Here is a 72,089-nt window from a genome sequence, read left to right as displayed (position 1 = left end):
TTTTACATATTTGGGGTAGTTGAAGGATAAATTGTTAGAGATGGCATGAAGACAAAAGCTACTTACTTATGACTGATAGAACGACAGTTCTCCCATTTGACAGATTTTTCCAGGTTATAACACTCTTTCAGTAGATAAAATTTATTATTGCTGTTGGAGCATGTACAAAAGATAGTATATGTGCTAGTTTTAATTTGACTTCATTTTGTTTTGGTTGTGGTGAGAGGAAGAAGCCAAGTACTTACAATGTTGGATGTGTGCTCTTTTATTGAGATTTTTACTAATTATCTTGCCACTGCCTGCCCCCCCCACCATTGCAAACATAGTTTTTGTTTGTTTGTTTGTTTATAGTCATGAATGAGTAGTGATTAAAAGATGTGATATTTCTTTTCCTCAGAATTGTCTGTTCATGATTTTCCCCCCATCTAATAGTTGTAATTTTCAGAAGAGTTTAATGTGTACGGCATCTAGATTGTTAATGCCTGCAATCTGGACAGCACATTTTAAAAATTTACCCTTTGTGGAGATTTTCCCATAAAAATATTTCATTTATGAATGATGGGGCCATGTAGCAGGAAGCAGTAGAACCTGGAAGCTTCAGCCCCATGGTTCTGAGTGTAGAGTCACAGAAGAAAGGGGTTCTAGAGTCATAGAAATCATAGTCAAGTCAAGGGTCATAGGAGCAAGAGCTTTGTAACTAAGGAAAGTCACCGAGGCCAGGCATGTGTCAGAGGTGTCCCTGAAGGGAAGCTCAGAGAGGCCATTGTAAGAAACTATAAGGTGAAGCCTGGTTGCCTTGAAGCCCTGAAGACACTGAAGATTCCAGAGCCATGGGTATCTGCCAAGGAGACCTATTAACAGAGAGTGGAACTTAGCCCAAGAGAGACAAGTGTGGAGTTGGAGATCTGAAGAGCCTTTTGATTTCAGACATGGAGTTGCAGGGTTTGGAGTTTGCCCAGCTGGGTTTTGGTCTTGCTTTGGTCCAGTGTATCCACACTGTGGCTCCCTTTCCTATATTTTGAAATGATAATGTAATTTTTGTGCCATTATATATTAAAAGTAAGTGATCTGCTTTTTTGATTTTGATTTTATAGGAGATTACAGTTAAGAGATGATCCTGAGTCTTAAAACAGACTTTGGGTTTTTATAGATTAGAGACTGCTATAGACTATGGGAACTTTCGAAGATGGGCTAAATTCCTTTGCTTTATGATATAACTATAAGCCTATGGGAGCTAGGGAATAGAATGTGACAGAATAAAAAGGCCCCCATAGTCCCTAGGGAGTGGCACTTTTAGGAGGTGGGTTATCAGTCTTTACCTGTTGTCTGTAGATCCAGATATGGAATACTCAACCATGCTTCCTACCATGACAATAATGGACTAAACCTTGGTAAGTCAGCCCCAATTAAATGTTTTCATTTATAAGAGTTACCATGGTTGTAGTTTGAATATTCTTGGCCCATGGAAGTAGAACTTAGAGGAGGTGTGGCCTTGTTGGAATAGGTGTGTCTTGTTGAAGGGAGTGTTACTGTGGGTGTGGGCTTTGAAGTCTCCTAGGTTTAAGCTACACCCAATGTGCTATTCTAGTAGTCTCATGTTGGGGCATTTGGTTCAAAATGCATAACTTTCAGCTCTTCCAACCCCATGTCTGCCTGAACACTGTGATGCTTCCTGCCATGATAATAATGGACTGAACCTCTGAAATTATAAGCCAACCCCAATTAAATGTATTCCTTTATAAGAGTTGCCTTGGTCATGGTGTCTCTTCACAGCACTGAAATCCTAAGACAGTGTTTCAGCCCCAAGAGAAGCAGGTCTCACTGTCTGTCTGGCCATTAATACACTTCAGCACAAAGTGAGGACACCTGCTGCCTGTGGACACTGCCACCTTTTAGCTGGGAGTGATGCTGAAGTCCTGTAATTCCAGCGCTCACTTTATAGCTAAGGAAACACACATTTCACTTGCTCAAGGTCCCACAGACTCGCCAGTTAGTATCATCTAGAACCTTCTGTAACTGAAGATCAGAACACCTGCCCCTCCCCCAACCTCCTGATTCTACCTCCTGTTAAGTTTTCACTTAGAACTCATACCTTCTTGTCACCTGGACAAAGTGTAGGGCTTCAACCCTTGTTTAGGAGTCACCTAGATATCAGAACCTAGCTTTAAAATGTTCATTGCTACTTCATAACTTTAATTTTGGTACTGTTAGGAATCACAATGTTACAAATGTGTGTTTTCTGATTGTTTTAGGTGACTCCTGTTAAAGGGTCACTCAACCTCCCTCCCCAAAGGAGGTTGTGACCCACAGGTGAGAAACAATGCTTTAAAAGATCAGGACAGGTTTCAAACTAGAATCCCAGAACTGAATGAAAGAAATTTGTAAAGTCTTCTCAAATGAGTCAGACTTCTTTGTAGGGAGAGGATTTTTATCATCTTTCAGAAAACTTTCAAATGCTGAAAAGGCATCATGGGAGAGAGAGAGAGGATGCCACTGGAGTTCACTGTTGGTGATATATTCAAGGATGTTGACAAAAAGCAAGGGAACAGGTGAGGTACAGAGGAGGAAGGGGTTTACCTGCATTCTGAATGGGGAATTAACTTTGAGCTTCCATTTGTTTTGATTAGCTCATCCATAGTCATCTTAAAACTTCATGAGCTACGAATGTTCATTCCAGTACTAATAATCCATTCTCCTACCACAGCCTCTAGCTATTAGGTTACTATCAAGGAAGTAAACACTATTACTTTTTTCTCTCCATGCTTTCCCCAGGAATATCTGAGCATATGATAAAACAATCTGCCCATCTTATATGATCTGCTAACCATTAACACTGATCATAGGACAGGACACACTTTTTTTTTCCAGGTAACTACACCTTTTGAAGGTGTTTGTGTATATTAACATAATTGTATTATTTTGAAGGGATTCATTAAGTGGGCTTCCCCAATTAGCTTTAACTGTGAACCTGGCTCAGGTTAGAGTTACCCATGAGGGTTATCTCAGGTCAGATTGGCCTATGAATATGTCTGTGGGGGATTGTCTTGATTATTAATTGGTGTAGGAGGACCCAGCCCACTGTGGGTGGTAGCATTCCTTAGCCTGTATGAGAAAGCTACTAAGCATGAGCCTAGGAGCCAGTCAGCTAGCAGCATCTTGCATTGTTCCTGCTGTACTTACTGGTTATGAGTTAATTTCCTGGATTAGACATAATGATATGTAAAATAACAAGTTTTCCTGTTTCAGGTTCCTGTCTTGATTTTCTCCAATGCGACTGTGTCTGCTAAGTATAAGTCAAATCTATCTTTTCCTTCTCCATATTATTTTTGATCAGAGTGTTTTTATCATGCAACTAGAACATGACATGACATGATAATAGACAATTAGGCTCTTTTATTTCTTTGCTCTTAGAAACCAAACAACGATAACAACAAAACCACTGGAGCCATGAATGACATCAAATGTATAGTACTTTTTACATATTTGGGGTTGATGAGGGATAAATTGTTGAAGATGGAATTTAGATGAAAGCTACTTACCTATAACTGATTGATAGTGCCAAGATTTTACCCTTTCAAAGATTTTCCAGGTTATAGCCTTCTATCAGTAGATAAAATTTATTATTATTGTTGGAGTAGGTACAAATGATAGTATATGTGCTAATTTAATTTGATATGATTTTGTTTTTCTTGTGGTAGGGCACAGAAGCCAAGTCCTTACAATGTTGGATGTGTTCTCTTTTACTGAGCTTTTGACTAATTATGCATCTTGCCACTGCCTGCACCCCCATAATTGCAAACATAGTTTTATTTCTGTTTATAGTCATGAATGAATATTCATTTATGTGATTAAGAGATGTGATATTTCTTTTGCTCAGAATTATCTGTTCATGATTTTCCCCCCATGTAATAGTTGGTAATCTTCAGAGGAGTTTAATGTGTCCTGTGCCTAAATTGTTTACCTGCAATCTGAACTGCAAACTCATTTGTGAAGATTTTTCCCCATAAATATTTAATATATGAATGATGGGACCATGTAGCAGGAAGCAGTAGAATCTGGAAGCCTCAGCCTCATGGTTCTGAGTGTAGAGTCACAGAAGAAAGGGGTTCTAGAGTCATAGAAGTCATAGTCAAGTCTAGTGTCGTAGGAGCAAGCTCTTTGTAACTAAGGAAAGTCACTGGACCAGGCATGTGTCAGAGGTGTCCCTGAAGTTAGGCCCAGAGAGGCTATGTATGAAGCTGTGAAGGTGAAGCCTGGTTGCCTTGAAGCCCCAAAGAAACTGAAGATGCCAGAGCCATTGTTATCTGCCAAAGAGACCTGCTAACAGAGAGTGGAATGTGGACTAGAGAGACAAGAGTGGAGAGCTGGAGATCTGAAGAGCCTTTTGATATCAGAAATGGAGATGCTGTGTTTGGAGTTTGCCCAGCTGAGTTTTGGTCTTACTTTGGTCTGGTATATCCCCACTGTGCTCCCTTTTTTACATTTTGGAATGATAATGTATTTCTCGTGCAATTATATGTTATGAGTAAGTAGTCTGCTTTTTTGATTTGGATTTTATAGGTGATTACAGTTAAGAGATGGTCAAGAGTCTTAAAACAGACTGAGGTTTTATAGACTAGAGACTGCTATAGACTGTGGGAACATTTGAAGTTGGACTAAATGCCTTTGCTTTCTGACATAACTATAAGCCTATGGAGGTCAGGGAATAGAATGTGATATTTAGGATATAAAGGGCCTCCATAGGCTCTAGGGAGTGACACTTTAATTAGGTTGGTTTTCTGTCTCTTTCTGTTGTCTGTAGTTCCAGTTGTGGAATACTCAGCCATGCTTCCCAACATGACAGTAGTGGATTATACCTCAGTAAGTCAGCCCCAAATAAATGTTTTCCTTTGTAAGAGTTGCCAGGGTTATGATTGAATATTCTTGGCCCATGGGAAGTAGAACTTAGAGGAGGTGTCGCCCTGTTGGAGTAGTTGTGGGTGTTATTGTGGGTGTGGGCTTTGAAGTCTCCTAGGTTTAAGCTACACCCAATGTGCAATTCCATTAAACTCTCAGCTCTTCCAACCCCATGTCTGCCTGAACATTGTGATGCTTCCTGCCATGATAATAATGGACTGAACCTCTGAAATTACAAGCCAGTCCCAATGAAATGTTGTCCTTTATAAGAGTTGCCTTGGTCATGGTGTCTCTTCACAGCACTGAAACCCTCAGACAGTGTTTCAGCCCCAAGCGAAGCAGGTTTCACTATCTGTCTGGCCATTAAGGCACTTCCGCACACAGTGAGGACACCTGCTGCATGTAGGACACTGCCACCTCTAAGCTGGGAGTGATGCTGAAGCCCTGTAATTCCAGTGCTCACTTTATAGCTAAGGAAGCACAGGTTTCGCTTACTCAAGGTCCCATAGACATGCCAGGTAGTATCTTTCTAGAACCTTCTCTAACTGAAGGTTAGTACCACCTGCCCCTCCCCCAACCTCATGATTCCACCTGTTAGTTTTTCACTTAGAACTTGTACCTTCATGGCACGTGGACAAAGTGTGGGGCTTCAAACCTTGTTTAAGAGCCACTTACCTAACAGATCCTAACTTTGTAATTTTGCTACTGTTTTGATTCACCATGTTAGACATGTTTTCTGGTGGTCTTAGGTGACTCCTGTGAAAGGGTTGCTCCACCTCCCTCCCCCAAGGAGGTCATAACCCACCGGTTGAGAAACAATGCTTTAAAAGATAAGGATAGGTTTCAAACTAGAATCCCAGACCCGAATGAAAGAAATTTGTAATGTCTTCTCAAATGAGTCAGTCTCCTTTGTAGGGAGAGGGTTTTGATCATCTTTCAGAAGACTTTCAAATGCTGAGGTCGCAACATGGGAGGGAGAGAGGGAGGCATTGGAGGAGTTCACTGTTGGTGATACATGTAAGCAAGGATGTTGACAAAAAGCAAGGGAACAGGTGAGGTGCAGAAGAGGAACAGATTTGTTCTGAATGGGGAATTCACTTTGCAACTCCATTTGTTTTGATTAGCTCATACATAGTCATCTTAAAGCTTCATGAGCTACAAAGGTTTATTACAGTAGAAATAATCCATTCTCCTACCACAGCCTCTAGCTGTCAGGTTCCCTCCAAGGAATCAAATACTCTTATTGTTTTCTGGCCATGTTTTCCACAGGAATATCTGAGCATATGATAAAACAATCTGCCCATCTTTATATGATCTGCTAACCATTAACAAAAATCATAGGACAGGACACACTTTATTTTTTCAGGTAATACACCTTTTGAAGGTGTTTGAGTACATTAACATAATTATTTTATTTTGAAGATATTCCTTAAGTGTGCTTCCCCAATTAGCTTTAACTGTTCACCTGGGTCAGCATAGTGTTACTCATGGGGGATTTCTCAGGTCAGATTGGCCTATGAATATGTATGTGGGGATTGTCTTGATTATTAATTAGTATAGTAGGACCCAGCCCGCTGTGGGTGGTGGCATTCCTTAGCCTGTATGAAAAGGATACTAAGCATGAGCCTAGGAGCCAGTCAGCTAGCAGCATCTTCCATTGTTCCTGCTGTCTGTTTTGAGTATGAATTGATTTCCTGGATTAGACATAATACTGTATGAAATCGCAAGTTTACCAGTTTTCAGATTCCTGTCTTAACTTTCTCCAATGAGACTGTGACTGCTATGTGTAAGCCAAATCTATCTTTCCCTTTTCCACATTATTTTTGATCAGAGTGTTTTTTCATAAAACTAGAACCCATGATATGATAATAGACAATTAGGCTATTTTCTTTCTTTGCTCTTAGAAACCAAACAAGGATAGTGACTAAAACTGGAGGCATGAATGACATCGGATGTATTCCACTTTTTCATATTTCGGGAGGATGAGTGAAAAATTGTTAAAAATGGAATTAAGGTGAAAGCTACTTACCTATAACTGATTGATACTGTCAAGATTTTCCCCTTTCAGTGATTTTTCACTTTATAATACTCTTTCAGTAGATAAAATTTATTATTACTTTTGGAGCAGGTACAAAAGATAGTATATGTGCTAGTTTTAATTTGATTTCATTTTGTTTTTGTTGTGATGAGGGGCAGAAGCCAAGTTCTTATAATTGGATGTGTGCTCTTTTACTGAGTTCTTGACTAATTATACATCTTGTCACTGCCTGCCCCCTACCACTGCACACATAGTTTTTGTTTCTTTGTTTTTACTCATGAATGAACATTCATTTATGTGATTAAGAGAAGTTATATTTCTTTTCCTCAGAATTATCTGTTCATGAAATTCTTTCCCATTGTATAGTTGGTAATTTTCAGAAGGGTTTAATGTGTAATGCCTCTAGAATGTTTACCTGCAATCTTGACTGCACATTTTAAAAACTTACCCTGTGGAGAGATTTTCATATAAGTATTTTATTTATGAATGATGGGACCATGTAGCAGGAAGTTGTAGAACCTGGAAGCTTCAGCCCCGTGGTTCTGAGTGTAGAGTCACAGAAGAAAGGAGTTCTAGAGTCATAGAATTCATAGTCAAGTCTAGTGTCGTAGGAGCAAGCTCTTTGTAACTAAGGAAAGTCCCTGAGGCCATGCATGTGTCAGAGGTGTTCCTGAAGGGAGGCTCAGAGAGGCTACGTATGAAGCTGTGAAAGTGAAGCCTGGTTGCCTTGGAGCCCTGAAGACACTGAAAATGCCAGAGCCATGTGTATCTTCCAAGGAGACCTGTTAACAGAGAGTGGAACCTAGTCCAAGAGAGCCAAGCATGGAGTTGGAGATCTGAAGAGCCTTTTGATAGCAGAAATGGAGGTGCAGGCTTTGGAGTTTGTCCAGCTAAGTTTTGGTCTTGCTTTGGTTCAGTATGTCCCCATTGTGCTCCCTTTCCTGCATTTTGAAATGGTAATATAATTTTTTGTGCCATTATATGTTAGAAGAAAGTGATCTGCTCTTTTGATTTTGATTTTATAGGAGATTACAGTTAAGAGATAGTCATGAGTCTTAAAACAGACTTTGGGTTTTTATAGATTAGAGACTGCTATAGACTATGGGAACTTTTAAAGTTGGACTAAATGCATTTTGCTTTATGATATAGATATAAGCCTATGGGCGCCAGGAAATAGAATAGGATGAGTTGAATCAAAATGGCCCCCATAGGGACTAGGGTGTGGCACTATTAGGAGTTTGGACTATGTCTGGCTTTGTTGGAGAAAGCATGTCTCAGTCTCTTCCTGTTGTTTGTAGATGCAGATGTGGACCTCTCATCCATCCTCCCCAACATGACAGTAGTGGACTATACCTCGGTAAGTCAGCCCCAATGAAATGTTTTCTTTTATAAGTGTTGCCATGGTTGTGGTTTGAATATTCTTGGCCCATGGGAAGTAGAACTTAGAGGAAGTGTGGCCTTGTTGGAATAAGTTTGGCCTTGTTGAAAGGAGTGTTAATGTGAGTGTGGGCTTTGAAGTCTTCTAGGTTTAAGCTACATGAAATGTGCTATTCCAGTAGTCTCATGTTGGAGCCTTTGGATCAAAATGTAGAACTCTCAGCTCTTCTAACCCATGTCTGCCTGAACACTGTGATGCTTTCTGCCATGGTAATAACGGACTGTACCTCAGAAATTGTAAGCCAGCCCCAATGAAATGTTGTCCTTTATAAGAGTTGCCTTGGTCATGTTGTCTCCTCACAGCACTGAAACCCTAAGACCGTGTTTCAGTGCCAAGAGAAGCAGGTCTCACTATTTGTCTGGCCCTTAATGCACTTCAGCACAAAGTGAGGACACCTGCTGCCTGTGGACACTGCCACCTTTAAGCTGGACATGATGCTGAAGCCATCTAGTCCCACTGCTCACTTTATAGCTAAGGAAGCATGTTTCACTTGCTCAAGGTCCCATAGACATGCCAGTTGGTATCTTTCTAGAAAGTTCTGTAACTCCAGGTCAGTACACATGCCCCTCCTCCAACCTCCATCTCACTCTTAGTTTTTCACTTAGAAGTCTACCTTCATGGCGTGTGTACAAAGTGTGCACCTTGAACCTTTGTTTTAAAACCACTCAACTATCAGAACTTAGCTTTAAAATAATGGGGATTTGATGTCTAAGGCAATTGGCTTCATTGATAATAATTTCATGCAATAATTCTGAACTTCATTTAGTGTTACATATGTAGTCACAGCTTAGTGTCACATACATTTAAATATAGATTTTCTTCTCTATAATCAGAGCCTTATTTCCTGTTAAAGCACAACCCCTACCTGTTGACCTTGAAACAGATTGTCCTTTTATAATTGTACACTTGTTTGCATCTAACTCTTCTTGGCTTTTTCTTCACTCCTGACCTTGGTAGGTAGCCTCTACTCTGAACAGAAACGTGCTCTTCGACCTAGACTTTGCACGAACAGAAAGGAGTTGGAGAAACCCCTTTTGCCTGTGAGGTCGGTTATCTGTTCTGGTTGGTATTGGTAGGTTTTTCTCCCTAGCTCAAAATTTACATTCTAAATCCTGCTGCAGCAGGGAATGATGGCGGAGAATAAGGAACATCTGCTCAGATGCAGGCATTACTGCGATGACAGGGTTCCCTGGAGTAGGGTGATGGGAGCCAGAGGATGCTCCCAAGGAGATTTGCAGAGTTAAAAAGTGGCATCTGTGAAACCTAGTGAGAATATAAGGAATGTGCTGGAACAGATGGTGTGTGAAGAACACTGGAATAAAACGGTTCCCTGAAAACCTTTCAAGGATTAGTAAATGTGGCAGAGGGAAAAGAGGACAAAAGATTAATGACGACTAGATTGTATTATGCAATTTTCCTGTGTAGCTTTATACTCTAAAATGACGATTTTTTTTTTAAAATGCAGGTCACTAGGGCCCTGTCATGGCAAAATTCTGTGGTGTCGATAAACATTTTTCCTACAGTGCTCTAAAAGATGCTTTTTTACTTCAAGGGTTGTTCATGGAATTAGAACAGAAAGGCTGATCCTGAGTGGGTGGATTTCAGCTTGGGAGATGTACACGCCTAAAACGTAAAAGTAACAGCTTAAACAAATGTATTTATTACTATATTGTTCTTAGCTTAATGCAGCTCACATTTTATTGCAGTCAGCTGATGTCAGATAACTATGGGTGAGGTTTGTATACTGGACTGAAGATCAAAGAAAAACCAAGTTAGACATTATCAACAAAGGATTCATGAATGGGAGATTACAGTTGCCATAGCAACTATGAGTGTACAAGCCTGGGCTGGGTGCTCAGAAAGCTGATGACTAATAAGTATCATTCTTTTGAGAAGGTCACAGTTTTCCTTGCCCTTATAATTTTTACCTTTGATTTGTTCTAAAATTAATTTGGCAAAAGTTCATCTTACTGGCTGCTTCTATAAGAACATCAAAACGATGACTGAGTCAAAATAATTTAAAGAGAAATTGTACCTATTCTTGAGGGTTCCCTGTGGTACACGAAGCTGGAAGATACATCTGTATTTATACATCATTTCCTCCTAAGATGGGATACAGGTCAGTTGGCAGCCTGGGGTGAGAGGCACTGCTAAGGTTGCCACCAAGGATTCCCCCTCGTCCCCTACTGTCCATGACTTCTTATTATGATTAGAAGATTATGAAGTCCATATTTCTAGGCTACTAAAAAAAGGAGAAACTAAAGAAAGAGGTAAAATCAACAAGGGAGACTTTACAGTGATGTTCTGAAAGGAGACTCTTGCCAACATCCTCCTTTGGCTGGGCACTAACATTCCCACTTAGCCTGACTCTCACCTTGTGTAGATATATGACTCTAGAAGATGCTTATACCCAAGTTACTCTAAAAATTTAGAAATGTATATTATACTAAACGTATATTCACCCCCATGCTTTTTTTAAAAATAGTGTGTGTGTCTGTGTGTGTCTGTCTGTGTCCTTGTAAACAGAGGGGCACATGCATACAGGTGCTTCAGGAGGCTTGTTCAATATGGGTGATGGGTCTTGATGTTATGAACTTATTTATCCCTGGCTTTCATACTTTAACTAAGCATTGTGCCGAGCTGTATCTCAGCTTATCTATCTACCTCAGATTTTAACACGGAAATACTTATTAATAACTCGTTAAACCGTCATTCAAAAACTTGTCTTTCTTTCTTTTTTTTTTTATTAACTTGAGTATTTCTTATATACATTTTGAGTGTTATTCCCTTTCCCGGTTTCCGGCAAACATCCCCCTCCCCCCTCCCTCCTCCCCTTCTTTATGGGTGTTCCCCTCCCCATCCTCCCCCCATTGCCACCCTCCCGCCAACAATCTAGTTCACTGGGGGTTCAGTCTTAGCAGGACTCGGGGCTTAAAACTTGTCTTTCTGTATGTGTATGTGTGTATAAATATAACATGTATCATCTCATTTATATATATGTATATCTTAGTAATATTAACACATATACAATTTTATACAAATGAATGTATAAATATATCTAAATATGTAATTCATATATCTATTACACATGCAGTTTAACAGATACATTTGATGGTAAGTGAAACACTTTATAACCACCTCTTTTTTTTTTTTTTTTAAAGATAAACAAAATATTTTTGTTTTACTCATTTATTTTGTGTTTGAGTCGGGTCTCTCTTTCCACCATATGTGTCCCAGAAATTGAACTCAGGTCATTAGGGTTGGCCAATGTTTCCTCTTAAATGATACTGATGGTTTTTGAAAGTATAACCACCTCTTAATACTCAATGGCAATTATCATTTTATTATTTTCCATGCATAGATCCATGCCTAAGTTTACATGTTCTTATTTTATTTTGTTCTTTTTTGAGACAGGCTTTCTCTATGTAGTCCTTGGTTATCTTGGAACTCACTATATAGATCAAGATGGCCTTGAATTCATTCTACCTGCCTCTGCCTCCCCAGAGTTGGGATTAAAGGCATTTAACGTGCTATTTACATGTTCTTAATAAGTAGCCTAATAGTCTTATATTTATGTTTCATGATTATTGCAAAAATTAATTAATAAAATATCAGCCCCAATGCAATGCCCAGAGTTTGCTTTGCATGTGTAAAAATTGCACTGAAAAAAATCTCAAAACGGGCTGGAGATGACTTAGATGTTAAAAGCATTTGTTGCTCTTGCAGAAGCCTTGGGTATAGTTTGTTTCCTGCACGTTCTAGCTTGAAACTCTCGGTGACTCTAGTTCCAGATGATCCAACACCCTCTTCTGACTTCTGAAGGCATCAGGAATGCACACTGTGTACATGCATATTGCAGGCAAAACACTTTTACACATATAATAAAAATACTTAACATAAGCAAGTACAGCTCACACGCAAAACATACCCAAAACCCCTCTGTCCAAACATAGTGGAAAACTTCTGACTATAATCTGAAAGGCAGAAACTGATGTGAAGAAGTCAAGAGAACTGAATCCTGATTGCAGCTGGCTCACTGACTGCTGTGTGAACTTGAGCAAATTATACCTTCTTCAAAGGCCCATTTCCACATGTCATTTAATGGTGTGGGTGGAGATGACACTGAAGGTCCCTAACTTATACCACCCTTATGCATTAGGTTTTCATACAATGTTGTCATATGTTATTACTGTCAAACTGTATGAGAATGCAGGTCGATTGTTACTGAAGTGTAGCTTGGAGCGTTGTTAAATGATTGAATGCAACTATCAGCTCATCTATGTTTTGAATTATTATCCAAGTATACCAAGCCCATTCCTGTTCTTTTGTCAGATATAAAAATAGAGACACTGTTTAGAATAGGTTGTTTGTTTGTTTTTCCATTTGAGCAGGTCTGGTCTAGGGCTCTTGACCAGGTCATATAGATTGCATAGATTTATTCATAATGGTACTATGCCTGCTTTGCTGCATTTCTCGTAAATTTCTTTACCTTTGTTTGCTATTATAAATACTTTCCACATTTCTGTAACTGGGTGCTTATTGCTAGAAGAGAGAAAACTTATCAGTGTTCTGTTAATTTATCTTGGATTAAGCCATTTTATCAAATTGAACAATTTTTTTAGTTTTTTTTTTTAAACTACAATTTCTAGGCTTCTCAAAAATAAAATCATCACCAAGTCAAGAGTTTTATAGTTCCTAATGTATGTGCAGATCCCTTTCTTTCCTTTTGACTTTGCTCATAGCTCTGAGACAGCAGTGAAGAGAAAATTAAGAAGGAACATGAATAAAAATCTGTAGATTAGTAAAAAAAATGTTTATTGCATTCAGGGAGGGTTCCGATGTTTTTCCTTTAAAGTTTTATTTCTTCAGTCTTTGACCAAGAAAGTTTCTTCCTACTCTTCATCGCCTCCTTATGTTTGTATATCTGTCATTTATATTCTTTGTGTAGAACTGATAGATGTGAAAGTGCTGTAAAAGTTCTCAGCACATTGCCAAATTACTCTGTAAAAAGTTATGCCAATATAAACCCAATAGATAATACATATGTTAAAAGTAAAGCAAAACGTCATCATCATCAATAGCACCAATATCATTGTCCTAGAATGCTTACTTTCTACATTTTATTAGTACTTTAGCCCAAAATGATGTCTTATTTTCCTAATAGTAAAAGCAAGCAGCTACACAGTGCTCATTAAATTTCAGGCATTCTTCAAAGACTTCATTCACATCAGCTTACTTAATTCTTACAAGGACTCTCTGAGCTAGGTTCTAAAGCTACCCTTGGGTTCCAGGAGATCAACTGTGCCGTAGGAAGATTAAACAAGTCACCCGGAGTCTCTCCACAAGTGACTTAGCTAAGGCATTCTGGATGCTGTATTAGACAGGGTCCTCCAGAGACCCAGGACAGATAGATATAGGAGGCACATGCCATATGTATATGGGAATCTCTTAGATTTGTTTTTACAGTGAAAGCTGAAGACTGCAAGAATGGCTGTCAGCATGCTGAAGGATTGATGAATATGGGAACTGCTCCATCCACGAAGATGGATTCTTCTGCATTGCTAACTTCCCTCTGAAAGCCTGAAGATCCCTGGAGAGTCATTAGTGCTGAGTCCACACTGGAAGGCACAAAGAGTCTGCAGCTGATGCAGTGATAGACAGATCGACTCAAAAAAAGCAAGGCAGGCATCTGAAGACTGCGGAGACATATTTTATTTGGCTTGCCTATTGGAAGGTGAATCCCATTTTGAAATCACATCTCCCCCCTTACCTTATCCTCTCTGGAAACACTCTTTTTTTTTCTTTTTTTTTTTCGGAGGTGGGGACCGAACCCAGGGCCTTGCACTTGCTAGGCAAGCGTCTATCACTGAGCTAAATCCCCAACCCTTGGAAATACTCTTAAAGGTATGCCTCCTAGATGATACTACATCCTGGCAATTTGACAAGAGTAATCACCATAACTGCCTTTTATAGCCAATAGATATTTGGTGTTTGCCATATAGCAAGAGTCACAATTAGTCACCACAGTCTCCTTCTCAAGTGTCTTCACTCTTCCGGTACTTGGCATGCTGTGGCACATGATGTCCATTTGTTGTTAAGTGAAAACATTGGTCAGCTGCTGGCTTGCACAATGGTTGCTGCTCCTGTGTCCTGGGAGTTTATGCTTTGTCCTTGGGTTGTAGCTAGTGAGTGACACAGTGTCTGATTTGCAAGGGATGACTTGTGGTTAACGCTCAGATTTAGTAAGGATCACACTTATATCTACACTGAGCAAGAAATGATCTGGAAGTAGATATTAGGAAAGGAAAAAGCTTAGATAGAAACAACATTACTTACTTACTTACTTGAAAAAGTGTCTTGCTTTGTAGCTAGACCGGCTGTGAATCCCTAGTGCTGTAGTTAAAACTGTGCATCACCATACCCAGCTTCAATTTTCTTACAACGACGGTGATGAAATCCAGAGGCTGACACGTGCTACAGATGTACTGCATCACTGAGCAGTGTAGTGTTTCCAGCCTCAAACACAACTTTAACTAATAATATATATCTGATATTTTAAAATGTTTAAGTGACCGTGTAGGTTGTATATAATACCTTTCATGGACAAGGAAATCGAGCCATAAGTAAATGCTTTCCACTTGGATGCATAGCTAATAAGTGGTCAGTGTGGTCAACCGAAACTTAGGCTATTTCCAGAGGGCTGTGTGTGTGTGTGTGTGTGTGTGTGTGTGTGTGTGTGTGTGCGCGCGCGCGCGCACGCACTTGCACTTTCTCTCCTGTGTATTGGGCAGAAATTACTTTGTCATCCTCAAGTGCTGTCTGCCTTTTTTTTTTTTTTAATTTTTGAGATAGTATTTTTCACTTGACTTGGAATTCACCAAGTAGTCTGCAGGGATCCTTTAGTCCTGGTTGTGAGAGCTTAAGGGAGCCTCTGGCTATAAGACTCATTTTGACTACCAGGTATCTCTGGTCCTGGTTATGGGAGCTTGATTGATATGGTCTGGCCCAGCAGATAACGTCGATCACTAGGCTATTAATCACTTCCAGTTCTCTGCTTTCTGAATGGAAGAACAGGTTTTTCATCTTTCCCATTGGGAAGATAATCCAGTGTGGTTAAAATTTCTGGTTTCTCTGGAGATCTGTGGGTACAAGGACCTTCATGCTCTGCTTCTAGCCATAGTCTAGGCTACTCCTCTTCACCCTGCTGGGTCAGGGATTAGGAACTTGTGCCACAATGCCCGGATGCTTTTTAGTATCTTTTCTAGGATCCGAATCAGGTGTTTATGATCAGAAGGCTAGTACCTTACAAACTCAGGTCCTCCTGCATGCAGGGCGGGCACTTTACGGACTGAGTCATCTCCTGGGTCCACTTCCAGAGTCATAATCACCATATCACACTTCCTCTGGAACAACTCGGAAGCCAGTTCCTGACAAATGCCATCTGTGGGGAAGAGCAGCTAGCAAATTCCCATTTATTTTTTCTGATTTGAAGTCCATTTCTAATGAGTTTGAATTTAGATATGCATCTCTTTCTTGACTCTATAAAAAATTAAAGTTAATTTATGCTTTTAGTATTGTGTTTGTTTTGAAGCAGAAAATCTCTCTGTCCATCCCTGTGCTTCTCCCTTCAATGGTTTGTATTAGAGCTCTATGAGGGCTGGCCAATTGTATGAAGAGGATGTCAGAAAACCTACCTCTAAATACTCTCTTTCCTTTCTGGATGTGAGACCTGAGTACATCATTCAAGTTGTTTGAACCTCATCCCTCTTAAGCTAAGTAGAAGAGGCAGTCCCTACTATTGTGGGCTACGCTGATGGTTGGTGAAAGAATAAGGACAGGGGACAGAGTTCGGAAGCTGAAAGCTAGGCAAGTGTCGCTCCTATTTGACGGAGAGGAGCCAGACGGGTACCCTTGCTCGCTCAGCTTGGGGGATGGGAAGGAAACTGCATCACTCCACGCTCTTCCGTTGCTTCCGTTTGGTTTCCTTCTGGGTTTGAATTTCAGCTCTGACAAAGGGTTGAAAATAGAGAAACTTGGAAGGAAGTTAGCTCAGAGCTCCCTCTTACCCTCTGCGTAATGTGTCCTTAGTGCCGTGATAGACTTAATTGTCAGCGAAGTGCCTCTTCCTGTATGCTCCAGGATGTGAATCAAAGCAGTTCAGAACAAAATCATCACCACTTCCTTACATAGAAATCACGTCAAAAGATGCCTGCGGGCTCACAGGGCTCAGTGGAACAGTGGACAAAGGAGTTCATGGTGTCACACTGTCCTCAGATCTCCCACCAAGAACTCGAATTTAAAGTTTGGGGGCAACTTTCTATTCTGTGGTAGAAAATTATCTCATATGCCAATGTCTCTGAAGGCAACTGGTCCCCAGAGAAAACAATTGCATTTGTATCAACTAATGATAAGAGGAAGTCAAACGAATCCCACTTCTGTTCGGCCTCATTAAAGGTGCTCAATCTTTGGGTCTGATCAGGTCCTGAGCATCTACATATTATTATGATCCCCCTCTTTAACCTCATTCACAGCTCTAACCTTGGAGGTGAGCTAGTTTGGGGGAGTAAGTAGGTCTCTGCAATGTCACTGTCCTTGTCCTGTTCGCCCCAATCTATGACTTATTCCTTTTAGTGAAAATCTGTTTTTGGAGTAGTTTATGAGCAAGTGCAGCAGCCAGTTGTAGAGCACTGTCTTCTCCCCCGTTCTCCGCCAGCCATTTCCAGAGAACAGAGATTGGTAGATTGAGAAAGCACAGTACTCTTTCAGCTCATGCCCCTAGGCACAGTTGTGATTAGTGTTGTACAGCACCGATCTCAGGGCCCAGCTATCTACTCTGCTGTCTTTGTGCTTCTTCATCCAGGCTCAAGGAAGGTGAGAGAACAACAGAAAAGAGTTGTGGATGTAGGTTTAAGTTTCCTCAGAATGTGATGAAGAGGGGGAGTCTGTAACACATGGAGAAAGTAGGGACTTGGGTTTTTATTCTGATGTTTTAGAGGATCAAGCACAAAGACTAGTTTGTGTATTTTATTCTGGAAGTTAATTTTGTAAGCAACCAAACCTGTCAATTTGAGTCCTGTTTCCTGACAGTGTATGACTAAGGACTGGTTGTTTAGCCTCTCTGTCTTCAGTTTGCTCTTCTGATAAAAGGGTTTACCCACTTCAGTTCCATGGTTGTTTTGGAACTGTGATAGGATTATGCCTGTGGGTGTCTGTACATACAGAAAGCTATTTCTGGAGTGATCCACCTGTTCCCTAGACTCATTTGTATGGAGTATAAATGGAGGAAACTGCAAAGGAGATGGTCCAGGAGGAAAGCCAAGTTAGTTGAGCTGCTGTGGTCAGTGTTATTCTGTGAGGGTGATGCTGGGATACATGTGTGCGCAGTGGGCCTCATGAGGTGCCACGTCACAGTACAGAAAGTGGCAGATGGATGATTGGCAGAAGGCAGCAACAGAAGGTGAAATGTGCATGTCGGAATGGCCATGCACCAGTACCACCTCATCAGAGCATCCACCGACACGATAGGTCCCCACTTGCCATATAGGACTCTGATGGTCAGGGGTCCTGGTTAGTTTGGTTTGAGCTGCATAGTTGCAGGTCTGTCTTGTTTATTTCATGAGCCGCTAAAGATACAGCAATGGATTCCCTAATCATGGGAGGGAAAGTGATCTGGAAGTTCCTGAGAACCAGCAGGGTCTAGATACAACATCTCTACCTGGGAGGAGGGGCATCAGAACTGCTGTCCAGTAGGTGGGTACAGGATACAGACCCAGGCTCAGTGCCCTTGAGTACAAAACTTCAACAAAGGTAGCTGGGGTCACACGCAGACTCGTCAAAGTGCTTCTTGAAGCTATTTTCTCATTTGTGTTTTCCAGCAACCTCGTGGCGTCAGGGCCTGAAATCCCCTTTGACAAGAGAGAAAAGAACGAGCATAGCTATTACGTGGTGGGGTCATGAGTGACCCTTGGGCTGAGCCTTTTCCACCTGTAGAATGGTCCATCAGTGAGGTGGATCCATCACTACTGGTGATGACATGTGACAGAGACAAAACAAATCAATAGCATTGCTATTACCATTATCGTCTGTATTCACCACCACCACCACCACCATCAAATTTTACTTCTGGAAACTCACTAGGAAGCTTGCCAAGTTACCTGTGTGCACTGAGCCTTCTGCACCAAAGATGGCCATTCTCCCTTGCCTAGCAAGCTGCCACTCACCATAGCCAGTTTTGTTCTTTGTGATACTGAGACTCACTAAGATTCATCAAGGAATACTGGTAGTGCTTGCTGCTTTCTCACTGTGTCTTACATCTGTTGAGGTGAGCCTTTGAAATCCCCATTTGAATGGCTGAGTTCCAGCATGCATAATAGCTCTTTAAGGTGATGGAGAACTTCTGTTTGGACCAGACTCAGGAGGTAGCAATTTCCCTAGAACTACTCACAAAGGCTGCTGCTCTCTTACCAAAAAAGTACAATGGCTCCACCCTTCCATCCTTCCTGGTGTTCATTGTAAACTCCTCCCTGGTGTTTGTGATAACAGCTTTTCTGGCTGAGGTGAAATAGAACCTCAGTGAAATTTGATTTCTATTTTCATGATGGTTAAGGTTGTTGAACCTTTTTCCAGGTTCTTATTGACTGTTAGAATTACTACTTTTGGGGGTTGGGGATTTAGCTCAGTGGTAGAGCGCTTACCTAGCAAGCACAAGGCCCTGGGTTCGGTCCTCAGCTCTGGGGGAAAAAAAAGAATTACTACTTTTGTGAACCATCCATTGGTTCATGTGTCAATTTACTGATTGCATCTGTTGACTTGAGGGAATTTCAAACTTTACTGTTTGGAGTTCTTTGCTTTTTTTTTTTTTAACATTAATCCCCTGTCAGATGTGTAGACTGAAGACTTATGTTCTGTAGCCTGTTTTTTCTCCCAGCTGGTTATTTCCTCTGCTGTGCAGAAGCTCTTTCCTGTCACGTAATCCCCAGAGCCCAGCAGCTGCCAACAGTCTGGCTCAGGTGTGCACTGTTTGGAGTCATTTCCTTTGTGATCTTTGCTTTCTCTGACCCAGTGCTAGGAATTGCTTTGCTTCCTTCCCTAGTAAGGTTCATTGAACCTGATTTTTCTTGAAGGAGCTATATTGCAGATGGTCCCAAGATAGAGGCTCAACTTTATGATGTTCTGAATATAATCATGCAAAAGCATCATGCGTTTGATATGAGCTGTACTCCGGATTTTGAATTTCAAATGTCTCCATCAATATAGGGGCTGATACTCTCTTGGGGACAGCATCAAGCCACAGCTCCATGTCAACCACATGACCTCCTTGAGGGGAAACAACCAATATGTCATGGTGTACAGTCATTAAATTATGATGTAAGGTGTTAAACACTGTTGTTTTGTGGTATTTTCAGCTCACCCTGTGTTTATTGAGAGCCCCCCCCCACTGACACCAAGGAAGAACAATGTATGTTATGAAGTCCCCTATGTGGGATTTATGCTGCTTAAATTATATTTTGTTAATGGGCACAAAAGAAGCTTAGAGCTGGGAAAGGCACTGCCTGGTGACCTAAGTTCAGATCCCAGCATATGTGAAAGGAGGGAGCTGACTGCACAAAGTTGTCCTCTGACCTCTGCACATGCACTGTAATTGTACCTTATCATCACATGATAATAAGTGAAAAAATAATCAGAACTTGAAACTGCAGGTCACAACACATGCACAGCCAAGACCAAAAAGCAATGAATTAATGTGTCTGCATTAGTGCTTAGCTTACTCTCTCCTCTCATAGACAATTCAGAATCCCCTTGCTAAGGAATGGTGCCACCCACTGTGGGCAGGCTTAATCACTTCAATGAACATAATCAAGATAATCAGAGACATACAGACCAACCTAACCTAGAAAACCCCTCATTGAGTCTCACTTCCTAAGAGATTCCATATTGTGTCAAGTGGACAATTAAAAATCCCAGTGGGAGAGATGAAACATGGGGATTCTGTACTGGTTTAGAAAGCAGTGTTTTTGTTGTTTGTTATTTATTCACAGAATGATGGGTTTCATCACTGTAATTTTATATGTATATAGAATTTTTTGCTCCTTCAACCTCCATTGCTCTCTCTTGATTCCTTCTATCGATCCTTGTTCTTACCAAGCAAACTGCTTGTTTTACATGCACACACTTAAATATACATTTTGAGGCCAAGACAAAATATATGTCTTCCTGGCTTCCTTGCCCTAACTCGATCTCCGGTCTTATCCATTTACCATATCACCTGCAAAGACATAATTCCATTCCCTTTTGTGACTGGTTAACATTCTATTATGTGGTATGTTTTCTTTATCCCTTCGACTGTTGAGAGCCATCTTCATAGGTTTCACTGCTTTGCCACTGTGGCTAAGCATAGATGTGCACATCTCTGTTGTGTGCTGACAGGTTTTCCTTCAGGTATGCTTGCAGGGACAGCACATGTTGATCATATGATAGTTCTGTTTTTATTTGGAAACCTCCATACAGGTTTTCGTAATGGACGTACTAATTTACTTCATACATCCAGCATATAAGAGTTCCTTACCCCTGTATGTTCACAAATGTTTATGGCTTGTTTGACTGTAGCCATTCTTATCGGGGCAAGATAGAGTCTCCGTATGGTTTAGTATGTCCTTTTTCCTGATAATGGCACTGAGCAATTTTTTTTTTAAAAGGATTGTTTATCCCTTTGTGGTTCTTATTAGAATTGTTTGTCCATTTATCTGTCAATTGATTGGTTAGATGATTTGGGGCATTCTATTTACTGTTTTTAGTTTTGTTTTTTTTAAATACATATTCTAGACACTAAGCCCATGTCAAATTAATAGGTAGAAAGAGCATGGTCTGCAGACTGTCTCTTCATTCAGTTAATTATTTTTTTCTGCTGTGTAGAGCTTTTAAATTTCTCTCAGTCCAATTTGTGAATTGCAAAAAGCATGGGGTGAACCAATAGAGCCAGGAATAAGCAGTCAGAGTTACACAGCTTCTGTAGAACCTGGCAGTAGTGGATTTGAGTGGCTCCACCTTTCTGTTTAGTGTTTGAGCGGATGATTCTGTCTCTGGAGCACAGAACACAAGGACGACAAGACCGCTTAGTCATCAATGTCTAACCTGGGAGAAATGGTCACAGTGTGATGAAGGCAATGGGTTCTTGAAATTGCCTCAGAATCAAATGATTATTTTGTGCCATGTTTCCATGCTCCTCGTCTCCATGTCTTGTGTGTGTGTGTGTCTGTCTGTCTGTCCGTCTGTCTGTCTGTCTGTCTGATGTTTCTTTGATCCTGTCTGGTCTGGTCTGTTTTGCTTTTGTCTTCGTTCTCTCATTATTTCATTGTTTACTTTCTGCACCCAACCTCAGCTCTGCATTTAACTCACCAGCACATGAAGGGCAAGTCCTGTACCCTTTAGAAGCTGTGCATTTGTGGGATTAACCTTTATGTTCCCTGTTCTGATTTAAAAGCAGTATAGCTGTATACATATAAATCTATATGTATAAATGTATTATATATATTTACATATACAAATGATTATAATAATGTGATAATGACCATTTTTAGATATTGCAATAGCCTCTTTTTTAAAATTTAAACTAAATCTCCGTTGAGAGTTTAATACATCAGTACTGAATTTACACATCATTCTCACCTACCCTCCTTCCTGCAACTCCTTTCTGTATTTCTCAATCCCTACTCCATCTAAATTCATGACCTCTTTTTTTCATTTTTATTAAATTGGATATTTCTTATTTACATTTCAAATGTTATTCCTTTTCCTGGTTTCCTGTCCATCAGCGCCCTAACCCGTCGCCTTCCCTTTCTATATGGGTGTTCCCCTCCCCATCCACCCCCCCCATTATCGCCTCCCAACAATTCCCTACACTGGGGGTCCAACCTTGGCAGGACCAAGGGCTTCCCCTTCCATTGGTGCCCAACAAGGCTATTCACTGCTACATATGCAGTTGGAGCCATGGGTCAGGCCATGTATATAGTCTTTGGGTAGTGGTTTAGTCCCTGGGAGCTCTGGTTGTTTGGCATTGTTGTTGTTATGGTTGCAAGCCCTTTCAACTCTTTCAGTTCTATTTCTAATTCCTACAATAGGGATCCCATTCTCAGTTCAGTAGTTTACTGCTGGCATTTGCTTTTGTATTTGACATGTTCTGGCTGTGTCTCTCAGGAGAGATCTATATCTGGTTCCTGTCAGCATGCACTTCTTAGCTTCATCCTTAGCTGTATATATGGGGCACATGTGGGGGCAGGTTCTGAATGGCCATTCCTTCAGTCTCTGCTCTAAACTTTGCCTCCCTATCACCTCCTATGGATATTTTTGTTCCCCTTTTAAAGAAGGAGTGAAGCAGCCACATTTTGGTCATCCGTCTTGAGTTTCATGTCGTCGGTGCATCTTGGGTAATTCAAGCATTTAGGCTAATATTAATTTATCAATGAGTGCATACCATGTGTGTTTTTCTGTGATTGGGTTACTTCATTCAGGATGATATTTTCTAGTTCCATCCATTTGCCTATGAATTTCATGAAGTCATTGTTTTTGATAGCTGAGTAATATTCCATTGTGTAGATGTACCACATTTTCTGTATCCATTCCTCTGTTGAAAGGCATCTGGGTTCTTTCCAGCTTCTGGCTATTATAAATAAGGCTGCTATGAACATAGTGGAGCATGTGTCTTTTTTATATGTTGGGGCATCTTGTGGGTATATGCCCAAGAGAGGTATAGCTGGATCCTCAGGCAGTTCAATGTCCAATTTTCTGAGGAACCTCCAGACTGATTTCCAGAATGGTTGTACCAGTCTGCAATCCCACCAACAATGGAGGAGTGTTCCTCTTTCTCCACATCCTCGCCAGCATTTGCTGTCACCTGAGTTTTTGATCTTAGCCATTCTCACTGGTGTGAGGTGAAATCCCAGGGTTGTTTTGATTTGCATTTCCCTTATGACTAAAGATGTTGAACATTTCTTTAGGTGTTTCTCAGCCATTCAGCATGCCTCAGTTGTGAATTCTTTGTTTAGCTCTGAACCCCATTTTTAATGGGGTTATTTGTCTCCCTGCGCTCTAACTTCTTGAGTTCTTTGTATATTTTGGATATAAGCCCTCTATCTGTTGTAGGATTGGTAAAGATCTTTTCCCAATCAGGGTGATAAGCATGGATCGATCTGCATTCTTCTACATGTTGACCTCCAGTTGAACCAGCACCATTTGCTGAAAATGCTATCCTTTTTCCATTGGATGGTTTTGGCTCCTTTGTCAAAAATCAAGTGACCATAAGTGTGTGACTTCATTTCTGGATCTTCAATTTTATTCCACTGGTCTATCTGCCTGTCTCTGTACCAATACCATACAGTTTTTGTTTTTTTAATCACTATTGCTCTGTAATACTACTTGAGGTCAGGGATGATGATTCCCCCAGAAGTTCTTTTATTGTTGAGGATAGTTTTAGCTATCCTGGGTTTTTGTTATTCCAAATAAATTTGCAAATTGTTCTTTCTAACTCTATGAAGAATTTGATTGGAATTTGATGGGGATAGCATTGAATCTGTAGGTTTTTTTGGTAAAATGGCCATTTTTACTATATTAATCCTGCCAATCCATGAGCATGGGAGATCTTTCCATCTTCTGAGATCTTCAATTTCTTTCTACAGAGACTTGAAGTTCTTATCACATAGATCTTTCACTTGCTTGGTTAAAGTCACACCAAAGTATTTTATATTATTTGGGACTATTGTGAATGGTGTCCTTTCCCTAATTTCTTTCACAGCCTTTATCTTTTGTGTAGGAGAAGGCTACTGATTTGTTTAAGTTAATTTTATACCCAGCCACTTTGCTGTAGTTGTTTATCAGGCTCAGTAGTTCTTTCGTGGAACTTTTGGGGTCACTTAAGTATACTATCATATCATCTGCAAATAGTGATATTTTGACTTCTTCCTTTCCAATTTGTATCCCTTTGACCTCCATTTGTTGTCTGATTGCTCTGGCCAGGACTTTGAGAACTATATTGAATAAGTAGGGAGAGAGTGGGCAGCCTTGTGTAGTCCCTGATTTCAGTGGGATTGCTTCAAGGTTCTCTCCATTTAGTTTAATGTTAGCTACTGGTTTGCTGTATATGGGCTTTTACTATGTTTAAATTTGGGCCTTGAATTCCTGTTCTTTTATTAAAAGGAGTGTTGAAATTTGTCAAATGATTCCTCGGCATCTAAAGAAATGATCATGTGGTTCTTATCTTTGAGTTTGTTTATATAGATTACATTGATGGTTTTCCCTATATTGAACCATTCCTACATACCTGAGATGAAGCCTACTCGATCATGATGGATGATCCTTTTGATGTGCTCTTGGATTCGGTTTGCAAGAATTTTATTGAATTTTTTTGCATCGATATTCATAAGGGAAAATGGTCTGAAGTTCTCTTTCTTTGTTGGGTCTTTGTGTGGTTTAGATATAAGAGTAATTGTGGCTCATAGAAGGAATTTGGTAGTGCTCTGTCTGCTTCTATTTTGTGGAATAGTTTGGACAATATTGGTATGAGGTCTTCTATGAAGGTCTGGTAGAATTCTGGACTAATCCCATCCGATCCTGGGCTCTTTTTATTTGGGAGACTTTTAATGACTGCTTCTATTTCTTTGGGAGTTATGGGGTTGTTTAGATGGTTTATCTGTTCCTGATTTAGCTTTGGTACCTGGTATTTTTCTAGAAAATTGTCCATTTCCTCCAGATTTTCAAGTTTTGTTGAATAAAGGCTTTTGTGATAGGATCTGATGACTTTTTTTTTAATTTCCTCAGATTATCTTGTTATATCTCCCTTTTCATTTCTGATTTGTAATTTGGACACACTCTCTGTGCCCTATGGTTAATCTGGCTAAGGGTTTACCTATCTTTTTGATTTTCTCAAAGAGCCAGCTCCTGGTTTTGTTGATTCTTTGTATAGTGCTTTTCGTTTCTACTTGATTGATTTCAGCCCCGAGTTTGTATATTTCCTGCCTTCTACTCCTCTTAGGTGTATTTGCTTGTTTTGGTTGTAGAGCTTTTAGGTGTGCTGTGAAGCTCCTGATGTATGTTCTCTCCTGTATCCATTCTGTTAATCTGTTAACCTGGGTCCCATAAGTTTGGGTATGTTGTACCTTCATTTTCATCAAATTCAAAGAAATCTTTAATTTCTTTATTTCTCCTTTGACCAAGTTATCATTTAGTAGAGCATTGTTCAACTTCCATGTATATGTTCCTTGTTGTTGTTATTGAAGATCAACCTTAGTCTGTGGTGACTGATAAGATATGTGACATCTGATAGGATGCATGGGAGCATTTCTATCTTTCTGTATCTGTTGAGGCCTGTTTTGTGACCAATTATATGGTCAATTTTTGGAGAAGGTATTATGAGGTGGTGAGAAGAAGGTCTATCCTTTTGTTTTAGGATAGTATGTTTTGTAAATATCCGTTAAGTCCATTTGGTTCATAACTTCTGTCAGTCTCTCTATGTCTCTGTTTAATCTCTGTTTCCATGATCTGTCCATTGATGAGAGTGAGGTGCTGAAATCTCCTACTCTTATTGTGTGAGGTGCAATGTGTGTTTTGAGCTTTAGTAAGGTTTCTTTTATGTATGTAGGTGCCCTTGTATTTGGAGCATAGATATTTAGGATTGAGAGTTCATCTTGGTGGATTTTTCCTTTGATGAATATGAAGTGTCCTTCCTTATCTTTTTTAAAAGTTGATTTTATTCTATATTAGAATGGCTACTCCATCTTGCTTCTTCAGACCATTTGATTGGAAAAATGGTTTTCCAGTGTTTTACTCTGAGGTAGTGTCTCTGAGGTGTGTTTCGTGTAGACAGCAAATAGCTGGGTCCTCTTTATATATCCTGTCTGTGAATCTGTGTCTTTTTATTGGGGAATTGAGTCCATTGATGTTGAGAGATATTAAGGAATAGTGATTGTTGATTCCTGTTATTTTCGTATTTAGAGGTGAGATTATGTTTGTGTACTTCTCTTCTTTTGGTTTTGTTGCAAGGATATTACTTTCTTGCTTTTTCTAGGGTGTAGTTTTCTTCCTTGTATTGGAGTTTTCCATCTATTATCCTTTTTAGGGCTGGATTTGTAGAAAGATATTGTGTAAATTTGGTTTTGTCACTGAATATCTTGGTTTCTCCCTCAATATTAATTTATAGTTTTGCTGGATATGGTAGCCTGGGTTGGCATTTGTGTTCTCTTATGGTCTGTATGACATCTGTCCAGGATCTTCTGGTTTTCATAGTCTCTGGTGAGAAGTCTGGTGTAATTCTGATAGGTCAGACTTTATATGTTAATTGATCTTTTTCCCTTACTGCTTTTAATATTTTCTTTGTTTTGTGCATTTGGTGTTTTGACTATTATGTGACTGGAAAAATTTCTTTTCTGGTCCAATCTACTTGTTGTTCTGTAGGCTTCTTTTATGTTGATGGGCATCTCTCTCTTTAGTTTGGGAAAGTTTTCTTCTATGGTTTTGCTGAAGATATTTACTGGCCCTTTAAGTTGGGAGTCTTCCCTCTCTTCTATACCTATTATCCCTAGGTTTGATCTTCTCATTGTGTCCTGGATTTCCTGTATATTTTCAGTTAGGAGCCTTTTCTGCTTTACATTCTCTTTGACAGTTCTGTCAATATTTTCTATGGTATCTTCTCCTGAGATTCTCTCTTCTATCTCTTGTATTCTGTTGGTGAGGCTCACATCTATGTCTCCTCATTCCTTTCTTAGGTTTTCTATCTCCAGGGTTGTTTCCCGTTGTGCTTTCTTTATTGTTTCCATTTCCATTTTTTACTACTGTATGGTTTTGTTCATTTTCTTCTCCTGTTTGGTTGTGTTTTCCTGTAGTTCTATAAGGGATTTTTGTGTTTCCTCTTTAAGTGCTTTTTACTTGTTTACTTGTGTTGTCCTGTATTTTCTTAAGGGAGTCATTTATAACCTTCTTAAAGTCCTCCATCATCATGATGAAATGTGATTTTAAATCTAAATATTTTCTTCTGGTATGTTTGGATATCTAGTGTTTGCTTTGATGGGAAAACTGGGCTCTGATGATGCCAAGTAGTCTTTCTTGGTTTCTGTTGCTTGGGTCCTGCACTTGCCTCTCATCATGAGGTTTTCTCTGGTGTTAGCTTGTCTTGCTGTTTCTGATGGTGCTTGACTGTCCTGTGGGCCTGTGTATCAGCACTCCTGTAGACCTGTTTTCCTGTTTTCTTTCCGCCAGTTATGGGAACAGAATGTTCTGCTCTCAGGTGTGTAGTTGCTTCTGACAGCTGGCTTTCAGCTCTAGGTGCGGGGGCACAGATGACACTAGGCGTTTTCCTCTTGAGTTGGGAATGTGGGCAGAGAGTAGTCTCCTCTGGTTTCACAGGAGTGTCCACACTTCTGAGGGTCTAGTCCCCTCCCACACACACACATGGGATTTGGGTGCAGGGAGCTGTTTAACCGGTTCAGTTCAGATCTGGGCACAGATCTGGAACGCTGGGCTCCTGCAGCTCACTGCTCCTATATTCCTGTGTCCAGAGGCACTATGCAGTTTCCTCTTTGGCCAGGAATGTGTGCAAAGGTGTGCAGAAGTGGCAGTCTGTCCTGCCCTGCAGTCTTAGGATTGCCTGCAATTCTGGGTGTTCAGCTCTCTCCCATGGGATTTGGGAGCAGGGAGCTCTGGGCTGGAATCATTGAAGTTCTGACCAGGAGTGCTGGGTCGCAGAGGACTTCTGCCTTTCTGTGTCCTGAGTCCACCAAGCAGGTCACTTGGAGCAGAAAAGTTGTCCTTACCTCTGCTCTTAGGCATTTAATCACTCCTTGTGGCTGGCTTTGAGCTTTCTTCAAAGGCAGCAACCAGAAGGGTCCTGCCTTTACTGCTCCTAGGTCCCTGTGCACAGGGGGCACAGATGGCACTAGGCATTTTCCATGACCTCTTATTTTTAATTATTGTTTCACACACACACACACACACACACACACACACACACACACACACACACCATGGTACATATTGAAAGGTCAGAGGACAACTTATGGATGTCTGTCCTCTCCTTTCACTATGTGGTTCTAGGGACCAAACTCAGGTCTAAAGGTAAGCACCTAAGTCTGGATTTCTATTACTGTGACAAAATACCATGTCCAAAGGCATGTTGTGGAAAACCAGGTTTATTTCATTTTAGAGTTGTAGTCCATCAACTAGGGAAGTCATGGTAAGAACTGGTAGGAACCTGGAGGCAGGAACCGAGATAGAGAATGTAGAGCACCACCGCTTACTGGCTTGTTCCTCCTTGCTTATTCTGCCTGCTTTCTTATACATGTCAAGACCACCTGGCCATAAGAGGTACTACTCACAGTGGATGGGCCCTTTCACACCCATCATTTGATAGGATCACACAGGCTTGCCTACATGTCCATCTTAAAGGAGGCATTTTCTTACTTATGGTTTGCCTTCCCTAATGACTCTACCTTGTGTCAAGTCAAAACACAACAACCACAAACTAACCAGCACAGTAAGTACCCTTACCCACTGAACCATCTTTTTTTTCATCTTTATTGAGTATTTCTTATTTACATTTCGATTGTTATTCCCTTTCCCGGTTTCCAGGCCAACATCCCCCTAACCCCTCCCCCTCCCCTTCTCTATAGGTGTTCCCCTCCCCATCCTCTCCCCATTACCGCCCTCCCCCCAACAATCATGTTCACTGGGGACTCAGTCTTGGCAGGACCAAGGGCTTCCCCTTCTACTGGTGCTCTTACTAGGCTATTCATTGCTACCTATGAGGTTGGAGCCCAGGGTCAGTCCATGTATAGTCTTTGGGTAGTGGCTTAGTCCCTGGAAGCTCTGGTTGGTTGGCATTGTTGTTCATATGGGATCTCAAGCCCTTTCAGCTCTTTCAGTCCTTTCTCTGATTCCTTCAACGGGGGTCCCATTCTCAGTTCAGACCCACTGAACCATCTTGACAGCACCATAATGATCATTCTCCTTTTGACTCTATGAAACTTTAAAAATGAAAGGTGACCCCAGTTAATGTCTGATTAGGTTTTTCAGACTTTAGTGTGTATTTCTTCACTGAAAGATAAGTAACTTGTGCCAAGTGACTTTGCCTCTTGTACCTATTAAAGATAGTTCCCCAAACACCAATTTCCCATTGGCTCCAGGTATAAGAGATGGTAAAACTGCACTTAAAATGGCAGCTTTGAAAACAAATAGACCAAATGTGGAATAAAATCAAGTGTACCACACATATACCTGCCTTAGCAACAACAAATAAGTGTTAATCAATGGGACTATTAGTGTTGGCTAAAACATAGAAATGAACACAGAGTACCACAGAAAACCTCACACTAAACTAGGTGCTTGCCCTCTGTTTGGGTCTAATTATTACAGTGGCTGAAGGTTGGTGCTATTCTGTTTTTGGTCAGGGTTTTACTGCTGTGAACAGACACCATAACCAAGGTCACCCCATAACCAAGGTCTGGCTTTCAGGTTCAGAGGTTCAGTCTATAATCATCAAGGCAGGAGCATGACAGCATTTAAGCAGGCATGGTGCAGGCAGAGCTGAGAGTTCTACATCTTCATCTGAAGGCTGCTAGTGGAAGACTGGCTTCCAGGCAGATAGGATTAGGGTTTTAAAGCTCACACTCACAGTGACACACCTACTCCAACAGGGCTACACTTTCTAATAGTGTCACTCCCTGGGGTGAACATATATAAACCATCACAGTGGGGCTACCAAGACTTGAAAAAATTAAAGAAATTATAAAACAATACAGAATGAGCATCCTTACATGTAATTGTTGGTATCAGATTTTACAATACTTACATATATAAAATGAGAAGGCTTGCACATGGAAGCTATATATAAACTTAACACTTATTGTCAGACATGAAATTCATTTATATTACACCTATGCCTGATACTTATAGCCTAAGGAAAATTCTGTTTAACTTAATCACTAATTATATGCATGAAACAAAATTTTGTGTTATGGGACTTTTTATTTGTAAAAACTGTACATTTTACAATTTCATACTTTTCAGATTAATATGCTCAATCTACAATAATTGCTATTTATTTTATAGCACCTTGAAGGTTTTGTTGTCATTTGCTTATGTATGGCATAAGATGCATTATTTGAACTACCTTAGGCATACAATTCAATGACATACATATTCATAATGTGTATCATGATTATATATTTCCAGAATTTTTTCATTATCACAAGCAGAAATTTTACAAAACAGTCATGTGGTACTTTGAGAATGACTCTGATAGGCTCATATTTTCCAATGCTTAGTCACTAGGGAGTGGAACTATTCAAGAGGGATATGACGGTATGGCCTTGTTGGAGTAGGTGTGGCCTTGTTGAGAGAAGTTATGTTGCTAAGGGTGGCCTTTGAGGTTTCAAAATCCCATGCCAGGCTCAGTCTTGCCCTCAACCCCTCCTGTTTCCTGTTTCCAAATGAGAGTATAAAGCTTTTAGCTACTGCTTAGCACCATGTGTGTGCTTCTCACCATGATGGTGGCCATGGACTAACCCTTTAAAACTGTAAGGAACTGATTAAATGCTTCCTTTTATAAGTTGCTTTGGCCATAGTGTCTTCTCAAAGGAATAAAACACTAAGAAAGAAGTTGGTATCAGAAGTGAATTATTGATGATAGGCCATATCATGCTGTTGTTTGGAGGAATATGGAAGACTTTGGGATTTGTGGTGGAATGTTTTAAGTGTGGTTTAATGGGCCATTCTAGTAGGAACATGAGAGATGTAGTATAAAGGGCAATGTGTAACTGTGGAGGTCCCTCACAAGAGGTTTCAGAGGGGAAGAATATTAGAGATTCTTCATGTGATATTTTGGCATGGAATATCACTGGTCTATGGCCTTGGCCTAAAAATCTGCCTTAAGCTATGTTGAAGAGTTTTTCACTAATGTCACTGGCCAAGGAGATTTCAAGACCACCTAGTATTCACTGTGTCATGTTCTTAGTGATCACTTAGCAGATCTACAATGAAAAGGGGCAAATGGAGTAAAGAAAAAAAATACAAAAAAATACAGTTTGAGAAGAAAATGAGCATCAGGGAATGGAATAGGATAGCCAAGTCTTGTGTCCAAGGAAATGAGAAGTTTTAAGAAAAGCCTAATGCTAAATGGAATAAGGGGAGTGGTGGCCTGCGGGCCATTACCCCATCCAGCTAAGCTTCCAACTTTTGAAAAGGAATGAAAGGAAAGCTTAAGTAACAAAGAAAGCCATCAATAATAGAAAGCTTATAGAATGTAATTTAAGAAGAGGGCAGGCCCATTCCCAGCAAGAAGAAGAACTTGGCAGCTTTGCCTATGTGGTTCTGGCTTTAGAGTCAAGGGTATACAAGAGTAAAGGGTTTGTGGAATATTTCTCCATAGTTAAAGCCTCTGAGGCCAGGCACATACCAGGGGATTTCTTGCATGGGGGCCTGGAGGGGTCATTGTGTGAAGCTGTGAAAGTGAAGCCTGGATTGCCTTGGAGACCGGAAGTTGTTGGGAATGCCAGAGTCATGGGATACCTGCCAAGGAGAGCTGCTAACAAGAAGTAGAACCACCTTGAGAGAAAAAACTGTGTTAAAGTCAACAAAGATGGTAGGATACAGCTATCTTCCTTAAGTAAGTGCTTTTACATCAGACATGAAGATATAGGCTTTGAAGTCCGCACTACTGGTATTTGCTCTTGCTTTGGTCCAGCATTTGCTCACCATGCTTGCTTTCTTCTCATTGGGGATGGAAATATATATTCTGTGCTATTGTATTTTGGAAGTATGTGATCTGCTTATTGATTTTGATTTTTACAGGAAGTTACAGTTAAGAGATTGCCTTGAGTCTCTGAAGAGACTTTCAACTTTGGAATTTTTAACAGTATTGAGACTGTGAAAGACCATGGAGACTTTAAGTTGGACTAAATTAATTTTGCATAACGATATGGTTACAAGCCTAAGGGGTCTGGAAGTGGAATGTGTTGGTTTGAATGTGAATGGCCTCTCTAGGCTAATATATTTGAATGCTTACTCACAAGGGAATGGAACTATTGGAAGAGGATTAGAATATAAGGTGTGGATAATAAGTGACTTCTTAGAGGAAGTGTGTCATTGGGGGTGGGCTTTGAGGTTTCAAGAGTCCACACCAGGCACTGTTTCTCTCTCTTCCTGCTGTCTGCAGATCAGGGTGTTAAAGTCTCGACCACTGCTTCAGCACCATGCCTGTCTGTTTCCTGAAATGATGCTCACGAACTAACCCTTTAAAACTGTAAGCAAGCCTGCCAATGGAATGATTCCTTTGTAAGTTGCCTTGGTCATGGTGTCTCCTGATAAGAACAGTCAGTAACTTAGAAAAGTCATTTTCTAGTCCACTTTGCCTAGTCCTGTCTCTACTCTACTTCCTCAAATTGCTGTTTCTCACAATCCCCCAAGAGCATTAGTGGGAAGAAGCCGAATATGGTGGTTATGAACAAGTACTCTAATCCCAGAAACACATTCAAAGCATGGCTTCTTTCGGGGAGTTATCCATTATTTTTGCATTCCAGTACTACGATCGCAAAAACATTTTGTAGTTGCTCCCTTCCTCTTTCATTTCAGGTAAAAGAGGCATGGTTTTAGCTGGATTTGACAGGTCAAGACTCAGTAACTTCAATTATTCATAGAAAAAGAATAGTTAGCTATAGAATATGGAAGGAAACAGGAAAGTGTTACTAATAGAAGTTACAAGGACTTCTATTGGTCGCTCAAAGAAGTAATGAGGGTTTGTGGTCCTTCTTACTATAGGAAATGATCTCAAGTCTATGTGGTAACTGTAGTGTCAAAAAGGAAAGACAAACAGCAGATACATGTAACACACACACACACACACACACACACACACACACACACAGAGGATCCTAGTGAGTTTATAGACTTTATATGTGTATGATCTCAACATTTTATAGCTGCTATAGTGGTTAATTTTATGTTTTACGTCAGTTTTACTGTCCTACGAGGTAACCAGATTAAACAAAATTTCTGGATGTACCTATTAGAATACTTTCAAATGAGCTTATCCTTTGAATACATGAATGCAATACAGTGAATTTTCCTTCCCAGGGCGAGCAGTATCTACCTACCAAAGGCCTGAATGGAACAAAAATAGTAGGAGGAATTGGCTCCTACCTCTTCCTGCTTGTTTAATGAGCTGGGACATGGGTCTTCTTTGGTTTCTTTTGGTCTAGGATTTGTATTACTAACTCCCTCAGTTCTTAGACTTGGACTTGACTAGAATTACATGAATAACTCCCCCTGGTCCATTGCTTGCAGGAAATAGATGGTGGGATTTAGTCACCTTAAGCATGTGTGCCAGTTCTAATAAACTTATGTATGTTTATGTCATCCATTTTAGTGGCTATTTCTCTGAAGAGTCCTAACTAATCAGTCCATTCATCAGACTATCTACAGTCTATCTGCCTGCCTGCCTTCCTGTCAGTAGAAAAACAAATGCATAGTCTAAATATTGGTCCTGATTCTATCCTGATCCAAGGGAAAAGGACTTGTAGAATTCTCTTAAATATTTTGAACTGGGATTTTGCTTGTAAGGAGAGTTGAGTCTAATGTAAGTGCATGTTTAACACAACTATCTGCTTCTTGCAATGATGGTCACAAACTAACCTTAAAACTGTAAGCAAGCCCCAAATTAAATGCTTCCTTTATAGGTTGCCTTGATCATGGTGTCTCCTCACAAGAATAGAACAGTAACTAAGGAAAGTCATTTCCTATTCTATTTTGTCCACCCCTGATAATCTCTGCTTTGAGACTGTTTTTGAGAGAATGGAATATATGTAATACCTTGACTGTCTTCAAAGGACTAGCCAGGTAATAGCAGAGTCAGGAAAGCTTAGAAAAATAACAATGTTCCTTAAAAATGCCTTAGCTTGGGCCATCAAAACAGGGTTAATTAAACCTGTCATCTAGAAGCCTAGGAGGAAAACAGGCCCGGGGTGACAACTATGCCCAGAAGACTTTGGGCTAATAGTTTTACCTGTCTAAGCCAGGAAAATAAAATCGATACTATAAAGCAGATATGGGAATCCAATGATGTAATTCATGTGCAATTGCCTGTCGAAAAGAACAAGGTAAATACTCATTGACCAAATGGCTTATCTTAAAATATTATTTCTCTTAAATGACAGTAATGGCCGCTGTTTGTTTTTAAAGACATTTCCATGTTATCAGAATCATAGTTTATCTTCTTTACAACCTGGGAAGGAATCATTATGATTCTGGCTGTAGTTTGTGGACCAGGGAACTGACTCTCACAGAAGCAGCCAAGGTCATAGAACGTGGCAGGCAGTATCTGCTTACTTGACTTGCTCACCAGCCTCTCTCTGCTCCTCACACTCAAGGCTGAATCTGACCTTGCACTGTGTGTGGTCCTATAAAACTTTCCTGGCAGGAAGATGTTTATTGCTTAGGAAGGGTGAGGAGGCTGTGTGTGTGTGTGTGTATGTGTGTGTGTGTGTGTGTGTGTGTGAGTGTGTGTGTGTGTGCCTGCCTCTGTGTGTGTATGTGTGTGTTTGTGTGTGTTAGTGTGTGTGCCTGCCTCTGTGTGTGTGTGTGAGTGTGTGTGTGCCTGCCTCTGTGTGTCTGCCTCTGTGTGTGTATGTGTGTGTTTGTGTGTGTGTTAGTGTGTGTGTGCCTGCCTGTGTGTGTGTGTGTGTGTGTGTGTGTGTGTGTGTGTTTGCGTGTATGTCACATGGATGCACTTAGTATATGGCCCTGTCTTCTAGTTTGTTTCTGGAAAGGGAAGTGATTGACTTTGATTTCTGCTTCTGGTTTTTGGCAGACTTTTGTTCCCATCAACAAGGGCAATATCACTAAATCAGAGCCACACAGTCAATGGAGTTAGCCAAGTGCCGATGCTGAGCGGTCAGTGACATCAATCATAGTCCTTCAGCCCATCAGTATCCAAGTGGGGACAGGCTAGAGAGCTAATCACAGTGGAGGACAGTTCACCGAAAGATGCTGAAAGGTAGATGGCCTCTCTCAGGATTATTTTACTCATCATGACCTCGGATGTATAACCCTTCAAAGAGGAGGTATGGAGTCTACAACCAAACCTGTGACAAAGTTGACCTCCAAGCTGTTAGTTTTCAACTAAAACTCAAGCAGGTGAGCTTTAATGACTTAAGATGTTTGTAGCTCACCACTTTGGATTTGTCACCTTTTCCCAATTAACCTTTGTCTTACCCATGCGCCCTTCCCCTCTTCTTTGACTGAGGTCAGATCCTAAGATTCTTTTGCCTGTGGTCATTTTTTCTCTCCTTTGGACAGGTCAAGAACTTAAACAGTCAGTTCAGGTCTGGGATATAGGACATGCCTCCAGGGCATCCCCCGCTCTTCAGTCTTCTCCCAGACTGAGCAGCCTTAAGTGCTATGACTAGAACTTTCTGAGCTTTAATCTTTTACTTAAAAGCCATCAGTTACCCAAGATACAATCCACAGACCACATGAAGCTCAAGAAGAAGGACGACCAAAGTGAGGATGCTTCAGTCCTTCTTAGAAGGGGGAACAAAAATATTCATAGGAGGGGATATGGAGACACAGTTTGGAGCATAGACTGAAGGAATGGTCATTCAGAGACTGCCCCACCTGGGGATCCAGCCCATATATATACATACAGCCACCAAACCCAGACAATATTGCTGATGCCCAGAAGTGCATGTTGACAGGAGCCTGATATGGATTTCTCCTGAGAAGCTCTGCCAGAGCATAACAAATACAGAGTCGAATGCTAGCAGCCAACCATTGAACTGAGAACGGGGTCCCCATTGAAGGAATTAGAGAAAGGATTGAAGTAGCTGAAGGAATTTGCAATCCCATAAGAACAACAATACCGACCAACCAGAGCTTGCAGGGACTAAACCACCATCCAAAGAGTACACATGGATGGACCCATGGCTCCAGCCACATATGTAGCAGAGGATGGCCTTGTTGGGCATCAATGGGAGGAGAAGCCGCACAGTGGCACTATGTGGAGGTGCAGCCTTGTTAGGGTGTGTGTGGCCTTGTTGGAGGAAGTGTGTCACTGTGGGCTTGAGATTTAAAGCTCTCATCCTAGCTGTCTGGAACTCAGTCTTCTCCTAGTAGCCTCCAGATGAAGTATAGAAGTTAAAGCTCTGCCTGTACCATGCCTGCTTGGGTGCTGCCATGCTCCCACCTTGATGATAATGGACTGAACCTCTGAACCTGTAACCTAGCCCCAATTAAATGTTGTATATGAGTTGCCTTGGCCATGGTGTCTGTTCACAGCAGTAAAACCCTAAGACAGAAGTTGGTACTAGGAATGGGGTAGTGCTGTGATAGGCCTGATCATGCTTTTGTTTGGAAGAATGTTGATCTGGGGACTTTGGATTTAGAAAGTAGTGGAATGCTTTAAGTGGGCCTTAGTGGACTATCCTAGTAGGAATAAGGAAGGCTTTGTTGCTGAGAGTCATTTGAACTGTTCAGACCTGGCCCAAGAGGTTTCAGTGGAGAATTTCAGTACGTGGCCTATAAACTGTGTTTGTGGTATTTCATTGAAGAATGTGGCTGCTTTTTGCCATTGTCTGAACAGTCTACTGGAGACTAAGGTGAAGAGATTTATGCTAATTGCATTGACAAATGAAGTCTCAAAAAAGTCCAGCAGAGGCTTTGTTCTCTGGTTAAGATTCATGAAGAGCGTTTTGAACAAGCATCACAAGCCTAGAGAGGAAAATATAAAATATATGATTCAAGTATTAAGGGGCTCCAGGAAGTGAAATGGAGCTGAGCCCTGTGTTCAAGGGTATTAAATTGAATTATGGGAGTGGTGACCTTGGGGGCAAGATCCTACCCAGCTCAGTTTAGGTCCAGGCTTGGTGTCACTATGCCTTTAATCCCAGGAGACAGAGGTAAGCAGATCTCTTGAGTTCAAGGCCAGCCTGGAAGAGAGCAAGTTCCAAGTAGAGAAAAGTTTACATCTAGGCATGGCATTTCTTGCGTTTAATCCCAGCATTCAGGAGACACGGGCATGCAGATCTCTGAGTTCAAGATCAATCTGCAGAGCAAGTTCCAAGACATCCATGCTAGGCAGTGTGAAAGAGTTGGAGAACAGAAAACTGGTGATGATGTAATAAGACAAGGGGTCATTTTCCAGCTTCTGCAAAAAGCAGATTTGGCCTTGTGTCTCTGGCTTTATAGTCAAGAGGAGAAGGATGCTACTGGGAAGGTTGATGCTGGTTAACTTGAGATTAACAGATTGGTGGTGATTAAGGAGAGACCAGCATCACTGAGATGAAATCTTCTGTGAAGTATTTTCTGAGAGCATAAATAAGCTGTGTTCCAGAGATAGCCACGGTTGTACCTTGGTAATGTGTAAGAGTCACTCAGTTTATACTGGTTTTGAAGGTATGAAGAGGTTCTTCCATGAGAGGCCATGGAAGGCCATTGGTGAAGGTGCAGTCTCAATTGCAGTTGAAGACCCAGGACTGAAGGGACCATGCAAAGAAATTGGGGTTTGGCAACATAAAGGGAGCCTATGAGAGGATATTTGTGAAGCCTGGTTGCAATGAGAAACCCCAGCATATTAGAGATGCCAGTACCATGGGATGACCACTAAGAACGGTGGTCAGAAAGCAGTTGAGTCATCAGAGCCCAGAGTGCTACAGAAGGCAGAGCTGAAGTACCCTAAGATTTTAGAGACTAAAGATCGTGTGTGGATCCCTGATTGAAACAAGACACCATAAAGTTGAAGTTGCTTTGGAGACCTCAAGATGTTAGAGCTGTCAGAGCATGGGTTACCTGTCAAAAAAAAGCTGCTAACAGAATGGAACCAGCCCAGGAGATAGAAGTTTGTTGTGGTCAACAAGGATATAAAGGAGTTGGAGATCTGAAGACCGCTTTGACATCAGACATGGAGATGCAGAGTTTGGAGTTTGCGCAACTGACTTTTTGGCTTACTTTGAGGGATTACAGTTAAATGATTGCTCAAATCTCTGAAGAGACTTTGAACATTGGACTTTTAACTTTGTTAAGATTGCTATAGACTATGGGGACTTTTGAACTTGAACTAAATGTATTTTGCATTATGCTATGTTTAGGTATATCCCCCATAGATTCATATGTTTGAACAAGTCTATGGGGGCCAAAAAGTGGAGTGTGGTAGTTTGAGTATGCCTAGAGCAGGCAGTGGAACTATTTGGAAGTATGGCCTTGTTGGAGTAGGTATGGCCTTGTTGCAATAGGTGTGACCTTGTTGGAGTAGGTGTGATACTGTGGGTGTGGGCTTTAAGATCCTCATCCTTACTGCCTGGAACTCAATCTTCTCCTAGCAGCCTTCAGGTGGAGATGTAGAACTCTCAGCTCTGCCTATACCATGCCTGCCTGGATGCTGCCATGTTCCCACTTTGATGATAATGGACTAAAACTCTGAACCTGTAAGCCAGCCTCAATTAAGCCAGCAGTAGAACACTCTCTCTCTCTCTCTCTCTCTCTCTCTCTCTCTCTCTCTCTCTCTCTCTCTCCCTCTGTATATATATAATATATACTATAATCATATGTATATATCATTATAATTGTCCTGTTATTAGTATTTGTAATTATTAAACTCTTATACCCAATCTTTAAATTAAATTTATCCTATCTCCTTGTATATGTATTGGAAAAGCCAAAGCCAAAGAGTATGTTTATGTTTGATTCATGCTACCCATAGTTTTAGGCATTTGAGGACTGATTTGGCACATATCTCCTGTGGATACATAGGGCCTGCTATATATTTTTTAATAGGTAGCCCTCTTCATGTCCTAGTCAGCTTTCTCTCACCAGGGACCTGTCCTAACCCTTGCTTACTTTTGCTCTTTGTGACTGTTAAGCCTCCCTGGGATATGGTTATTTTTCTTTGACTACCGTGGAGTTCAGCCACTTCATTGGGGTAGAGTAGTTAGGGTGACAGAAATGTGGGGTAACCCAGACAGCTGAGTGGTCTGCAGTGACAGAGACATGGGTCAACCCTGACAGCTAGGTGGGCTGCAATGACGGATGTGGATGAACCATGACAACTGGGTATGCTGCAGTGGGAAGTTGTGAGTTTCCTGTGGTCCTCAGAAAGCAGCCTAAGGGGAGCCCACAGTCCAACCTTTCCTCCCTCCATCTGGTCCTTTGGACTTAGACTATGGCTAAGATTTGGGAATACACAGGCTAGCTGCAGTCAGCTTTCCCTCTGCTGCTCAGAGATCCTATTTAATTAATTAATTAATTAATTAATTAATTAATTGTTACCCTTCGGATTTTATTCCCCTCCCAGTCCACCAACCAAGAGTTCCATATTGCATACCCCTACCTACCCCCTATCTCCACAAGGACGTCCCCACCCCACCCACACCACCAGACCTCTAAACTCCCTGAGGTCTCCAGTCTCTTGAGGGTTGAGTGCATCTTCTCTGACTGAACCCAGACCTGCAGTCCTCTGCTGTATATGTGTTGGGGGCCTCATCTCAGCTGTGTATGCTGCCTGGTTGATGATCCAGAGTCTGAGAGATCTCAGGGGTCCAGGTTAATTGAGACTGCTGGTCCTCCTACAGGGTCACCCTCCTCCTTAGTTTCCTCCAGCTTTTCCCTAATTCAACCAGAGGGTCAGCAGCTTCTGTTTATTGCTTGGGTGTAAATATCTGCATCTGACTCTTTCAGCTGCTTGTTGGGACCTTTGGAGAGCAGTCATGGTAGGTTCCTTTTTGTGAATGCCCTATCGCTTCAGTAATGGTGTCAGGTCTGGGGCCTCCCCTTGAGCTGAATCTTACTCTGGGCCTGTTGCTTTTATTCAGTCTTTTCTCCATTACCATCTCTGCATTTCTTTCAGACAGGAAGAATTATGGATTAGAGCGTTGGTTGTGGAATAGCAACCCCATCCCACTCTGGACGCTCTGTCTTTCTGCTACACGTGGATTCAATAAGTTACCTCTCCCCATTGTAGGGAATTTCATTTAGGGTTTCCCCACTTTGAGTCCTGAGAGTCTCTCTCACTTCCCACTTCCTCTGGTACATTTTAGAGGAACCTCCCTTCTCCCGAGGTCACCTCTTTCCATTCTTTCTGCTGGCCCTCAGGGCTTCAGTCCTTTTCCCCCACCCAATACCACATCAAGTTCCCCTCTCCCTGAACCCCATCTCCATTGCCTCCCTTCTCCCTCCCTCCCTCACCTTGCTTTCTTCTCCCTCCCAAGTGGAACTGAGGCATCTTCACTTGAGCCCTTCAGCTTGTTGACCTTTTTGAGTTCTGTGGACTGTATCTTGGGTATTCTGTACTTTTTTTTGGGCTAATATCCACTTATTAGAACATACTGTGCATGTCCTTTTGGGTCTGAGTTACCTCACTTAGGATGACATTTTCTAGTTCCATCCAGTTGCCTGCAAAACTCAGGATGTCCTCATTCTTAATAACTGAGTAGTATTCCACTGTGTAAATGAACCACATTTTCTGTATCCATTCTTCTGTCATGGGACATCTGGGTTGTTTCCAGCTTCTGGCTATCACAAATAAGGCCACTATGAACATAGTCGAACATGTGCCCCTGTGGCATGGTGGGGCATCTCTTTTGGGTATATTTCCAATTTTCTGAGGAACCTCCAAATGATTTCCAGAGTGGTTGTACTAGTTTGCAATCCCACCGGCAATGGAAGAGTATTCCTCTTTCTCCACATCATCGCCAACATGTGTTGTTACCTGAGGTTCTGTTCTTAGTCATTCTGACCTGTATAAGGTGGAATCTCAGGGTCATTTTGATTTGCATTTCTTTGATCACTAAGGACGTTGAACATTTCTTTAGGTGCTTCTCAGCCATTCGAGATTCCTCTATTGTGAATTCTTGGTTTAGTTCTATACCCCATTTTTTGATTGGGTTGTTTGGTTTTTTGGTAGTAAGCTTCTTGAGTTCTTTATATATTTTGGATATTAACCCTCTATCAGATATGAGGTTAGTGAAGGTTTTTTCCCAATCTGTAGGATGCCGATTTGTCTTACTGACTATGTCCTTTGCCTTACAGAAGCTTTCCAGTTTCATGAGGTCCCATTTATCAATTCTTGATCTTTGAGCACGAGCCATTGAAGTTCTTATTAGGAAATTTCTGCCTGTGCCAATGAGTTCAAGGCTCTTTCCCACTTTCTCTTCTTTTAGATTTGGTGTATCTGCTTTTATGTTGAGGTCTTTGATCTACTTGGACTTGAGCTTTGTGCATGGTGACAAATATTTGCCTATTTTCATTTTTTCTACACACAGAAAACCAGTTAGACCAGCACCATTTATTGAAGATGCTTTTTTTCCATTGTATATTTTTGGTTTCTTTGTCAAAGATCAAGTGTGAGTAAGTATGTGGTTTTATTTCTGGGTTTTCAATTTTTTTTTGTCCCTGGGAGCCCTGAGGAATCTGGTTGGTTGATATTGTTGTTCTCTCTCTCTCTCTTTTTTTAATTTATTTTTTTCCTTCAATTTTTATTAAATTGGATATTGCTTATTTACATTTCAAATGTTATTCCCTTTCCCAGTTTCCTGTCCATCAGCCCTCTAGCCCTGCCCTCTACCCTGCTATATTGGTGTTCCCCTCCCCATCATTCCCCCATTCTCCCCCAACAATCCACTACACTGGGGATCCAACCTTGGCAGGACCAAATGCTTCTCTTTCCACTGGTGCCCCAACAAGGTTATTCACTGCTACCTATGCAGTTGGAACCGAGGGTCAGTCCATGTATAGTCTTTGGGTAGTGGTTTAGTCCCTGGGAGTTCTGGTTGGTTGACATTGTTCTTCTTATGGGATTGAAAGCCCTTCAGCTCCTTCAGACCTTTCTCTAATTCCTCCAATGGGGATCCCAATCTAGGTCCAGTGGTTTGCTGCTGGCATTTGCCTCTGTATTTGACATGTTCTGGCCACATCTCTCAGGAGAGATCTATATCCCATTCCTGTCAGCATGCACTTCTTAGCTTCATCCATCTTATCTAGTTTGGTGGCTGTATTTATATGGGCCAAATGTGGGGCAGGCTCTGAATGGCCATTCCTTCAGTCTCTGCTCCAAACTTTGTCTCCCTATTCCCTGCTATGGATATTTTGTTCCCCTTTTAAAGAAAGAGTGAAGCATTCATATTTTGGTCATCCTTGAGTTTCATGTGGTCTGTGCATCTTGGGTAATTCTAGCATTTGGGCTAATAGCCACTTATCAATGAGTGCATACCACATGTGTTTTTCTGTGATTGGGTTACCTCACTCAGGATGATACTTCCTAGGTCCAACCATTTGCCTATGAATTTCATGAAGTCATTGTTTTTGATAGCTGAGTAGCACTCCTTTGTGTAGATGTACCACATTTCTGTATCCATTCCTCTGTTGAAGGGCATCTGGGTTTTTTCCAGCTTCTGGCTACTATAAATAGTGAACATAGTGGATCATGTGTCTTTGTTGTATGTTGGAGCATCTTTTGAGTATATGCCCAGGAGAGGTATAGATGGGTCCTCACGTAGTGCAATGTCTAATTTTCTGAGGAACCTCCAGACTGATTTCCAGAGAGGTTGTAACAGTTTGCAATTCCACCAACAATGAAAGTGTTCCTCTTTCTCCATATCCTTGCCAGCATCTGCTGTCACCTGAGTTTTTGCTCTCAGCCATTCTGACTGGTGTGAGGTGGAATCTCCGGGTTGTTTTGATTTGCATTTCCCTGATGACTAAGGATGTTGAACATTTCTTTAGGTGCTTCTCAGCCACTTGATATTCCTCAGCTGTGAATTCTTTGTTTAGCTCTGTATCCCATTTTTAATAGGGTCATTTGGCTCTCTGGAGTCTAACTTCTTGAGTTCTTTGTATATTTTGGATATTAGGCCTCTATTGGATGTGGGATTGGTAAAGATCTTTCCCCAACTGTTGATTGCCGTTTTGTCCTAATGACAGTGTCCTTTACCTTACAGAAGCTTTGCAGCTTTATGGGATCCCATTTGTCCATTCTTGATCTTAAAGCATAAGCCATTGGTGTTCTGTTCTGGAATTTTTTTCCAGTGCCCATGTGTTTGAGACTCTTCCCCACTTTTTTTTCTATTAGTTTGAATGTATCTGGTTTGATGTGGAGGTCCTTGATCCACTTGGATTTAAGCTTTGTACAGGGTGATAAGCATGGATTGATCTGCATTCTTCTACATGCTGGCCTCCAGTTGAAGCAGCACCATTTGTTGAAAATACTCTTTTTTTCCCATTGGATGGTTTTGGCTCCTTTGTCAAAAATCAAGTGACCATAGGTGTGTGGGTTCATTTCTGCATCTTCAATTGTATTCCACTGGTCTATCTGCCTGTCTCTGTTCCAATACCATGCAGTTTTTATCACTATTGCTCTGTAATACTGCTTGAGGTCAGGGAGGGTTATTCCCCTGGAAGTCCTTTTATTGTTGAGGATAGTTTTAGCTATCCTGGGTTTTTTGTTACTCCAAATTAATTTGCAAATTGTTGTTTCTATCTCTATGGAGAATTGGATTGGAATTTTGATGGGGATTGCATTGAATTTGGAGATTGCTTTTGGTAAAATGGCCATTTTTACTATATTAATCCTGCATCCACGAGCATGGGAGATTTTTCCATCTCTGAGCTCTTCTTCAGTTTCTTTCTTCGGAGACTTAAAGTTCTTATTATACAGATCTTTCACTTTCACATCGAGGTATTTTATATTATTTGGGACTATTATGAAGGGTTTCGTTTCCTTAATTTCTTTCATGTTCTGTTTATCTTTTGTGTAGAAGAGGGCTACTGATTTGTTTGAGTTAATTTTATACCCAGCCACTTTAATGATGTTGTTTATCAGGCTTTGTAGTTCTCTGGTGGAACTTTTGGGGTCACTTATGTACACTATCATATCATCTGCAAATAGTGATATTTTGACTTCTTCTTTTCCAATTTGTAAGTCCTAGCTTTGGCTAGGACTTTGAGAACTATATCGAATATGTAGGGAGGAGAGAGTGGGCAGCCTTGTCTAGTCCCTGATTTCAGTGAGATTGCTTCAAGTTTCTCTCCATTTAGTTTAATGGACTTAGGTTTGCTGTATATGGCTTTTACTATGTTTAGGTATGAGCCTTGAATTCCTGTTCTTTCCAGGACTTTTATCATGAAGGGGTGTTGAATTTTGTCAAATGCTTTCTCAGCATCTAATGAAATGATCATGTGATTCTTATCTTTGAGTTTGTTTATATAGTGGATTACATTATGGTTTTCCGTATATTAAACCATCCCTGCATGCCTGGGATGAAGCCTACTTGATCATGGTGGATGATCCTTTTGATGTGTTCTTGGATTCTGTTTGTATGAATTTTACTAAGTATTTTTGCATCGATATTTATAAGGGAAATTGGTCTAAAGTTCTCTTTCTTGTTGGGTCTTTGTGTGGTTTAGGTATAAGAGTAATTGTGGTTTCATAGAAGGTATTCGGTAGTGATCCATCTGTTTCAATTTTGTGGAATAGTTTGGATAATATTGGTATGAGGTCTTCTATGAAGGACTGATAGAATTCTGCACTAAACCCGTCTGGACCTGGGCTCTTTTTGGTTGGGAGACCTTTAATGACTGCTTCTATTTCCTTAGGAGTTATGGGGTTGTTTAAATGGTTTATCTGTTCCTGATTTAACTTCGGTACCTGGTATTTGTCTAGAAAATTGTTCATTTCCTCCAGATTTTCAAGTTTTGTTGAATATAGGCTTTTTTAGTAGGATCTGATGATTTTTTTGAATTTCCTCTGATTCTGTTCTTATATGTCCCTTTTCATTTCTGATTTTTTAATTTGGACACAGTCTCTGTGCCCTTTTGTTAGTCTGGCTAAGGGTTTATCTATCTTGTTGATTTCCTCAAAGAACCAGTTTTTTGTTCTGTTGATTCTTTGTATAGTCCTTTTTGTTTCTACTTGGTTGATTTCAGCCCTGAGTTTGATTATTTCCTGCCTTCTTCTACACCTGGGTATATTTGCTTCTTTTTGTTCTAGAGCTTTTAGGTGTGCTGTCAACCTGCTGAAGTATGCTTTCTCCTGTTTCTTTCTGCAGGCACTCAGAGCTATGAGTTTTCCTCTTAGCCCAGGGTTCATTGTGTCCCATAAGTTTTGGTATTTGTACCTTCATTTTCATGAAATTCTAAGAAGTCTTTAATTTCTTTCTTATTTCTTCCTTCACCAAATTATCTTGAGTAGAGCGTTGTTCAACTTCCATGTATCTGTGGGCCTTCTTTCCTTGTTGTTATTGAAGACCAGCCTGAGTCCATGGTGGTCTGATGGGTTGCAAGGGATTATTTCTATTTTTATATATCTTTTAAGGCCTGTTTTGTGACCAATTATATGGTCAAGTTTGGAATAGGTTTCAGGAGGTGGTGAGAAGAAGGCATATCCTTTTGTTTTAGGATGGAATGTTCTATAAATATCCGTTAAGTCCATTTGGATCTTAACTTCTGTAAGTCTCTCTATGTCTCTGTTTAATTTCTGTTTCTATGGTTCATTGATGAGAGTGGGGTGTTGAAATCTCCTACTATTATTGTGTGAGGTGCAATGTGTGCTTTGAGCTTTAGTAAGGTTTCTTTTATGTATGTGGGTGCCCTTGTATTTGGAGCATAGATATTCAGGATTGAGAGTTCATCTTGGTGGATTTTTCCTTTGATGAATATGAAGTATCATACCTTATCTTTTTGGTTTTCCAGGCTTTTACTTTGAGGTGGTGTCTGTCTTTGTCTCTGAGGTGTGTTTCCTGTAGGCGGCAAAATTCTGGGTCCTCTTTACATATCCAGTCTGTTAATCTGCATCTTTTTATTGGAGAATTGAGTTCATGATGTTGAGAGATGTTAAGGAATAGTGATTGTTTCTTCCTATTATTTCATATTTTTAGGTGGGATTATGTTTGTGTACTTCTCTTCTTTTGGTTTTGTTGCAAGGATATTACTTTCTTGCTTTTTCTAGGGTGTAGTTTACTTCCTTGTGTTCGGCTTTACAATTTATTATCCTTTGTAGGGCTAGGTTTGTAGAAAGATACTGTGTAAATTTGGTTTTGTCATGGAATATCTTGATTTCTCCATCTATGCTACTTGAGAGTTTTGCTGGAGAGTTATGCTAATTGAGAGTAGCCTGGCCTGGCATTTGTGCTCTCATAGGGTCTGTATGACATCTGCCCAGGATCTTCTGGCTTTCATAGTCTCTGGTGAGAAGTCTAGTGTAATTCTGATAGGTCTCCCCTTTTATGTTACTTGTCCTTTTTTCCCTTACCGCTTTTTATATTCTTTCTTTGTTTTGTGCATTTGGTGTTTTGACTATTATGTGACAGGAGGAATTTCTTTTCTGGTCCAATCTATTTGGAGTTCTGTAGGCTTCTTGTATGTTTATGGGCATCTCTTTCTTTAGGTTAGGGAAGTTTTCTTCTATGATTTTGTTGAAGATATTTACTAGCCCTTTAAGTGGGAGTCTTCACTCTCTTCTATACCTATTATCCTTAGGTTTGACCTTCTCATTGTGTCCTGGATTTCCTGTGTGTTTTGGGTTAGGAGCTTTTTCCCTTTTCCATTACCTTTGACAGTTGTGTTGATGTTTTCTATGGTATCTGCTGCTCCTGAGATTCTCAATTCTATCTCTTGTATTCTGTTGGTGATGCTCACATCCATGACTCCTGATCTCTTTCCTAGGTTTTCTATCTCCATGGCATTCTCTCTGTGTGCTTTATTTTTTTTCTATTTCTGTTTTTAACTTGTTGATGGTTTTGTTCATTTCCTTCTCCTGTTTGGTTGTTTTTTCAGTAGTTCTTTTAAGGGATTTTTGTGTTTCCTCTTTAAGTGCTTCTACTTGTTTACTCGTGTTATCCTGTAATTCCTTAAGGGAGTTATTTATGACCTTCTTAAAGTCTTCCATCATCATGATAAAGTGTGATTTCAAATCTAGATCTTGTTTTTATGGTGTGTTTGGATATCCAGTGTTTGCTTTAGTGGAAGAACTGGGCTCTGATGATGCCAATAGTCTTGGTTTTTGTTGCTTGGGTTTGCTGCACTTGCCTCTCACTATCAGGTTGTCTCTGGTATTAGCCGTTCTTGCCATTTCTAGTGGTGGCTTCACCTTCCTGTGGGCCTGTGTGCTAGCGCTCCAGTAGACCTGGTTTTTTTCAGCCAGTTATGGGAAGAAAGTGTTCTGTTCTCAGGCGTGTAGTTGCTCCTGGGGGCTGGCTCTCAGCTCTCTGTGAGGCCATCAGCCAGAAGGAAGGGTTCTGTCCCTGCTGTTTCTAGGTCCTTGTGCTCAGATGACACAGGTGGTGCTAGGCGGTTTCCTCTTTTGTAGGGAATGTGAACAGAAAATAGTATCCTCTGGTTTCACAGGAGTGTCTGCACCTCAGAGGGTCGGGGGTTTGGGTGCAGGGAGCTGTTTGACCAGTTCAGTTCAGATCTGGGTGCCAATCTGGACTGCAGGGCTCCTGCAGCTGACTGCTCCTATATTCCTGTGTCCAGAGGCACTATGCGGTTTCCTCTTGGGCTAGGGTTGTGTGCAAAGGTGGGCAGAGAGGCAGTCTGTTCTGCCCTGCAGTCTCAGGATTGCCTTCACTTCTGGGTGATCAGTTCTCTCCCCCACAGGATTTGGGAGCAGGGAGCTATGGACCGGGATCTGAGAAGTTGGAGCCAGAGCAAGAAACCAGAAGTGCCTGGTCCCAGAGGACTTCTGCCTTTGTGTGTCCTGAGTCCACCTGGCAGGTCACTTGGAGCAGAAAAGTTCACCTTACCTCTGCTTTCAGGTGTGTAGTTACTCCTGTGGGCTGGCTTTCAGCTCTCTGTGAGAACAGCAGCCAGAAGCTGGGTCTTCACTTCTATTCAACTGATTAACCTGTCTGTCTCTGTATCAATATGCTGTATCAACCATGCAGTTGGGGTTTTTTTTCCTTTTTTCTTTTAATCACTATTGCTCTGTAGGAGAGCCTGAGGGGTCAGGAATGGTGACCCAGCCATTCTGTCATTATTAAGAATTGTTTTTGCTATTCTGGGTTCTTTTTTGTTTTGTTTTGTTTTTTGTTTTTTGTTTTTTTGCCTTTCCAGATGAATTTGAGAATTGCTCTTTCCATATCTTTGAAGAATTGTCTTGGGTTTTTGGGGGGGATTGCATTGAATCTGTAGATTGCCTTTGGTAGGATGGCCATTTTTACTATGTTAATTTTTGCAATCCATGAGCATGGGAGATCTCTTCATTTTCTGAGGTCTTCAATTTCTTTCCTGAGAGACTTAAAGTTCTTATCATAAAGATCGTTCACTTGTTTGGTTAGAGTTATCCCAAGATATTTTATATTATCTGTCGCTATTATGAAGGGAATTGTTTCCCTAATTTCTTTCTCAGCCTGTTTATCATTTGTATAAAGGAAGGCTACTGATTTATTTGAGTTAATTTTATATCCGGCCATTTTGCTGAAGTTGTTCATCAGCTGGAGAAGTTCTCTGGTAGAACTTTTGGAGTCACTTATGAATACTGTTATATCATCTGCAAATAGTGATAACCTTAATTCCTCTTTGACAATTTGTATCCCCTTCATCTCTTTTTGTTGTCTTATTGTTCTAGCTAGCACTTTGAGTAGAGCATATCCATATTGAATAGATATGGGGAGAGTGAGCATCCTTGTTTTGTCTCAGATTACTTAGTCAGATTGCTTCAAGTATCTCACCATTTTATTTGATATTGGCCATTGGTTTGCAGTAAATTGCTTTTTATTATGTTTAGGTATGGGCCTTGAATTCCTGATCTCTCCCATACTTTTAACATGAAGAGGTGTTGTATTTTGTCATATGCCTTTTCTGCATCATCTGATTTTTCTCTTTCAGTTTGTTTATATGTTGGGTTCCATTAATGGATTTTTGTATATTGAGCCAACCTTGCATCCCTTGGAAGAAGCCTACTTGATCATGATGAATTATGATTTTGATGTGTTCTTGGATTCAGTTTGCAAGAATTTTATTGAATATTTTTGCATCGATATTCATAAGTAAGATTGGCCTGAAGTTCTCTTTTTTGGTAGGGTCCTTGTGTGGTTTAGGTATCAGCATAATTGTGGCTTCACAGAATGAATTAGGTAGTGTTCATTCTTTTTCCATTTTGTGGAATAGTTTGAGGAATATCAGGTCTTCTTTGAAGGTATGGTAGAATTCTGAACTAAATCCATCTGGCCCTGGGCTTTTGTTGATTGGGAGGTTTTTGATGAATTCTTATATTTCTTTATGGAATATGGGCCTGTTTAGAAAGTTTATCTGCTCTTGATTTAACTTTGGTATGTGGTAGCTATCTAGAAAACCATTCATTTCATCTAGATTTTCCAGTTTTGTTGGGTATAGGCTTTTGTAGTAGGATCTGATGATTTTTTAGATTCCTTCTATTTCTGTTGTTACATCTCCTTTTTCATTTCTGATTTTGTTAATCTGGATACTGACTCTGGGCCCTTTAGTTAGTTTGGTTAGGAGTTTATCTGTCTTGTTGATTCTCTCAAAGAACCAGGTTTTGGTTTTGCTGATTCTTTGTATTGTTCTTTTAGTTTCTATTTGGTTGATTTCAGCCCTGAGTTTGACTCTTTCCTGCCTTCTATTCTTCTTAGGTGAGTTTGCTTCTTTTTGTTCTAGAGCTCTCAGGTATGTTGTTGAGTTGCTAGTATAAGATCTCTCCAGTTTCTTTACCAGTGCACTGAATACTATGAATTTTCCTCTTAATACTGCTTTCATTGTGTCCCATAAGTTTGGGTATAATGTGTCAACATTTTCATTAAATTCCAGGAAGTCTTTAATTTCTGTCTTTATTTCATCCTAGACCAAATTATCATTGAGAAGAGAGTTGGTCAGTTTCCACATATATGTGGGTTTTCTGTTGCTTTTGGTATTATTGAAGACCAGCTTTAGGCCATGGTGGTCTGATAGGGTGCATGGGATTATTTCAATTTTCTTGTATTGGTTGAGGGTTGTTTTGTGACCAATTATATGGTCAATTTTGGAGAAAGTGAGATGCTGAATAGAAGGTGTATCCTTTAGTTTTAGGGTAAAATGTTCTATAGATATCTGTTAAATTCATTTGGTTCATAACTTCTATTAGTTTCACTGTGTCTCTGTTTAGTTTCTGTTTCAATGACCTATCCATTCATGAGAGTGGGGTGTTGAAGTCTCCCACTATTATTATATGGGGTTCAGTGTGTGTTTTGAGCTTTACTAAAGTTTCTTCTATGAATGTGGGTGCCCTTGCATTTGGGGCATAGATGTTCAGAATTGGGACTTTCTCTTGGTGGATTTTCCCTTTGATGAATAGGAAGTGTCCTTCCTCATCACATTTGATAACTATTTTATTGGATATTAGGACGGCAAGTCCAGCTTGTTTCTTGGAACCATTTGCTTGGTAGACCTTTTTCCATTCTTTAACTCTGAGATAGTGTCTGTCTTTGTTAATGAGGTGTGTTACTTGTATGCAGCAAAATGCTGGTTCTTTTTTTGTGTATCCAGTCTGTTAGCTTATGTCTTTTTATAGGTGAGTTGAGTTCATTAATATTGAGAGATATTAAAGACGATTTTTGATTCCTGTTATATTCGCTTTTGTAGTTACCTTTATGTGCTTATAGTTTTTCTCCTTTTGACTTTGTTGTGAGATGCTTAATATCTTGTCTTTTGTTTGGTATAGATATCTTCCTTATATTGGAGTTTTTCTTCTAGGATTTATTGTAGGGCTGGATTTGTAGGTAGATACTGTTTGAACTTGGTTTTGTCGTGGAGTGTTTTGGCTTCTCCATCTATGTTGAGTGAGAGCTTTGCTGGGTATAGTAGCCTAGGCTAGCATTTATGTTCTCTTAGAATCTGCATGACCTCTGACTAGGCTCTTCTGGCTTTCATAGACTCTGTTGAGAAGTCTGGTGTAATTCTGACAGGTCTGCCTTTTTATGTTACTTGGCCCTTTTCCCTTGAAGCCTTTAACATTCTTTCTTTTTTTCTGTTCTTTAGTGTTTTGACTATTATGTGATAAGAAGATTTTCTTTTCTGGTCCGATTTATTTGGTGTTCTCTAGGCTTCTTGTACCATTATGGCCATCTCTTTCTTTAGGTTGGGGAAGTTTTCTTCTATGATTTTGTTAAAAACGTTTTCAAGTCCTTTGAGCTGGGAATCTTCATTCTCCTCTATTCCAATTATTCTTAAATTTGGCTTTTTCATTGTGTCCTGAATTTCCTGGATGTTTTAGGTCAGGAGTTTTTTATGGTTTGAATTTTCTTTGACTGTTGTGTCAATCTCTTCTACCATATCTTCTACACCTGAGATTCTCTCTTCTATCTCTTGTATTCTGTTGGTGATACTTACATCTGTAATTCTTGACCTCCTTCCTAGGTTTTCCATTTCCTGGTTTGTTTCCATTTGTGTTTTCTATATTGTTTCTACATCCATTTTTAGGTCTTGGACTGCTTTATGCAATTTCTTCACCTGTTTGTGTTTTCCTGTATTTCTTTAAGGGGTTTATTTGTTTCCTTTTTAAGGGCTTCTACCTGTTTACCTGTGTTTTCCTGTATTTGTTTCAGTGAGTTATTTATATCTTCCTTAAAGGACTCTATTATCTTCATGAGATAGGATTTTAGGTCAGCTTCCCAATTTTCAGGTGTGTTGGTATATTCAGGGCTTGCTGTGGTGGAAGAATTGGATTTTGATGATGTCCATGTATATTGTCTTCTGTTGCTTATGGTCTTGCATTTCCTTTTCACCATCTGGTTATCCCTACTGTTTGCTGGTCTGGGTGACTCTGTCTGGAGCCTACCTCTTTTGTCTCTGGGTTGAAACAGGTCTCCTGGTAGGTCTGTGGCCCTGGCTGTAGCAGACTTTCTGTGGGGTCTTCCAACTGGAGTGCCTTCAGAGGGTCAGAGAAGCAGTGATTTGTTGCCTTGCCTTCAGTAGATCTCCTGGAGGTCTTCAGACTGTTGGGTCTTCAGAGGAGCAGTCACACTATTGTCCCATGAGAAGCTGTTCTTGGTGTGGGGGGTGTCAATGGACTATGGTTTCTGTTTCCTTGTGTGCAGTCACACTCCAAGGAGGCTTTCAGTCTTTTGGGTCAATAGCCTTGCATGCTTTATAGCCCCTGGGAAGTCTTCAGACTGTGGTGTCAATTGCCCAGTTGCTCTGGGTACAGAGGAACTCCTGGCATGCCTCCAAGCTATGGTATCTTAGGTCCAGTGGATCTCCTGGGATGTCTCCAATTGTGGTGTCAGATGCTCTGGGTGCAGCAGATCTCCTGGGATGCCTCAGGATGTGGTATCAAATGTTCTGAGTACAGTGGTTCTTCTGGTATGTTTCAGGATATGTCAAATGTCCTGAGTGCAGTGGATCCTCTGGTATGTGTGCAGACATAGCCTCTTCCAGGGAGCAGACTTGCTAGCAGTCTGTCCAAGCAGAAAGGACCAAGCAGAACAGGATTGGTACTCCACAGGTGAGGGGTTTGGGTAGGTGGGGGGTTCCCTGAGTCCACTGGCCCCAGCAACTGCTGTAGGACTTGGGGGGGTAGTTCTTACCAAATGCTGAGTACAGTGGATCGTCTGATATGTCTTAGGATATAGCCTCTTCCAGGGAGCAGACTAACTAGCAGTCTGTCTCCGCAGAATGGACCAGACCGAGATACTATTAAATTAGGTTCTTCCTCAGTCTTTGTGCACCTTCAGATCTAAGAACCTACAACCCTGATCTGATATTTGCTTCCCTACCCTTCTCCAGCTTCCTCCTGGCCTGAGGGTTAGGTAATGTGATGCTTAGAATGAGATATATCCTATATCCCTCAGCATTTGAAGATTCCATACAAAGGATTAGGTGATGCAGTCTTGGTGCAAGGATGTCTGTACTGGGAACATTCCATTCCATGTGTACACTCTCTGCTCTCTGCTTGCTATTGGAGATGTGGGCTCTCAGTTTCTGCTCCAGCAGCCATGTCTGCTGCTTGCTACCATGCTGCCCTGTATGATGGGACTCTTACCCCTTGGAGCTATAAGCAAATTGAATCCTTCCTTTTTTCCTAATATCTTGCTCCTTGTATTTTACCACAGCAATAGAAATGCAACTAACGCAGGTTCCACACCAGTAAGCAGTTTGTCCTGTGTCTGAATTGGTGCTATGCCTAGGGTCAGTGAGATCAGACTGAGGTTGTGTGTGTGGGGAAAAAAAGGATTCACTAATGTGCTTCTCCATTCATCCCTATATACAATGTGAAAGTAAAGTTAAAAGAAATTCTGGGGGTGATGAGGTCAGGTGGGAGGGTAAGCTGGCACAGTGCTCCAAGTTCACTCAAGACCTCAAGTTGCATTGTTTTCTTTAGGGCCACATTTTTCTCTCTGAGCTCAGTTATTGCATTACCACTAAATGATTAATGATAAATTAATTATCTGTGTTCTTAAATTGGGTACTGTTTATCCATTTTACAACATTTAAAAATGCACCGCATGTAGAAGATAAGTCTTTTCCCCTGTCTTTATCTTCTTGTGCCCTTCCTGAAGAAACTGCAGTTATTCACTGCTCTCCACACTCCTCTAGCTCTGACCTTGGTCTGTAGAGAGCCAGATGATAGATATTTTACTCTCTGTGGACCACTAAATCTGTATCGCAACCCTTCACCTCTCCTGGAGATACTTGGAAGCAGCTAAACACTATGAAGTGTCTGTGTTCTGAGAAGACTGATAGACAATGAAATTGGAACCCCATGAACTTTCCAGGAGATTGTGTTAATCTTTTGAGCTTATTCTATTGGTTTCTTTCCCAACCACTAGAGGAAATAATGGTAGATATGGACAGGTCACAGAGCTCCTCAAGGTGACAATACTTAACAGCTAAGAAAGGGAAAATGTGAAATACTTCAGATGACAAGCCCCCAGGGGATTGGTAAATATTTGAGATGACAGACATGAAAATTGCCATGAACTGGTCATTCTACAATGTTAAATCTATCAAAACAGCATATTTTGCCTCATCCATTTATATAATGGCTTGCCAATATAAATGTAAGACTTTAAAAAGTACAAAGAAATGAGCTCGACATGTGGTGTAGTTGGCAGTACAATTGTTAACTTCAAAATGAAAGCAGTCAACATGGATATATGTGTTTCAATATTCATAACTACATATAGTACTATAAACATTATCTATATATTATATACTCAGACATGTCATAGGTACAACTCGATAGGTAGCAGGCTGGATTTGACCCTTTGGCTATAGTTTGCTGACCTTTGCATATTCAACCACATGTCAATATCTATTTCTTCTACTTGATTTTAGGGGTTATTTATTTATTTATATGGACAGGGTCTCTTGATGTAGTCCTAAGTGTTCAGAATCTCAATATGTAGACCAAGTTGGCCTTGAACTCGAAGAGATTTACCTGCCTTTGCCTACAAAGTGCTGGGATTAAAGGCAAGCAGTACCATGCCTGACAGTTTATTTTATTTTTTTATTATGTGTTTGATGTGTCTATGTGAATGTGTGCCACTTCATAGAGGTCAGGAGAGGGTGTTAAATCTCCTGCAGCTGGACAGGCAGCTATGTGTTCCCTGATGTGGGTGCTGGGAACTGAACTTCAGTGTGGCAGAGCAGCAGACTCTGAACTTCTGAGTCATCGCTCCACCCCTCCCATCTATTTCTTTATACACAACTCTGTCATACCATTCTACACTAGGATATTTATATTAAGGTTCCTATTCCTAGAATCCTCTTTCTATATCCTGTGATATTTAGGAATATGCTTGATAGAGTGAGTACCAAGAGCTGTCTAATATCTGCTTTTTATGAGTAACACAGCTACAGACAACTTGCACACTTTTTTATGTGCCTCTGTGAATGTCTGTAGAATAAATTCGCAAAAAATGTGATCAATTAGATACAAATAGAATGAATCTTCTGACAGCTGATTTGCTTCTATTCACAGCAGCTTTCATGTCCAGACTACAGGAAGTGCTATGTGGTTCTGAATCCTTCCAGAAATCAACTGTTAATAGAGATCCCAGAGTGAGTAGACAAAACTAGAACATATAGGAATGTCTTAATGTCGCGGCTAGGTTTTGTATTGCAGTAACAAAAGATCATGACCAAAAGCAACTTGCCAGCTTATAACCCTCTTCACAGGAAGTTGGGGAAGGAACTTGGAGGAAGCTGAAGCAGAAACCATGGGGAAGGGCTGATTACAGAGTCTTTATCCAAGGCTAGCTCAGCCTGCTTTCTTATGGACCTCCACTCCTGGTCAAGGACCGTCTGAAATGTAGGTCCTCTCACAGCAATCGTTTATTAAGAAAATGAATCACAACTTGTCCACAGGACAACCTGGTAGGGCATTTTCCCAGTTGAGGCTCGTGTCATCTTGGCATAAAACCAGATTGCACACTTAGTGACTACATTGCGTGGCAGTGGGTTTCTAACACCCTCACATACTGTGAACTCCACAGAGTCTAGCTGATCCACTCAGGTACCACTTGAGGCTCCCTAAACACCCAAAGAACTGACTGGGACTGACAAGGTCTGGAATGGGTATAAAAGCAAGACTCTCAAATTTTTATGATTTACAAGTGATCCACTCTAAAAGAGACTATGGACTAATTTTAGTGAGTTTTTTTTATCTGAATGCCATTTAAATGAATCCTGTAGAAAAGCATTCTTTAGTAGTTCTCTCTAAAAATATCAGACATATCTTAGTTTGTCATATAATAAGTTCTGTTTATATGCATAAAAATTTTTGCACCTAGAAAAAATCGGCATCAGAAAAATACAAATAACGGGCAATAAAAAAAATTAGATATGTCCTCCATCTACCAAATGACATTATATTCTAGGCTGGTGTCTCCTCACTCTAAAATGAGAGTGTTACGGTATTTGGTATGTAAGGCTCTTTCTAGCTTTGGAACTGTGCAAAATGTGAAATAAGAACAAATTTTCATATAGTCAGTGTAGAGACAGTGTGGTGGTTTGATTAAGAAATGTTCTCCTTATTGGGCCAAACATTTGAACACTTGGTTCTTACTTACTTGTGCTGTTTTGATAGACTATAGGAAAGCATAATTTTCTGAGGAGCCACCAGATTGATTTGCAGAGTGGTCGCACCAGTTTACAACCCCACCAGCAATGGAGGAGTGTTCCTCTTTCTTCACATTCTCACCAGCATGTACTAGTACTTGAGCTTTTGATCTTAGCCATTCTGATTGGTGCAGGGTAGACACTCAGCATCGTTTTGATTTGCGTTTCCCTGATGACTAAGGGTGTTAAACATTTCTTTAGGTGCTTCTCAGCCATTCAAGATTCCTCAGTTGAAAATTCTGTTTAGTTCTGTACCCCAACTTTTAATTGGGGTTCAACTCTCTCTCTCTCTCTCTCTCTCTCTCTCTCTCTCTCTCACACACACACACACACACACACACACACACACAATTTATTCCGTTGTAAAAGAAATGAAGTAGCTTGCACAATGCAGCAAAACCCCATAATTTCCACACAGGAGAGAAAGGAAGGCAAAGTTGTCAAAGGGAGCGAGCATGGGAGCGAACAGCCGAAAGCTGTGACTTGATCTACATTTGGCTCACTTGAATAAGCCATCTGAGAAGGGAGACTTTGCAGTTTTGAGATTCACACTGTGTACAAGATGGAAACAGACCGATTGCTCAGAAGGATAATTGTCCTTGGTATTGCCAAAGAAATGCCTCTCTCCAGAGAGTTCTGGAACTACTAAACATAAAGAACCACACTGTCAGTGCTCCACTGCTACTGAAATTCAATGCATGTTCTCACAGTTAAACAAAACTCCAATTCAGCAAGGGCCACCACGCAGATCTTGTTCCTTACCTTGTCACTGCTGGAACAAACACTGGAAGGAACCAGCGTGGAGAAGGGAAGGAATATATGTACTTTGCTTCAAGGTGTTTGAGGTTTCAAATAATTTTTTTTTGGTGGCAACATTGTTTCTGGGCATACAGTGGGCTAGTGGAGCATGGTAAATGGGAATGGTGGACAGAGTTCTTCATCTCCCAGAGTGGCTGGGAGGAGAGAGGTGGCAAAGGCCCAGAACCACAGTATATAGTCACTAGTTATTCCAGAGTCTTCCTGAGGCCACCACCTCCCAGCTCCATATCTGAACAGTGTAAATTGGGAGCCTGTCTTAGTTAGGGTTTCCATTGCTGTGACGAGACACCATGACCAAAGCAACTCTTATAAAGGCGAACATTTAATTACGAATAGCTTACAGTTTCAGAGGTTTGGTTCATTATTATCATAATGGGATACACAGCAGAGTCCAGTCAGCCAAGGGGCTGGAGGAGATGAGCGTTCTACACCTTGATTCAAAGGTAGCCAGGAGACTAGATTGTTTTCAACTGCAAATAGTTTGAGCATTTAAGACCTCAAAGCCTCCACAGTGACACACTTCCTTTGACAAAGCTACACCTCCTCCAATAAGGACACACCTAATAGTGACACTCCCTATGGGCCAAGCATTCAAACACATGAATCTACGGGGACCAAAACTATTCAAACCATCGTAGAGTCATTCTTCAATACATGAGCTTTGGGATCACAAAGTGTGTGTGTGTGTGTGTGTGTGTGTGTGTACTTATATATATGTGTGTTTTTGTGTATGTATATACCTTGTTAACCGTAACAGATGCTACATGGTAGGATTAAAATAGAGAAGTCTCTGCTGGTCTCCTTGGGTTGAGGATAAGCTTGGTTGGACTCTGAGGGTTATGTATGTGATAGTACATCATACTGTTTCAATTGAGCTTTCATATTCCTGCAGGGTTAGAGGTGAACCAGGCTTGAAAACAACTCTGAAACAAGCAATGGATTCAGTAATGACAGGAGGCAACATGTCACTCTGGGTCATCAGCTGAATTTTGTTTGATTGCTCTCAAGGTATACATAGCCAATAACAAAGAAGCTGTACCATTTGTCAGTGCTCTGAAGTGAAAGATCAGGAGTATACTTGGAGTCAGAATGAGTTGGGCTCCTGGCTTGTCACCTTGAAGGGGATAAACATTTGGAAAGAGTAGGAACAAAATATGAAGGGTTCACAGGACAGGTTTACTGTGTGTGTGGCACTTTGGAGAAGAGAATTCCTGGAAGAAAGAGCTTGTTCTGAATTGGTTACCACTGGAATTTGGGCAACTGTGATTATGAATCTGCAGTTTTGATCTAGAAGACAGAAAGGATGGATCATGGCTAACACTGTGATTATTATGAAACTCTCAAGTGTAGGGAGTCTGGTTGTGATTATGATGTTATTTTTGTGTGTACTCAGATATGATTGTGTGTCAGGCTTATTTTGTCTCACTTCATTATAGTGATAAGTGACCTTCTACCATAGGAATAGCAAGACCCACCTCTGAGCTACTAAGCCTGCTCTTGACTGCTGTTGACCATTCTCTTTCTGACTCTGTGTGTTTAGAAGAGCGATTAAGGGTGTACCCACTGCATAATGAGGAAGAGGGCATGCTTTTAGTAAAACTTAGGTCTAAATCTTTCCAAGAACTAGGCAACAATGGGCAACAAGGCCTTTTTATTCCATGCAATGAGAAAATAATTGAATGCCTCAAAAGTTTTAAGGCAATTCCTCAAAACAGATATTGACATGTTAATCCTGGAGCTGAGTTATCTGGTCCTGTTACCAAGAATATGTGTGGGAGCGTCTCTTATTGTTTTTTTCAAGTTATAACCATGGCAGTCTCATGTTACACAATTAAAAAGAAAGATCTTTTATAATGCATACTCGAGGATGTCCAATAATGGCCCAATGGGTAAAAGCAGATGTTGCCAAACTGACAACCTGAGTTCTGTCCTCTGAACCCAAATATTGGGAGGAGAGAACCAATTTCTCCAAGTTGTCTTCTGGCTTCTACGTGTGTGTGTGTGTGTGTGTGTGTGTGTGTGTGTGTATTTATAATTTTATGTTTCACTTGAATTTCTGATAGGAACACATGTTGTCTTTTTCCCTTGTTAGGGTTTTTGTTTTAGTTTTTCTTTTGTTTTGCTCTTAAGATTTCCTTTTCTTACAGATAGAAGATTGAGAGATTGGAAGTTTATGCTAGAACATAGATGAATATACTTTATGTTGCTGTGAAATTATATAAAACAATGCTGTCTTTTATCCCGCACTAGCTCCGACACCTTGGTGCCTGATGACATCTGTTGGATGTCTTCATCTCAGTCAGCAAAGCCTCTCACCCGCTCTGCTCCATCCCATATCACACTGCCGACGGCTTCTCTCTGAGCCTGGCAACAATCTCTCTACCCATCTAGTTCCCAAGGCAGGCTGCCACCATGCAAGACATACACATCCCATTTCCATGGCAGCCCAGTGTCTCCAGCCACCACAGATTCTCTTGAATTCAATTAAATCGCCACATGAAAGAACACACAACACAAAAATCTCTGATTCAACTGATAGGATATAACTGCTCACCTAGACATACAAAGCCCTGTACACATCCATCCCTTAAGAATATTCATAACGACCTGTAAATGTGCAGAGAGGAATCTTAATATCAGCCTCCATGTTCTCTCTGCTGCTTCTCCTCCCTCTAGTCTCCTCCTCCTCTCTAAAGCTTTTCTCCTGCCCATCCTTCCTTCTTGTCCAATGACAGGCCTTGTTCTATTTTGTACCTGCCTTCACCTGCGTGATGACATCATCCAACATCTTTATTTTTCAATAGTATCACCTAAAATCCATGAGATGGTATTGACACAAAACCAGATCCTTTTTCAAGGCAGGTTTTGCTTTGGTTTCTGGCCATTTCTTTTGTCTTTTCTTTTTCTTGTAGTAGTCCATGTTAGTTCATTTTCTGGAGGCTAAACACCTTGCATTTTTCTTCACTTGATCCTTAGTCTCGCCGGCCAGGGAATTTGAGCAACAACAACGATCATTTCATGATGTCAGAATGAGTCAAATGAACTCATTGACTGGATTTCTTTCTAAATGTAAAGGTTTGTAGGGTCTTCTCTTCTCTTGTTCTGAGCTTGAATTTTCTTTGGCTTTTTAATGATTGCTGTTAGTCTATCTGGTCCACAACTTCAAACTATTAGTTTTAGTTACTCAAGGTCATTTTTGGTACCAAAATCTAAAATGGACATATCTAATGTGGAAAAACTTAAAATAAAATTTATTACAGGGCATTGTTAAAGGAAGCATCCTGGAATATAGGTCAGGAATGGAGAATTTGCTTAGATGTATAGCAAAAAACATCAGCAAAACACACATACACACACACACACACACACACACACTACATACATGCACACATGCATGCACACATGGTATATATATGTAATCATTATAATTGTTCTGTTGATTAGTATTTATCATTAATCACTTTTCCATCCAGTATTTATTAAAGTTATCTATTTTTGCTGTATATGTATAGAAAAAGCCAGACTTCATGTGTGTGTATAATTCATGATACCCATGTTTTCAGGTATTTGAGGATTGGTTTGGCACAGAACACCTGTGGATAAGTAGGACTGCTATTTATTTTAATAGGCTGTGCTCTCCATGCTGTAGTCCGCTTTCTTGCACTGGGGACCTGTCCTAACCTTAGCTTATTTTTATTCTTTCTTACTATTAAGCTGCCCTGGCATCTGGGTATTTTTGTTGAGCACATTGGAGATCAAACACCTAGGGCGGTAGAGTGTTAAGGGTGAAAGATAAGTGGATTAACTATGACAGCTGGGAGTGCTGCAGAGACAGATGTGGGTTAACCCAGAGATCTCTGTGTGCTGCAGAGACAGATGTGGGTTAATCCAGAGCTCTCAGTGTGCTGCAGAGACAGATGTGGGTTAATCACGAGTACTGTGTGTGCTGCATAGACAGATGTGGGTTAACCCCGAGTACTGGGTTTGCTGCTGAGACAGATGTGGGTTAACCCAGAGATCTCAGTGTGCTGCACAGACAGATGTGGGCTAACCCCGAGTACTGGGTGTGCTGCATAGATAGATGTGGGTTAACCCAGAAATCTCGGTGTGCTGCATAGACAGATGTGGGTTAATCACGAGTACTGTGTGTGCTGCATAGACAGACGTGGGTTAACCCAGAGATCTCGGTGTGCTGCATAGACAGATGTGGATTAACCCCGAGTTCAGGGTGTGCTGCATAGACAGATATGGGTTAATCCCGAGTTGAGGGTTTGCTGCATAGACAGATGTGGGTTAACCGTGAGTTCAGGGTGTGCTGCATAGACAGATGTGGGTTAATCCCGAGTTCAGGTTTGCTGCATAGACAGATGTGGGTTAACCCAGAGATCTCTGTGTGCTGCATAGACAGATGTGGGTTAACCCCGAGTACTGGGTTTGCTGCTGAGACAGATGTGGTTAACCCAGAGATCTCAGTGTGCTGCATAGACAGATGTGGGTTAACCCCGAGTACTGGGTGTGCTGCATGGACAGATGTGGGTTAACCCAGAGATCTCGGTGTGCTGCAGAGACAGATGTGGGTTAACCATGAGTTCAGGGCGTGCTACATAGACAGAAGTGGGTCAACCTCGAGTTCAGGGTTTCCTGCATAGACAGATGTGGGGTAACGCAGAGATCTCGGTGTGCTGCATAGACAGATGTGGGTTAATCACGAGTACTGTGTGTGCTGCATAGACAGATGTGGGATAACCCAGAGATCTCGGTATGCTGCATAAACAGATGTGGGTTAACCCCGAGTTCAGGGTGTGCTGCATACACAGATCTGGGTTAACCCCGAGTTCAGGGTTTGCTGCATACACAGATGTGTGTTAACCTCAAGTTCAGGGTGTGCTGCATAGACAGATGTGGGTTAACCCAGAGATTTCAGTGTGCTGCATAGACATGTGGGTTAACCATGAGTACTGGGTGTGCTGCATAGACAGACGTGGGTTAACCCAGAGATCTAGGTGTGCTGCATAGACAGATGTGGGTTAATCACGAGTACTATGTGTGCTGCATAGACAGACGTGGGTTAACCCAGAGATCTCAGTGTGCTGCATAGACAGATGTGGGTTGATCACGAGTACTGTGTGTGCTGCATAGACAGATGTGGGTTAACCCCGAGTACTGGGTTTGCTGCTGAGACAGATGTGGTTAACCCAGAGATCTCAGTGTGCTGCAGAGACAGATGTGGGTTAACCCAGAGATCTCAGTGTGCTGCATAGACAGATGTGGGTTAATCACGAGTACTGTGTGTGCTGCATAGACAGATGTGGGTTAACCCCGAGTACTGGGTTTGCTGCTGAGACAGATGTGGTTAACCCAGAGATCTCAGTGTGCTGCATAGACAGATGTGGGTTAACCCAGAGGTCTTAGTGTGCTGCATAGACAGATGTGGGTTAACCCTGAGTACTGTGTGTGCTACATAGACAGATGTGGGTTAACCCAGAGATCTCAGTGTGCTGCATAGACAGATGTGGGTTAACCCAGAGATCTCAGTGTGCTGCATAGACAGATGTGGGTTAATCACGAGTACTGTGTGTGCTGCATAGACAGATGTGGGTTAACCCCGAGTACTGGGTTTGCTGCTGAGACAGATGTGGTTAACCCAGAGATCTCAGTGTGCTGCATAGACAGATGTGGGTTAACCCAGAGGACTTAGTGTGCTGCATAGACAGATGTGGGTTAACCCTGAGTACTGTGTGTGCTGCATAGACAGATGTGGGTTAACCCAGAGATCTCAGTGTGCTGCATAGACAGATGTGGGTTAATCCCGAGTACTGGGTGTGCTACATAGACAGATGTGGGTTAACCCCGAATTCATGGTGTGCTGCATAGACAGATGTGGATTAACCCCGAGTACTGCGTGTGCTGCATAGACAGATGTGGGTTAACCTTGAGTTCAGGAAGTGCAGCATAGACAGATGTGGGTTAACCCAGAGATCTCAGTGTGCTGCAGAGACAGATGGGGGTTAACCCCGAGTACTGGGTATGCTGCATAGACAGATGTGGGTTAACCCACAGATCTTGGTGTGCTGCATAGACAGATGTGGGTTAATTCCGAGTACTGGGTGTGCTGCAGAGACAGATGTGGGTTAACCCCGAGTACTGGGTGTGCTGCAGAGACAGATATAGGTTAACCCAGAGATCTCAGTGTGCTGCATAGACAGATGTGGGTTAACCCCGAATACTGGGTGTGCTGCAGAGACAGATGTGGGTTAACCCCGAGTACTGGGTTTGCTGCTGAGACAGATGTGGTTAACCCAGAGATCTCAGTGTGCTGCATAGACAGATGTGGGTTAACCCAGAGGTCTTAGTGTGCTGCATAGACAGATGTGGGTTAACCCTGAGTACTGTGTGTGCTACATAGACAGATGTGGGTTAACCCAGAGATCTCAGTGTGCTGCATAGACAGATGTGGGTTAACCCAGAGATCTCAGTGTGCTACATAGACAGATGTGGGTTAATCACGAGTACTGTGTGTGCTGCATAGACAGATGTGGGTTAACCCCGAGTACTGGGTTTGCTGCTGAGACAGATGTGGTTAACCCAGAGATCTCAGTGTGCTGCATAGACAGATGTGGGTTAACCCAGAGGTCTTAGTGTGCTGCATAGACAGATGTGGGTTAACCCTGAGTACTGTGTGTGCTACATAGACAGATGTGGGTTAACCCAGAGATCTCAGTGTGCTGCATAGACAGATGTGGGTTAACCCAGAGGTCTTAGTGTGCTGCATAGACAGATGTGGGTTAATTCCGAGTACTGGGTGTGCTGCAGAGACAGATGTGGGTTAACCCCGAGTACTGGGTGTGCTGCAGAGACAGATATGGGTTAACCCAGAGATCTCAGTGTGCTGCATAGACAGATGTGGGTTAACCCTGAGTACTGCGTGTGCTGCATAGACAGATGTGGGTTAACCCAGAGATCTCAGTGTGCTGCAGAGACAGATGGGGGTTAACCCCGAGTACTGGGTGTGCTGCATAGACAGATGTGGGTTAACCCAGAGATCTCAGTGTGCTGCATAGACAGATGTGGGTTAATTCCGAGTACTGGGTGTGCTGCAGAGACAGATGTGGGTTAACCCCGAGTACTGGGTGTGCTGCAGAGACAGATATGGGTTAACCCAGAGATCTCAGTGTGCTGCATAGACAGATGTGGGTTAACCCCGAATACTGGGTGTGCTGCAGAGACAGATGTGGGTTAACCCAGAGATCTCAGTGTGCTGCAGAGACAGAAGTGGGTTAACCCAGAGTACTGGGTGTGCTGCATAGACAGATGTGGGTTAATCACGAGTACTGTGTGTGCTGCATAGACAGATGTGGGTTAACCCCGAGTACTGGGTTTGCTGCTGAGACAAGATGTGGTTAACCCAGAGATCTCAGTGTGCTGCATAGACAGATGTGGGTTAACCCAGAGGTCTTAGTGTGCTGCATAGACAGATGTGGGTTAATCACGAGTACTGTGTGTGCTGCATAGACAGATGTGGGTTAACCCCGAGTACTGGGTTTGCTGCTGAGACAGATGTGGTTAACCCAGAGATCTCAGTGTGCTGCATAGACAGATGTGGGTTAACCCAGAGGTCTTAGTGTGCTGCATAGACAGATGTGGGTTAACCCTGAGTACTGTGTGTGCTGCATAGACAGATGTGGGTTAACCCAGAGATCTCAGTGTGCTGCATAGACAGATGTGGGTTAATCCCGAGTACTGGGTGTGCTACATAGACAGATGTGGGTTAACCCCGAATTCAGGGTGTGCTGCATAGACAGATGTGGATTAACCCCGAGTACTGCGTGTGCTGCATAGACAGATGTGGGTTGATCACGAGTACTGTGTGTGCTGCATAGACAGATGTGGGTTAACCCCGAGTACTGGGTTTGCTGCTGAGACAGATGTGGTTAACCCAGAGATCTCAGTGTGCTGCAGAGACAGATGTGGGTTAACCCAGAGATCTCAGTGTGCTGCATAGACAGATGTGGGTTAATCACGAGTACTGTGTGTGCTGCATAGACAGATGTGGGTTAACCCCGAGTACTGGGTTTGCTGCTGAGACAGATGTGGTTAACCCAGAGATCTCAGTGTGCTGCATAGACAGATGTGGGTTAACCCAGAGGACTTAGTGTGCTGCATAGACAGATGTGGGTTAACCCTGAGTACTGTGTGTGCTGCATAGACAGATGTGGGTTAACCCAGAGATCTCAGTGTGCTGCATAGACAGATGTGGGTTAATCCCGAGTACTGGGTGTGCTACATAGACAGATGTGGGTTAACCCCGAATTCAGGGTGTGCTGCATAGACAGATGTGGATTAACCCCGAGTACTGCGTGTGCTGCATAGACAGATGTGGGTTAACCTTGAGTTCAGGAAGTGCAGCATAGACAGATGTGGGTTAACCCAGAGATCTCAGTGTGCTGCAGAGACAGATGGGGGTTAACCCCGAGTACTGGGTATGCTGCATAGACAGATGTGGGTTAACCCACAGATCTTGGTGTGCTGCATAGACAGATGTGGGTTAATTCCGAGTACTGGGTGTGCTGCAGAGACAGATGTGGGTTAACCCCGAGTACTGGGTGTGCTGCAGAGACAGATATAGGTTAACCCAGAGATCTCAGTGTGCTGCATAGACAGATGTGGGTTAACCCCGAATACTGGGTGTGCTGCAGAGACAGATGTGGGTTAACCCAGAGATCTGGGTGTTGTCCAGAGATAGACGTGGGTTAGCCCAGAGATCTCGGTGTGCTGCAGAGACAGATGGGGGTTAAACCAGAAAGCAGGGTGGGCTACAGTGACATATTTTGTTTAACCTGACAGCCAAGTAGGCTTCAGTGACAGAGACATGTGTTACCATGTACTGATGGGTGGGTTGGCAGAATAGATGTGGCTTAACAATGACGGTTGTGTTCACTACCTTGACAGATGTGGATCAACTGTGTCATGTTTCCTCTCTAGTTTTGGGTATTTCAGTTAAGTGTTTGGATGAGTCTCAAGAGATTTCGAACTTTTGACTTTTAATGTTGCAACTGGTATGGACTATGGGGACTTTTGAAGTTGGTCTAAATGTATTTTGCATTATGCTATTTTTAGGTATGGCCCTATAGACTCTTATGTGTGAATAAGCCTATGGGGGCCAGGGATTGGAATGTGATCGTTTGCATATTCAACCAAGGGAATGGCACTAGTAGAAGTTGTGGCCTTGTTGGAGGAACTCTGTCACCGTGGGGGTGGACTTGGAGACCCTCCTCCTAGCTACCTGAGGATGCCAAGTCTGTTCCTGGCTTCCTTTGGATGAAGATGTAGAACTCTCAGCTCCTCCTGCACCATGCCTGCCTGGATGCTGCCATGCTCCTGCCTTGATGTTAGTGACTGAACCTCTGAACCTGTAAGTAAGCCCAAATTAAATGTTGTCATTTATAATACTTGCCTTGGTCATGGTGTCTGTTCACAGCAGTAAAATCCTAAGACTCAGCAACCCTCTGGCATGCTTGGTGATGGAGGTATTCAAGGTCCGGGCTGGCTGGCCCTCCTTACTGACCCCTTGTCTTAGGACCTCTTCCCTTGAGTGAGCCCTCTTTCTCTCCTGAAGACAGTTTCTTTGTCTCAGTGCTGGAAAATCCTAGGCCTAGGTAAACTGTTCTTTTGCCGTTCAGGTGCTGGCTCAGATCTCAGACCCTATGTATCCTCATGATAATCTGGTGATCTGGCCTAGCTGCCTTCTTTCCTAGTTATCATATTTATCCTTGGAACACTGGTAGGTACTCTCCTCACTCAAAGGGAATGTCTTTGCTGCTGCTTTCAGACTCCCTACTGGGGCCCCTCCTGGTCTTAAAGGCTTCCTAATTCACAGGCTCAATTTGGCCCCAATACCCACCGGATAATAACTCTAAATGGCATCTTAATGAAACTTTGAAAAAAAATCGTTTACAACTCTTCCCAATGATCTGGAGAACGAAAGGTTTTCTATGTAAGCTTTCCCCCCACCTTTGGTCACAACTGCTTTTGTCCTCTGCTCTCTGCTCCCTCTTCCTTGGACTCAGTGGGTCGGCTTAATTTTCTATTTCCTGAAAGATGTTTGTCTCTGATCTCTGATCTCTTTCCACCTCTGCACCAGCTCTAAGCCAGCTGTAGCAGGAGAAGTGTAAGATTCAAACTTTAAGGAAAAAGCCGCCTAAGAGATATACCAGGTGACTGGGACTTTAACACACTGTCCAAAGAACTTAGGATAACACCCTGTTCCAGGAAATGAGCTAACCCCCTTTAGCAGTCCCCCATCAGCGTGCCAAAGATATCTCACCATTGATGAATATAAGGTTCAAGGCTGTCCTCCACAAGTGTATAAAAAAATGTATGCTTTTGTCATTCCGGGTCATCACTGTCCTGATTGCGGAACGACCCCAGTACAGTGGATCAATAAACCCCTTGCTTATTGCATTGCTCTCTGCCTCCATAGACTCACCATGCCATGGCTCTGATCAGCACAGTGGCAGAGGCTGCCTGTGGTGACAGGAAGAGATCTCCTCACATAATGCCCTGTCCGCCAGAGAAAATGTGTCTACTTGTCTATTTGTCTCTGCTGAGACATAGCCACACTTCTATAGATAAATGCCATTCCATTCTAAGTTATAACAAACAGGTGACTGTCCTCCACAAGTGGATCTATCGCTTCAGTGCCATCTTAGCCAAGGGCAGTCATATGTCATAGTTTCAACACCATCTACCATCTTTGTTATGGGCAGTCCCTACTTCACCACCATCTTTAGGAGCACAGTCTAACTTAAAAGGTCTCCTTGGGGTTGGGGATTTAGCTCAGTGGTAGAGCGCTTGCCTAGGAAGCGCAAGGCCCTGGGTTTGGTCCCCAGCTCCGAAAAAAAGAACCAAAAAAAAAAAAAAGTTCTCCTTTTCAACTAAGATAAGGTTTTCATCTGATTCTCAGCCTGCCTCAGTAAATAATAATTTTTAAGATTTACAACAGTAAAATTGTTAAAGACCACTGCCTTAAGATTTTTTTAGCCTTGTTTTTGCTACTGTCATTAAGTTATAACATAACCTCTTTGTTTGCTAGATATATTCTAGAGCAATTAATTAAAAACAACCACAGATTGTCTAACTCAGATATGCTTAGTAGATACTGGCTTTCAATCTTGTTAAAAATCTGCTAAATATAATGTTAAATGTTTAAGATTATTATGACAGAGACTCCCAAACCATAACAGTGATCCCCCAAAGTATTTGAGAAGATATGGGCTCATTGACAAGAAGCTCTCCCTTGATTGTGGTACAATAACCACTGAGAAACACTGCTTCATTGCCTTGCTCACTGCCGGGGCTTGGCCTAAACCGTGGACAAAAAGAGGACACTCGGAGAATTAATTGCCTAAGTCAAGGGGAGTCATTTCTCCCACATCCGTCCTCCACAGAAAAAAGTCTCTCATCATCTGGGCCTGATGTCCAGACTACTACTGCCTGAGTTGTGATGGAGACCACAGGGACCTGGGAGAACTGTCTAGGTAGTGGACTATAGACCAAGCTATGTCATTCTAATTAATACATGACATCTAGATTTTAATTTATTCTTCCCAGACATTTGATTACATTGATAGCTAAGCTATCTGCAGCTTGACAGCAAGAAAACAGACAACTAGTTCCTTACCCGAAGTTAATCCACCACTCTTAGCTCATTAGTCAATTCATGAATTAACTAAGACTACCAGATCTGGTATGGAAAAGATAGATTTGCCTTGTTCATAGGCTTCATGATAAAAGATACACAAGTTCAGATGTGATCGTTCACACATGTAACACTCTGCTACTTCCTTACCTAAACTCAGTTTCCAGTGACTAAATGCCTCATTATCCTCTCCTTGCTATGCCGCTACAACCATTCCAATTTTTATAATCACAAGTTCAAACTTTAAGTTTCCTTTGTCTTCTAACTATAGACTTAAAGTGTTTCTCATGCTAAATCTACACAATCAGTTATCATAGTTACAAATTTAAGTTTCCTTTGTTGTCTTCTAACTATTGATTTAAGGTGTTCCTCATGCTAAATTTATATGATCAACTATCATTTTACAAGGTCATCAAATTTTGAGTTTCCTTTGATTGACTTTTAAATGTAAATTAAAAATACTTTTCATTATGCTAAATTTATGTATATTTAGTCTCCTAGAGAGATGGGCAAATCCTTCTTGCTCCTTCTGTTCCATGAAAGGTTTTTGTCTTTCCTAAGCTCACCTTAAAGACCATTCGTGCTGTTAACAAATTTATCTCTTTTATAAACTTATAAGCTCCAGGAAATATACTCAGATCTACCTTCCATGAACCAAACAGACTTCATCTGGATACGTGGACCGGCCAATCAATAGCCCAAATTCCTACCTGTTACCTATTCCAGAGGGTGGGATTCCTCCCCTGTTCCTTGGGATTGGGATTCCCCTCATCCCGACCACTAAGACCTAAGGGGTTCAAATGTACACCTAAGAAAAGTTTTTCTCCCAAACCTCTTTACTTTCTGACTCATATATATATATATATATATATATATATATATAGTGTGTGTATGTGTGTGTGTGTGTGTGTGTGTGTGTGTGTGTTTGTTTGTTTGTTTCAGCATCTTGCCAAGTCCAGGCATTTACTCAAAATCTACACCTAGGACAGCTCCAGAGAAGCAACCCACAGAGGCTTCAGCCTGCTCTCACAAACACAGACAGACACAGACGCTTCTTCTGGACCTGCTCCTTCCTACCTACAAATGTTCCTACAGACCCTGGACAGCCAGGAAACAGCCAACTCTCCTAAGACTTGACCAACATCCCCATCCCCTTTTCCCTATGTTTCCCAGAGGCATGTAACCCCAAAGTCAACAGGAAGCACTTAAAGATCACAAAGACCCTATTCCTGCTTCACCACCATCTTTCTAGTTTCTACTTTTTAAAATTAAACCAAAATGGAGGAATGTTGGCTTTCCTTCTACACTCTGACCAAAAGTTACTTAGCAACAGCCAGGTAGGCCTGGCTTGTTATAAAAGGGACTATTTGGCCTCTCCCTCTCTTTTTTCTAACCCTTTTTTCTCTCTGATTCCCTTCTCCCTCTCTCTCCTTCCCTTTCTACTATCTCTCTCCATGTGATTATGGCTGTCTCCTCTCCCCTCCTGTCTCTTTCTCAGTCTTACATCTTTTTTGCCTCTACTCCCTTCTCAACTCCCCTTCCCATGCCCATAAGTAAACTCCATTCTCTACTATACCTGTTGTAAGGCTGGTACCTCGAGGGGTTGGGGAGGATGCCTCCCCATGGGCCTGCTGATGTATTTCCTCCCACCCCACCATACTGTGCTCTATAAAACATATCCATGGTTTTATAAAATACATCAGAAGGGGCTTCCAGGACCCTGTTCTTGAAGACTAGCACCAGCACATTCTGCTACTAGTTACTACTTTGTGTCCTCTTGCTATGATAAAACATCAAGAAAAAGGTGACTTTTAAAAGAAAACATTACACTGTGCTTTTGGTTCTGGAGCATTAGAGTCTGTAGTGGTGAAACCAAGGCATGGTGGATGGAAAAGCAGAGAGCTCACAGTTGAAAGTGAGAGGAGAGCAGGAGCTAAGCACCCAGCTAGGAATAGCTACAGGAGTTTGAAAGCACGAGAGAGAGAGAGAGAGAGAGAGAGAGAGAGAGAGAGAGAGAGAGAGAGAGAGGAAAGGGAAGAGAGAGAGGATGAGAGAGATAGACGCAGGGACCAGAATTTAACCCGAATACTCGCCGCAGTAGTACCTGAGGGAAAAAGGAATGTAGGGAGAAAGACAGGGAACCTGGGCAACCCATGCCGTCGGAAAGACTGGGGCTCACCGGATTGGAGATCTTCAAGGATAGATATAGACCAGTGCTGCTACTGTGGGAATAAGGGTCATTGGGCCAAGGACTGTCCAAACAAGAAGGGAAAGATGCGGGATCCCAGGACCCTAGCCCTGAGGAACGAAGATGATTAGGACAGTCAGGGCTCGTACTCCCTCCCCGAGCCTAGGGTAACCTTAGATGTGGAGGAATCCCCCGTGGACTTCCTAGTAGATACGGGGGCAGGGTTTTCAGTTTTACCACACCCCCTGGGGAAGCTTGCTGACAAGACCAGTATGGTGGTGGGGGCAACCGACACGAAAATACACAAATGGACAACAGCTCGCCATGTCAATTTAGGGGCTAGCCGGGTATCGAATTCCTTCTTAGTAGTTCCTGAGTGTCCCACACCCTTGCTCGGTCGAGACCTGCTGACTAAAATGAATGCCGAAATACAGTCAGAAGGACCCCGAGTGAAGTGGCACACCCCCAGGCCGGTATGGACTTTGACTTTCAATTTGGCCGATAAATATCGCATACATGAAAAAGGTAAGAAGATGGACAACCCGCAGTGGTGGCTTTCCAAGTTCCCCGAGGCCTGGGCGGAGACCGGGGGAGTTGGAATGGCCTCCCAAGTTCCCCCTATAGTGATTGCAGTCAAGTCCGGTGGTACTCCCATCAGTGTGTGCCAGTACCCTATGGGCAAGGAAGCAAAGGAAGGCATTCGGCCTCATATAAACAAGTTTTTACAACTAGGCATCCTAACCCCATGCCGGTCCCCCTGGAACACCCCATTATTACCAGTAAAGAAGCCTGGGACACAAGACTATCAACCCGTTCAGGACTTGAGAGAGGTCAACAAAAGAGTAGAAGATGTACATCCCATAGTGCCTAATCCCTACACCCTCCTCAGCACTCTGCCACCAGAGAGGATATGGTATACTGTCTTAAATCTCAAGGATGCTTT

At 41.6% G+C, this 72,089-nt stretch overlaps 1 long non-coding RNA gene across 1 annotated transcript; it reads left to right on the top strand.

Moving 5' to 3' along the window:
• Positions 1–13,673: 13,673 nt before the first annotated feature.
• Positions 13,674–66,709, top strand: LOC147997088 (uncharacterized). Its single transcript, XR_015653146.1, has 6 exons — positions 13,674–14,106; positions 35,215–35,540; positions 47,985–48,142; positions 52,694–52,824; positions 55,303–55,382; positions 66,378–66,709. It is a non-coding gene; the product is annotated as an uncharacterized LOC147997088 (long non-coding RNA).
• Positions 66,710–72,089: the final 5,380 nt, after the last annotated feature.

Source organism: Rattus norvegicus, chromosome 1 (assembly GCF_021556685.1).
Source record: "Rattus norvegicus strain SHRSP/BbbUtx chromosome 1, alternate assembly SHRSP_T2T, whole genome shotgun sequence".
Taxonomy (NCBI): Eukaryota; Metazoa; Chordata; class Mammalia; order Rodentia; family Muridae; genus Rattus; species Rattus norvegicus.
The sequence above is the reverse complement of the archived record's forward strand: the minus strand, read 5'-3'. Positions and strand labels throughout refer to the sequence as shown.